Raw genomic sequence first — 69,725 nt, 5'->3', positions numbered from 1 at the left:
GTGAGTTTCCTGGAAAACATGACTCAGCAAAAAAGAGGAGCCGACGGAGACGGAGGAGGGAGAATGCGCTCCGGCAGGTGGGTGGTGACTCGGGTGTAACGTTAAAACTTAACTTTTAATAATTTAAATTTAAAAAGTCCAAGTAGGGTTTGTGACTTTAATTAAATAAAGCTAGTTAAAAGGTTGAAGTCGGCGAGCGTTCCGACAAAGCGGGTACCCCTGACGTTTCGCGCCTGTCTGGCGCTTCTTCAGAGGGGTATGGAGGGAGGAAGCAGGCTACGGTGTGAGAGGGTGGCTTATATAAGGAGAATACTCTCTCCGTCTAATCAGCCACCCTCTCACTGCCGGTTGGCCCACAGCTGCGGGGCCGCCCAGGTGGAGTTTGGGCCTATGGGAGAGGGAAGTGTGGGGAGGGCAAAAAAGGCTATAGGTGAAAAGAAAAGGGGGAGGAGTCAAGGTGGGGGTACAGTATGTGGATTGGAGGAGCGACACAGGTTAAAGGTGAACTTTGTATGTGAGTGATCCTGAATGGTGCCCCCAGAGGAACATACAGGTTTGTGTTAGACTGTTCCCCCCAGTGAGCTATGCAATTGCATTTGAATATGATCAATAAGGGTTATTATAAGGAGGAGAGCGGAGGGAAGGACTACTTCCCGAGCTGCACCTGTGGAGGAAAATAATAAAATAAAAATAAATAAAGAAATTAGAACTCCTTGTTTAGGGTTAGGATATATATGACTGTATAGGGATGAAGGAATTAATATTCAGGGGTCCAAATGGTTAGGGTTAGGATAAGCCAAGGTAGGGGTTATAATCCTAATAACTGAAATAGGTTAAGATAATTAAGCTGATAGTGAAGAAGGTACTGATTGACTTTGGGAAAGTGTATCTAAGCAGAAGGTCATGGAATGATGGTCAGGTGGAGTTGGGATGGACAAAAGAAAATGAGATAATAAAACACTAAGGGAAAAAGAAAACATGATGATGGAAATAGATAGGTAATCTTCAAATTAAATAATAAGAGATATGATTATATCTAATATGTGTACTAAATGATACAATAAGAAAAAAAGAAAATAACCAAAGTAGGTGTAAACAGAGCAGACGGAGAAGCACGAGAGACCACACACCCCCGGCTCTGGCAAGGTTAGGTTCGGAGTGAGTGAAGTTTGAAGCCCAGATGGGGCTCTGGTGCACTGGCCTGGGGGCGTGCGGTCCGTCGTGCTGACCCCGCCTCCCTGGAAATGAAATACAACTTATGTAGAACCAAAATTAAACAAATGACACTCATTGTGTTATGGAGGTATAACGGAATGAATAAAAACAACAGAAGAGAACAATAACCAAAATATAAATGGTGTTCATACTGTGTTTTAAAGCCAACACAGGTGCAGCTCAGGAGGAATGCATAAAATATGGCAATGAGTCTCAATTCATGATTAGTGACAGTTAAATGATAGAGACAGCCAAAAAAATTGCATTTTAAAAGGAAACCAGACTAGAAAATCATAAAACACAGACAGACTTAAAGCAGAAACAATAAACTTGTATTGAGGTTTGATAAAGTTTTAATTAAATATGATGTTCCATAATATGTTCTTTATTTTCAGGTCTGGTGTGCTGATCCGGAGGTTTGTAGAATACAAGACGAGTTCCCTCCGCTCTCCTCCTATCTTAGGGATTCAAGTGAGGTAAGTTGTTGTTATTTTGAATTTTGTTGGTGGAATTGTGGTTAATTATTGTGGTAGTAGTATACCATCGAATTCGGCCTTCCCAGTGTTGTTAGAAATGTGTAAGGTTTTTACTTAGTGTTATGGTTTATGGTGCCGAGGGAAGTATGTGTCGATGTATATTTAACCTTAATAAAGTGTGTGTATAATGTGTTGTGAATTAACTTTGTTTTTATTATGTGTGTGCTCCTATACCGATAGTGATATGTCTGTTATGGGTGCATTTGGGAAGGCCGAGTGAGCTTTTTTGACCATGAATCTGAGTTGCAGAATTTTCTCAGATTTCCCGGAACTGATGGGGGGAGGTGCCCGTCAAGCTGCTGGCCCGGGTGCCAACCCCGCAGCTTGTTGCTGTCAGGGGGACGGTGGCAGACCGGGTCAGAGGCTGCAGCGGGGCCCGCGCCCCTAACGGGAGGATCGCCCGGCTCGGCGCGCGCTCCCGATCGCTGTATAAGAGACTGTGAGGGGAGATCAGAGTTAGAATGTGGGTCTGTCATGTTGACTTTGTGACCTTGTTTTCTCATCATTTTAATCCCCTGGTTTTTCACAGACTCTCTAGCTATGTATGGAGCCGCCACCGAGCCAGCGAGAGCGCCCTCCCGGTTCTGATGGACCGGGGGCGCGGGCACCAAGATGTTATATTGGCCATCCGCCTCCACCTCCGAGCCCAGGTCTGCCACAGAGCAGGTGGAAATTTCACTGCTGCTGCGGGGCTGGAGGTCCTGTTTTGGTTTATTGTTATTTTGAGGAAATGTGATGTTATCCCCAGGCCAGCAGCCATCTATGGGAGCAGTCAGCGTCCTCTGGGGGCAGCGCCTGTGGGGAGAGGTGGGGAATGAGGAGCTCCCCGTGGCCAGAGTTGTATGTGCAGACTGTAAAGGAAAACGGTTAGGTGGGGATGAAGAGGGGTTAGACTCAGGTGAATGATGGGAGGTGGAAAAACCCTCATCTGAGTTGGAAAAAAGGAGAGGAGAAGGAGGGGGGGGGCAGGAAGCGGAGGCTGCAGGAAAAAGCAGGTTGTAAGTTTCGGGGATTGTGTAATCTTGTAATCTGTCCCCATAGCGTCTTTTGGCCCAATTAGTGGCTGCTGTGAACGCTAGCTTATTTCCTGGAGTGCTGGTGAGGTGTGTTATGATGTTTGTGTAGTGTTTTAATAAAATTTCCATATTGTTTTTCATCCAGATGTCTGTGTTTTCCTCTATCATTTGTGATGTTTCTAGTGTGGGTGAAGATGGTTTAATGAATGCAGCTGTTTTGTCTGTTATGTGCATCATGCCCCATGGAAATTCACCCGCTGAATGTGCCTGTTCTATGTTGTCCTTGTGATGTACAGCCTGAATGAGCTTGAAGTGATGTTTTGCAAGTGATCTGGTGACGGTGTCTAATGCTTGTCTGGGTGGCCTGTGTGTGTTGTTGTTTGTACCGTGTGAGTTTCTGGGTCCGCTACCTGCCCCGTGTTGTGCAGCTGTGGGTCTGTCTGCTCCCCCCGACCACGCCCGTGTCGGGGCCCACCGACCCTCACCAAGTTAACACCCGAGTGTGTGGCACCCACCTGTATTGATCCTGCTCCGTGTTGCGGCTGCGGTCTCCGTTGCTCCTCGTGGCGATCAGCGTGTGTGAGTTTCCTGGAAAACATGACTCAGCAAAAAAAGAGGAGCCGACGGAGACGGAGGAGGGAGAATGCGCTCCGGCAGGTGGGTGGTGGCTCGGGTGTAACGTTAAAACTTAACTTTTAATAATTTAAATTTAAAAAGTCCAAGTAGGGTTGGTGAATTTAATTAAATAAAGCTAGTTAAAAGGTTGAAGTCGGCGAGCGATCCGACAGAGCGGGTACCCCTGACGTTTCGCGCCTGTCTGGCGCTTCTTCAGAGGGGTATGGAGGGAGGAAGCAGACTACGGTGTGAGAGGGTGGCTTATATAAGGAGAATACTCTCTCCGTCTAATCAGCCACCCTCTCACTGCCGGTTGGCCCACAGCTGCGGGGCCGCCCAGGTGGAGTTTGGGCCTATGGGAGAGGGAAGTTTGGGGAGGGCAAAAAAAGGCTATAGGTGGAAAGAAAAGGGGGAGGAGTCAAGATGGGGGTACAGTATGTGGATTGGAGGAGCGACACAGGTTAAAGGTGAACTTTGTATGTGAGTGATCCTGAATGGTGCCCCCAGAGGAACATACAGGTTTGTGTTAGACTGTTCCCCCCAGTGAGCTATGCAATTGCATTTGAATATGATCAATAAGGGTTATTATAAGGAGGAGAGCGGAGGGAAGGACTACTTCCCGAGCTGCACCTGTGGAGGAAAATAATAAAATAAAAATAAATAAAGAAATTAGAACTCCTTGTTTAGGGTTAGGATATATGTGACTATATAGTGATGAAGGAATTATTATTCCAGGGTTCAGATGGTTAGGGTTAGGATAAGCCAAGGTAGGGGTTATAATCCTAATAACTGAAATAGGTTAAGATAATTAAACTGATAGTGAAGAAGGTACTGATTGACTTTGGGAAAGTGTATCTAAGCAGAAGGTCATGGAATGATGGTCAGGTGGAGTTGGGATGGACAAATGAAATTGAGATAATAAAATACTAAGGGAGAAAGAAATCATGATGATGGAAATAGAGGATAGATAATCTTAAAATTAAATAATAAGAGATATGATTATATCTAATATGTGTAAATAAATGATACAATAAAAAGAAAATAACCAAACTAGGTGTAAACAGAGCAGACGGAGAAGCAAGAGAGACCACACACCCCCGGCTCTGGCAAGGTTAGGTTCGGAGTGGGTGAAGTTTGAAGCCCAGATTGGGCTCTGGTGCACTGGCCTGGGGGCGTGCGGTCCGTCGTACTGACCCCGCCTCCCTGGAAATGAAATACAACTTGTGTAGAAACAAAATTAAGCAAATGACACTACTTGTGTTGTGGAGGTAAAAGCGGAATGAATAAAACAACAGAAAAGAACAATAACCAAAAGTATAAATTGGTGTTCAGCCTGTGTTCTAAAGCCAACACAGGTGCAGCTCAGGAGGAATGCATAAAATATGGCAATGAGTCTCAATTCATGGTTAGTGACAGTTAAATAATAGAGACAGCCAAAAAATTGCATTTTAAAAGGAAACCAGACTAGAAAATCATAAAACACAGACAGACTTAAAGCAGAAACAATAAACTTGTATTGAGGTTTGATAAAGTTTTAATTAAATATGATGTTCCATAATATGTTCTTTATTTTCAGGTCTGGTGTGCTGATCCGGAGGTTTGTAGAATACAAGACGAGTTCCCTCCGCTCTCCTCCTATCTTAGGGATTCAAGTGAGGTAAGTTGTTGTTATTTTGAATTTTGTTGGTGGAATTGTGGTTAATTATTGTGGTAGTAGTATACCATCGAATTCGGCCTTCCCAGTGTTGTTAGAAATGTGTAAGGTTTTTACTTAGTGTTATGGTTTATGGTGCCGAGGGAAGTATGTGTCGATGTATATTTAACCTTAATAAAGTGTGTGTATAATGTGTTGTGAATTAACTTTGTTTTTATTATGTGTGTGCTCCTATACCGATAGTGATATGTCTGTTATGGGTGCATTTGGGAAGGCCGAGTGAGCTTTTTTGACCATGAATCTGAGTTGCAGAATTTTCTCAGATTTCCCGGAACTGATGGGGGGAGGTGCCCGTCAAGCTGCTGGCCCGGGTGCCAAACCCGCAGCTTGTTGCTGTCAGGGGGGACGGTGGCAGACCGGGTCAGAGGCTGCAGCGGGGCCCGCGCCCCTAACGGGAGGATCGCCCGGCTCGGCGCGCGCTCCCGATCGCTGTATAAGAGACTGTGAGGGGAAATCAGAGTTAGAATGTGGGTCTGTCATGTTGACTTTGTGACCTTGTTTTCTCATCATTTTAATCCCCTGGTTTTTCACAGACTCTCTAGCTATGTATGGAGCCGCCACCGAGCCAGCGAGAGCGCCCTCCCGGTTCTGATGGACCGGGGGCGCGGGCACCAAGATGTTATAATGGCCATCCGCCTCCACCTCCGAGCCCAGGTCTGCCACAGAGCAGGTGGAAATTACGCTGCTGCTGCGGGGCTGGAGGTCCTGTTTAGGTTTATTGTTATTTTGAGGAAATGTGATGTTATCCCCAGGCCAGCAGCCATCTATGGGAGCAGTCAGCGTCCTCTGGGGGCAGCGCCTGTGGGGAGAGGTGGGGAATGAGGAGCTCCCCGTGGCCAGAGTTGTGTGTGCAGACTGTAAAGGAAAACGGTTAGGTGGGGATGAAGAGGGGTTAGACTCAGGTGAGTGATGGGAGGTGGAAAAACCCTCATCTGAGTTGGAAAAAAGGAGAGGAGAAGGAGGGGGGGGGCAGGAAGCGGAGGCTGAAGGAAAAAGCAGGTTGTAAGTTTCGGGGATTGTGTAATCTTGTAATCTGTCCCCATAGCGTCTTTTGGCCCAATTAGTGGCTGCTGTGAACGCTAGCTTATTTCCTGGAGTGCTGGTGAGGTGTGTTATGATGTTTGCGTAGTGTTTTAATAAAATTTCCATATTGTTTTTCATCCAGATGTCTGTGTTGTCTTCTATCATTTTTGAGGTTTCTAGTGTGGGTGAAGATGGTTTAATGAATGCAGCTGTTTTGTCTGTTATGTGCATCATGCCCCATGGAAATTCACCCGCTGAATGTGCCTGTTCTATATTGTCCTTGTGATGTACAGCCTGAATGAGCTTGAAGTGATGTTTTGCAAGTGATCTGGTGACGGTGTCTAATGCTTGTCTGGGTGGCCTGTGTGTGTTGTTGTTTGTACCGTGTGTGTTTCTGGGTCCGCTACCTGCCCCGTGTTGTGCAGCTGTGGGTCTGTCTGCTCCCCCCGACCACGCCCGTGTCGGGGCCCACCGACCCTCACCAAGTTAACACCCGAGTGTGTGGCACCCACCTGTGATGGTCCTGCTCCGTGTTGCGGCTGCGGTCTCCGTTGCTCCTCGTGGCGATCAGCGTGTGTGAGTTTCCTGGAAAACATGACTCAGCAAAAAAGAGGAGCCGACGGAGACGGAGGAGGGAGAGTGCGCTCCGGCAGGTGGGTGGTGGCTCGGGTGTAACGTTAAAACTTAACTTTTAATAATTTAAATTTAAAAAGTCCAAGTAGGGTTGGTGAATTTAATTAAATAAAGCTAGTTAAAAAGTTGAGGTCGGCGAGCGATCCGACAGAGCGGGTACCCCTGACGTTTCGCGCCTGTCTGGCGCTTCTTCAGAGGGGTATAGAGGGAGGAAGCAGACTACGGTGTGAGAGGGTGGCTTATATAAGGAGAATACTCTCTCCGTCTAATCAGCCACCCTCTCACTGCCGGTTGGCCCACAGCTGCGGGGCCGCCCAGGTGGAGTTTGGGCCTATGAGAGAGGGAAGTTGGGGAGGGCAAAAAAAGGCTATAGGTAGAAAGAAAAAGGGGAGGAGTCAAGATGGGGGTACAGTAGTGGATTGGAGGAGCGACACAGGTTAAAGGTGAACTTTGTATGTGAGTGATCCTGAATGGTGCCCCCAGAGGAACATACAGGTTTGTGTTAGACTGTTCCCCCCAGTGAGCTATGCAATTGCATTTGAATATGATCAATAAGGGTTATTATAAGGAGGAGAGCGGAGGGAAGGACTACTTCCCGAGCTGCACCTGTGGAGGAAAATAATAAAATAAAAATAAATAAAGAAATTAGAACTCCTTGTTTAGGGTTAGGATATATATGACTGTATAGGGATGAAGGAATTAATATTCAGGGGTCCAAATGGTTAGGGTTAGGATAAGCCAAGGTAGGGGTTATAATCCTAATAACTGAAATAGGTTAAGATAATTAAGCTGATAGTGAAGAAGGTACTGATTGACTTTGGGAAAGTGTATCTAAGCAGAAGGTCATGGAATGATGGTCAGGTGGAGTTGGGATGGACAAAAGAAAATGAGATAATAAAACACTAAGGGAAAAAGAAAACATGATGATGGAAATAGAGGATAGGTAATCTTCAAATTAAATAATAAGAGATATGATTATATCTAATATGTGTACATAAATGATACAATAAAAAGAAAATAACCAAACTAGGTGTAAACAGAGCAGACGGAGAAGCAAGAGAGACCACACACCCCCGGCTCTGGCAAGGTTAGGTTCGGAGTGAGTGAAGTTTGAAGCCCAGATGGGGCTCTGGTGCACTGGCCTGGGGGCGTGCGGTCCGTCGTGCTGACCCCGCCTCCCTGGAAATGAAATACAACTTATGTAGAACCAAAATTAAACAAATGACACTCATTGTGTTATGGAGGTATAACGGAATGAATAAAAACAACAGAAGAGAACAATAACCAAAATATAAATGGTGTTCATACTGTGTTTTAAAGCCAACACAGGTGCAGCTCAGGAGGAATGCATAAAATATGGCAATGAGTCTCAATTCATGATTAGTGACAGTTAAATGATAGAGACAGCCAAAAAAATTGCATTTTAAAAGGAAACCAGACTAGAAAATCATAAAACACAGACAGACTTAAAGCAGAAACAATAAACTTGTATTGAGGTTTGATAAAGTTTTAATTAAATATGATGTTCCATAATATGTTCTTTATTTTCAGGTCTGGTGTGCTGATCCGGAGGTTTGTAGAATACAAGACGAGTTCCCTCCGCTCTCCTCCTATCTTAGGGATTCAAGTGAGGTAAGTTGTTGTTATTTTGAATTTTGTTGGTGGAATTGTGGTTAATTATTGTGGTAGTAGTATACCATCGAATTCGGCCTTCCCAGTGTTGTTAGAAATGTGTAAGGTTTTTACTTAGTGTTATGGTTTATGGTGCCGAGGGAAGTATGTGTCGATGTATATTTAACCTTAATAAAGTGTGTGTATAATGTGTTGTGAATTAACTTTGTTTTTATTATGTGTGTGCTCCTATACCGATAGTGATATGTCTGTTATGGGTGCATTTGGGAAGGCCGAGTGAGCTTTTTTTGACCATGAATCTGAGTTGCAGAATTTTCTCAGATTTCCCGGAACTGATGGGGGGAGGTGCCCGTCAAGCTGCTGGCCCGGGTGCCAAACCCGCAGCTTGTTGCTGTCAGGGGGGACGGTGGCAGACCGGGTCAGAGGCTGCAGCGGGGCCCGCGCCCCTAACGGGAGGATCGCCCGGCTCGGCGCGCGCTCCCGATCGCTGTATAAGAGACTGTGAGGGGAAATCAGAGTTAGAATGTGGGTCTGTCATGTTGACTTTGTGACCTTGTTTTCTCATCATTTTAATCCCCTGGTTTTTCACAGACTCTCTAGCTATGTATGGAGCCGCCACCGAGCCAGCGAGAGCGCCCTCCCGGTTCTGATGGACCGGGGGCGCGGGCACCAAGATGTTATATTGGCCATCCGCCTCCACCTCCGAGCCCAGGTCTGCCACAGAGCAGGTGGAAATTTCACTGCTGCTGCGGGGCTGGAGGTCCTGTTTTGGTTTATTGTTATTTTGAGGAAATGTGATGTTATCCCCAGGCCAGCAGCCATCTATGGGAGCAGTCAGCGTCCTCTGGGGGCAGCGCCTGTGGGGAGAGGTGGGGAATGAGGAGCTCCCCGTGGCCAGAGTTGTGTGTGCAGACTGTAAAGGAAAACGGTTAGGTGGGGATGAAGAGGGGTTAGACTCAGGTAAATGAAGGGAGGTGGAAAAACCCTCTTCTGAGTTGGAAAAAAGGAGAGGAGAAGGAGGGGGGGGGCAGGAAGCGGAGGCTGCAGGAAAAAGCAGGTTGTAAGTTTCGGGGATTGTGTATTCTTGTAATCTGTCCCCATAGCGTCTTTTGGCCCAATTAGTGGCTGCTGTGAACGCTAGCTTATTTCCTGGAGTGCTGGTGAGGTGTGTTATGATGTTTGAGTAGTGTTTTAATAAAATTTCCATATTGTTTCTCATCCAGATGTCTGTGTTGTCTTCTATCATTTTTGAGGTTTCTAATGTGGGTGAAGATGGTTTAATGAATGCAGCTGTTTTGTCTGTTATGTGCATCATACCCCATGGAAATTCACCCGCTGAATGTGCCTGTTCTATATTGTCCTTGTGATGTACAGCCTGAATGAGCTTGAAGTGATGTTTTGCAAGTGATCTGGTGACGGTGTCTAATGCTTGTCTGGGTGGCCTGTGTGTGTTGTTGTTTGTACCGTGTGAGTTTCTGGGTCCGCTACCTGCCCCGTGTTGTGCAGCTGTGGGTCTGTCTGCTCCCCCCGACCACGCCCGTGTCGGGGCCCACCGACCCTCACCAAGTTAACACCCGAGTGTGTGGCACCCACCTGTGATGGTCCTGCTCCGTGTTGCGGCTGCGGTCTCCGTTGCTCCTCGTGGCGATCAGCGTGTGTGAGTTTCCTGGAAAACATGACTCAGCAAAAAAGAGGAGCCGACGGAGACGGAGGAGGGAGAATGCGCTCCGGCAGGTGGGTGGTGACTCGGGTGTAACGTTAAAACTTAACTTTTAATAATTTAAATTTAAAAAGTCCAAGTAGGGTTTGTGAATTTAATTAAGTAAAGCTAGTTAAAAGGTTGAAGTCGGCGAGCGATCCGACAGAGCGGGTACCCCTGACGTTTCGCGCCGATCTGGCGCTTCTTCAGAGGGGTATAGAGGGAGGAAGCAGGCTACGGTGTGAGAGGGTGGCTTATATAAGGAGAATGCTCTCTCCGTCTAATCAGCCACCCTCTCACTGCCGGTTGGCCCACAGCTGCGGGGCCGCCCAGGTGGAGTTTGGGCCTATGGGAGAGGGAAGTGTGGGGAGGGCAAAAGACTATAGGTGAAAAGAAAAGGGGGAGGAGTCAAGGTGGGGGTACTGTATGAGGATTGGAGGAGCAACACGGGTTAAAGGTGAACTTTGTATGTGAGTGATCCTGAATGGTGCCCCCAGAGGAACATACAGGTTTGTTCTAGACTGTTCCCCCCAGTGAGCTATGCAATTGCATTAGAAATGATCAATAAGGGTTATTATAAGGAGGAGAGCGGAGGGAAGTACGGCCTCCCGAGCTACACCTGTGGAGGAAAATAATATAATAAAAATAAATAAAGTAAAGAAATAAAACTCCTTGTTTTAGGGTTAGGATATATGTGACTAATAGTGATGAAGGAATTATTATTCCAGGGTTCAATATGGTTAGGGTTAGGATAAGCCAAGGTAGGGGTTATAATCCTAATAACTGAAATAGGTTAAAATAAATAATCTGATAGTGAAAATGGTAATGATTGACCTTGGGAAAGTGTATCTAAGCAGAAGGTCATGGAATGATGGTCAGGTGGAGTTGGGATGGACAAAAGAAAATGAGATAATAAAACACTAAGGGAAAAAGAAAACATGATGATGGAAATAGATAGGTAATCTTCAAATTAAATAATAAGAGATATGATTATATCTAATATGTGTAAATAAATGATACAATAAAAAGAAAATAACCAAACTAGGTGTAAACAGAGCAGACGGAGAAGCAAGAGAGACCACACACCCCCGGCTCTGGCAAGGTTAGGTTCGGAGTGGGTGAAGTTTGAAGCCCAGATTGGGCTCTGGTGCACTGGCCTGGGGGCGTGCGGTCCGTCGTGCTGACCCCGCCTCCCTGGAAATGAAATACAACTTGTGTAGAAACAAAATTAAGCAAATGACACTACTTGTGTTGTGGAGGTAAAAGCGGAATGAATAAAACAACAGAAAAGAACAATAACCAAAAGTATAAATTGGTGTTCAGCCTGTGTTCTAAAGCCAACACAGGTGCAGCTCAGGAGGAATGCATAAAATATGGCAATGAGTCTCAATTCATGGTTAGTGACAGTTAAATAATAGAGACAGCCAAAAAATTGCATTTTAAAAGGAAACCAGACTAGAAAATCATAAAACACAGACAGACTTAAAGCAGAAACAATAAACTTGTATTGAGGTTTGATAAAGTTTTAATTAAATATGATGTTCCATAATATGTTCTTTATTTTCAGGTCTGGTGTGCTGATCCGGAGGTTTGTAGAATACAAGACGAGTTCCCTCCGCTCTCCTCCTATCTTAGGGATTCAAGTGAGGTAAGTTGTTGTTATTTTGAATTTTGTTGGTGGAATTGTGGTTAATTATTGTGGTAGTAGTATACCATCGAATTCGGCCTTCCCAGTGTTGTTAGAAAATGTGTAAGGTTTTTACTTAGTGTTATGGTTTATGGTGCCGAGGTAAGTATGTGTCGATGTATATTTAACCTTAATAAAGTGTGTGTATAATGTGTTGTGAATTAACTTTGTTTTTATTATGTGTGTGCTCCTGTACCGATAGTGATATGTCTGTTATGGGTGCATTTGGGAAGGCCGAGTGAGCTTTTTTGACCATGAATCTGAGTTGCAGAATTTTCTCAGATTTCCCGGAACTGATGGGGGGAGGTGCCCGTCAAGCTGCTGGCCCGGGTGCCAACCCCGCAGCTTGTTGCTGTCAGGGGGACGGTGGCAGACCGGGTCAGAGGCTGCAGCGGGGCCCGCGCCCCTAACGGGAGGATCGCCCGGCTCGGCGCGCGCTCCCGATCGCTGTATAAGAGACTGTGAGGGGAGATCAGAGTTAGAATGTGGGTCTGTCATGTTGACTTTGTGACCTTGTTTTCTCATCATTTTAATCCCCTGGTTTTTCACAGACTCTCTAGCTATGTATGGAGCCGCCACCGAGCCAGCGAGAGCGCCCTCCCGGTTCTGATGGACCGGGGGCGCGGGCACCAAGATGTTATATTGGCCATCCGCCTCCACCTCCGAGCCCAGGTCTGCCACAGAGCAGGTGGAAATTTCACTGCTGCTGCGGGGCTGGAGGTCCTGTTTTGGTTTATTGTTATTTTGAGGAAATGTGATGTTATCCCCAGGCCAGCAGCCATCTATGGGAGCAGTCAGCGTCCTCTGGGGGCAGCGCCTGTGGGGAGAGGTGGGGAATGAGGAGCTCCCCGTGGCCAGAGTTGTGTGTGCAGACTGTAAAGGAAAACGGTTAGGTGGGGATGAAGAGGGGTTAGACTCAGGTAAATGAAGGGAGGTGGAAAAACCCTCATCTGAGTTGGAAAAAAGGAGAGGAGAAGGAGGGGGGGGGCAGGAAGCGGAGGCTGAAGGAAAAAGCAGGTTGTAAGTTTCGGGGATTGTGTAATCTTGTAATCTGTCCCCATAGCGTCTTTTGGCCCAATTAGTGGCTGCTGTGAACGCTAGCTTATTTCCTGGAGTGCTGGTGAGGTGTGTTATGATGTTTGAGTAGTGTTTTAATAAAATTTCCATATTGTTTCTCATCCAGATGTCTGTGTTGTCTTCTATCATTTTTGAGGTTTCTAATGTGGGTGAAGATGGTTTAATGAATGCAGCTGTTTTGTCTGTTATGTGCATCATGCCCCATGGAAATTCACCCGCTGAATGTGCCTGTTCTATGTTGTCCTTGTGATGTACAGCCTGAATGAGCTTGAAGTGTTGTTTTGCAATTGATCTGGTGACGGTGTCTAATGCTTGTCTGGGTGGCCTGTGTGTGTTGTTGTTTGTACCGTGTGAGTTTCTGGGTCCGCTACCTGCCCCGTGCTGTGCAGCTGTGGGTCTGTCTGCTCCCCCCCGACCACGCCCGTGTCGGGGCCCACCGACCCTCACCAAGTTAAAACCCGAGTGTGTGGCACCCACCTGTGATGGTCCTGCTCCGTGTTGCGGCTGCGGTCTCCGTTGCTCCTCGTGGCGATCAGCGTGTGTGAGTTTCCTGGAAAACATGACTCAGCAAAAAAGAGGAGCCGACGGAGACGGAGGAGGGAGAGTGCGCTCCGGCAGGTGGGTGGTGGCTCGGGTGTAACGTTAAAACTTAACTTTTAATAATTTAAATTTAAAAAGTCCAAATAGGGTTGGTGAATTTAATTAAATAAAGCTAGTTAAAAGGTTGAGGTCGGCGAGCGATCCGACAGAGCGGGTACCCCTGACGTTTCGCGCCTGTCTGGCGCTTCTTCAGAGGGGTATGGAGGGAGGAAGCAGACTACGGTGTGAGAGGGTGGCTTATATAAGGAGAATACTCTCTCCGTCTAATCAGCCACCCTCTCACTGCCGGTTGGCCCACAGCTGCGGGGCCGCCCAGGTGGAGTTTGGGCCTATGGGAGAGGGAAGTTTGGGGAGGGCAAAAAAAGGCTATAGGTGGAAAGAAAAGGGGGAGGAGTCAAGATGGGGGTACAGTATGTGGATTGGAGGAGCGACACAGGTTAAAGGTGAACTTTGTATGTGAGTGATCCTGAATGGTGCCCCCAGAGGAACATACAGGTTTGTGTTAGACTGTTCCCCCCAGTGAGCTATGCAATTGCATTTGAATATGATCAATAAGGGTTATTATAAGGAGGAGAGCGGAGGGAAGGACTACTTCCCGAGCTGCACCTGTGGAGGAAAATAATAAAATAAAAATAAATAAAGAAATTAGAACTCCTTGTTTAGGGTTAGGATATATATGACTGTATAGGGATGAAGGAATTAATATTCAGGGGTCCAAATGGTTAGGGTTAGGATAAGCCAAGGTAGGGGTTATAATCCTAATAACTGAAATAGGTTAAGATAATTAAGCTGATAGTGAAGAAGGTACTGATTGACTTTGGGAAAGTGTATCTAAGCAGAAGGTCATGGAATGATGGTCAGGTGGAGTTGGGATGGACAAAAGAAAATGAGATAATAAAACACTAAGGGAAAAAGAAAACATGATGATGGAAATAGATAGGTAATCTTCAAATTAAATAATAAGAGATATGATTATATCTAATATGTGTACATAAATGATACAATAAAAAGAAAATAACCAAACTAGGTGTAAACAGAGCAGACGGAGAAGCACGAGAGACCACACACCCCCGGCTCTGGCAAGGTTAGGTTCGGAGTGAGTGAAGTTTGAAGCCCAGATGGGGCTCTGGTGCACTGGCCTGGGGGCGTGCGGTCCGTCGTGCTGACCCCGCCTCCCTGGAAATGAAATACAACTTATGTAGAACCAAAATTAAACAAATGACACTCATTGTGTTATGGAGGTATAACGGAATGAATAAAAACAACAGAAGAGAACAATAACCAAAATATAAATGGTGTTCATACTGTGTTTTAAAGCCAACACAGGTGCAGCTCAGGAGGAATGCATAAAATATGGCAATGAGTCTCAATTCATGATTAGTGACAGTTAAATGATAGAGACAGCCAAAAAAATTGCATTTTAAAAGGAAACCAGACTAGAAAATCATAAAACACAGACAGACTTAAAGCAGAAACAATAAACTTGTATTGAGGTTTGATAAAGTTTTAATTAAATATGATGTTCCATAATATGTTCTTTATTTTCAGGTCTGGTGTGCTGATCCGGAGGTTTGTAGAATACAAGACGAGTTCCCTCCGCTCTCCTCCTATCTTAGGGATTCAAGTGAGGTAAGTTGTTGTTATTTTGAATTTTGTTGGTGGGATTGTGGTTAATTATTGTGGTAGTAGTATACCATCGAATTCGGCCTTCCCAGTGTTGTTAGAAAATGTGTAAGGTTTTTACTTAGTGTTATGGTTTATGGTGCCGAGGTAAGTATGTGTCGATGTATATTTAACCTTAATAAAGTGTGTGTATAATGTGTTGTGAATTAACTTTGTTTTTATTATGTGTGTGCTCCTATACCGATAGTGATATGTCTGTTATGGGTGCATTTGGGAAGGCCGAGTGAGCTTTTTTTGACCATGAATCTGAGTTGCAGAATTTTCTCAGATTTCCCGGAACTGATGGGGGGAGGTGCCCGTCAAGCTGCTGGCCCGGGTGCCAGCCCCGCAGCTTGTTGCTGTCAGGGGGACGGTGGCAGACCGGGTCAGAGGCTGCAGCGGGGCCCGCGCCCCTAACGGGAGGATCGCCCGGCTCGGCGCGCGCTCCCGATCGCTGTATAAGAGACTGTGAGGGGAAATCAGAGTTAGAATGTGGGTCTGTCATGTTGACTTTGTGACCTTGTTTTCTCATCATTTTAATTCCCTGGTTTTTCACAGACTCTCTAGCTATGTATGGAGCCGCCACCGAGCCAGCAAGAGCGCCCTCCCGGTTCTGATGGACCGGGGGCGCGGGCACCAAGATGTTATATTGGCCATCCGCCTCCACCTCCGAGCCCAGGTCTGCCACAGAGCAGGTGGAAATTTCACTGCTGCTGCGGGGCTGGAGGTCCTGTTTTGGTTTATTGTTATTTTGAGGAAATGTGATGTTAACCCCAGGCCAGCAGCCATCTATGGGAGCAGTCAGCGTCCTCTGGGGGCAGCGCCTGTGGGGAGAGGTGGGGAATGAGGAGCTCCCCGTGGCCAGAGTTGTGTGTGCAGACTGTAAAGGAAAACGGTTAGGTGGGGATGAAGAGGGGTTAGACTCAGGTAAATGAAGGTAGGTGGAAAAACCCTCTTCTGAGTTGGGGGAAAGGAGAGGAGAAGGAGAAGGAGGGGGGGGGCAGGAAGCGGAGGCTGAAGGAAAAAGCAGGTTGTAAGTTTCGGGGATTGTGTAATCTTGTAATCTGTCCCCATAGCGTCTTTTGGCCCAATTAGTGGCTGCTGTGAACGCTAGCTTATTTCCTGGAGTGCTGGTGAGGTGTGTTATGATGTTTGAGTAGTGTTTTAATAAAATTTCCATATTGTTTCTCATCCAGATGTCTGTGTTGTCTTCTATCATTTTTGAGGTTTCTAATGTGGGTGAAGATGGTTTAATGAATGCAGCTGTTTTGTCTGTTATGTGCATCATACCCCATGGAAATTCACCCGCTGAATGTGCCTGTTCTATGTTGTCCTTGTGATGTACAGCCTGAATGAGCTTGAAGTGTTGTTTTGCAAGTGATCTGGTGACGGTGTCTAATGCTTGTCTGGGTGGCCTGTGTGTGTTGTTGTTTGTACCGTGTGTGTTTCTGGGTCCGCTACCTGCCCCGTGTTGTGCAGCTGTGGGTCTGTCTGCTCCCCCCGACCACGCCCATGTCGGGGCCCGCCGACCCTCACCAAGTTGACACCCGAGTGTGTGGCACCCACCTGTGTTGGTCCTGCTCCGTGTTGCGGCTGCGGTCTCCGTTGCTCCTCGTGGCGATCAGCGTGTGTGAGTTTCCTGGAAAACATGACTCAGCAAAAAAGAGGAGCCGACGGAGACGGAGGAGGGAGAGTGCGCTCCGGCAGGTGGGTGGTGGCTCGGGTGTAACGTTAAAACTTAACTTTTAATAATTTAAATTTAAAAAGTCCAAATAGGGTTGGTGAATTTAATTAAATAAAGCTAGTTAAAAGGTTGAGGTCGGCGAGCGATCCGACAGAGCGGGTACCCCTGACGTTTCGCGCCTGTCTGGCGCTTCTTCAGAGGGGTATGGAGGGAGGAAGCAGGCTACGGTGTGAGAGGGTGGCTTATATAAGGAGAATACTCTCTCCGTCTAATCAGCCACCCTCTCACTGCCGGTTGGCCCACAGCTGCGGGGCCGCCCAGGTGGAGTTTGGGCCTATGGGAGAGGGAAGTGTGGGGAAGGCAAAAAAAGGCTATAGGTGGAAAGAAAAGGGGGAGGAGTCAAGATGGGGGTACAGTATGTGGATTGGAGGAGCGACACAGGTTAAAGGTGAACTTTGTATGTGAGTGATCCTGAATGGTGCCCCCAGAGGAACATACAGGTTTGTGTTAGACTGTTCCCCCCAGTGAGCTATGCAATTGCATTTGAATATGATCAATAAGGGTTATTATAAGGAGGAGAGCGGAGGGAAGGACTACTTCCCGAGCTGCACCTGTGGAGGAAAATAATATAATAAAAATAAATAAAGAAATAAGAGCTCCTTGTTTAGGGTTAGGATATATGTGACTTAATAGGGATGAAGGAATTAATATTCAGGGGTCCAGAATGGTTAGGGTTAGGATAAGCCAAGGTAGGGGTTATAATCCTAATAACTGGAATAGGTGAAGATGATTAAGCTGTTAGTGGAGATGGTGCTGATTGACTTTGGAAAAGTGTATCTATGCAGAAGGTCATGGAATGATGGTCAGGTGGAGTTGAGATGGACAAATGAAAATAAGATAATAAAATACTAAGGGAAAAAGAAATCTGATAATGGAAATAGAGGATAAATAATCTTCAAATTAAATAATAAGAGATATGATTATATCTAATATGTGTAAATAATAGAAAAAGAAATAACCAAACTAGGTGTAAACAGAGCAGACGGAGAAGCAAGAGAGACCACACACCCCCGGCTCTGGCAAGGTTAGGTTCGGAGTGGGTGAAGTTTGAAGCCCAGATAGGGCTCTGGTGCACTGGCCTGGGGGCGTGCGGTCCGTCGTACTGACCCCGCCTCCCTGGAAATGAAATACAACTTGTGTAGAAACAAAATTAAGCAAATGACACTACTTGTGTTGTGGAGGTAAAAGCGGAATGAATAAAACAACAGAAAAGAACAATAACCAAAAGTATAAATTGGTGTTCAGCCTGTGTTCTAAAGCCAACACAGGTGCAGCTCAGGAGGAATGCATAAAATATGGCAATGAGTCTCAATTCATGGTTAGTGACAGTTAAATAATAGAGACAGCCAAAAAAATTGCATTTTAAAAGGAAACCAGACTAGAAAATCATAAAACACAGACAGACTTAAAGCAGAAACAATAAACTTGTATTGAGGTTTGATAAAGTTTTAATTAAATATGATGTTCCATAATATGTTCTTTATTTTCAGGTCTGGTGTGCTGATCCGGAGGTTTGTAGAATACAAGACGAGTTCCCTCCGCTCTCCTCCTATCTTAGGGATTCAAGTGAGGTAAGTTGTTGTTATTTTGAATTTTGTTGGTGGAATTGTGGTTAATTATTGTGGTAGTAGTATACCATCGAATTCGGCCTTCCCAGTGTTGTTAGAAATGTGTAAGGTTTTTACTTAGTGTTATGGTTTATGGTGCCGAGGGAAGTATGTGTCGATGTATATTTAACCTTAATAAAGTGTGTGTATAATGTGTTGTGAATTAACTTTATGTTTTTATTATGTGTGTGCTCCTATACCGATAGTGATATGTCTGTTATGGGTGCATTTGGGAAGGCCGAGTGAGCTTTTTTTGACCATGAATCTGAGTTGCAGAATTTTCTCAGATTTCCCGGAACTGATGGGGGGAGGTGCCCGTCAAGCTGCTGGCCCGGGTGCCAACCCCGCAGCTTGTTGCTGTCAGGGGGACGGTGGCAGACCGGGTCAGAGGCTGCAGCGGGGCCCGCGCCCCTAACGGGAGGATCGCCCGGCTCGGCGCGCGCTCCCGATCGCTGTATAAGAGACTGTGAGGGGAGATCAGAGTTAGAATGTGGGTCTGTCATGTTGACTTTGTGACCTTGTTTTCTCATCATTTTAATCCCCTGGTTTTTCACAGACTCTCTAGCTATGTATGGAGCCGCCACCGAGCCAGCGAGAGCGCCCTCCCGGTTCTGATGGACCGGGGGCGCGGGCACCAAGATGTTATATTGGCCATCCGCCTCCACCTCCGAGCCCAGGTCTGCCACAGAGCAGGTGGAAATTTCACTGCTGCTGCGGGGCTGGAGGTCCTGTTTTGGTTTATTGTTATTTTGAGGAAATGTGATGTTATCCCCAGGCCAGCAGCCATCTATGGGAGCAGTCAGCGTCCTCTGGGGGCAGCGCCTGTGGGGAGAGGTGGGGAATGAAGAGCTCCCCGTGGCCAGAGTTGTATGTGCAGACTGTAAAGGAAAACGGTTAGGTGGGGATGAAGAGGGGTTAGACTCAGGTAAATGAAGGTAGGTGGAAAAACCCTCATCTGAGTTGGAAAAAAGGAGAGGAGAAGGAGAAGAAGGGGGGGGCAGGAAGCGGAGGCTGCAGGAAAAAGCAGGTTGTAAGTTTCGGGGATTGTGTATTCTTGTAGTTTGTCCCCATAGCGTCTTTTTGCCCAATTAGTGGCTGCTGTGAACGCTAGCTTATTTCCTGGAGTGCTGGTGAGGTGTGTTATGATGTTTGTGTAGTGTTTTAATAAAATTTCCATATTGTTTTTCATCCAAATGTCTGTGTTTTCCTCTATCATTTTTGATGTTTCTAGTGTGGGTGAAGATGGTTTAATGAATGCAGCTGTTTTGTCTGTTATGTGCATCATGCCCCATGGAAATTCACCCGCTGAATGTGCCTGTTCTATGTTGTCCTTGTGATGTACAGCCTGAATGAGCTTGAAGTGTTGTTTTGCAATTGATCTGGTGACGGTGTCTAATGCTTGTCTGGGTGGCCTGTATGTGTTGTTGTTTGTACCGTGTGTGTTTCTGGGTCCGCTACCTGCCCCGTGTTGTGCAGCTGTGGGTCTGTCTGCTCCCCCCGACCACGCCCGTGTCGGGGCCCACCGACCCTCACCAAGTTAACACCCGAGTGTGTGGCACCCACCTGTATTGATCCTGCTCCGTGTTGCGGCTGCGGTCTCCGTTGCTCCTCGTGGCGATCAGCGTGTGTGAGTTTCCTGGAAAACATGACTCAGCAAAAAAAGAGGAGCCGACGGAGACGGAGGAGGGAGAATGCGCTCCGGCAGGTGGGTGGTGGCTCGGGTGTAACGTTAAAACTTAACTTTTAATAATTTAAATTTAAAAAGTCCAAATAGGGTTGGTGAATTTAATTAAATAAAGCTAGTTAAAAGGTTGAGGTCGGCGAGCGATCCGACAGAGCGGGTACCCCTGACGTTTCGCGCCTGTCTGGCGCTTCTTCAGAGGGGTATGGAGGGAGGAAGCAGGCTACGGTGTGAGAGGGTGGCTTATATAAGGAGAATACTCTCTCCGTCTAATCAGCCACCCTCTCACTGCCGGTTGGCCCACAGCTGCGGGGCCGCCCAGGTGGAGTTTGGGCCTATGGGAGAGGGAAGTTTGGGGAAGGCAAAAAAAGGCTATAGGTGGAAAGAAAAGGGGGAGGAGTCAAGATGGGGGTACAGTATGTGGATTGGAGGAGCGACACAGGTTAAAGGTGAACTTTGTATGTGAGTGATCCTGAATGGTGCCCCCAGAGGAACATACAGGTTTGTGCTAGACTGTTCCCCCCAGTGAGCTATGCAATTGCATTTGAATATGATCAATAAGGGTTGTTATAAGGAGGAGAGCGGAGGGAAGGACTACTTCCCGAGCTGCACCTGTGGAGGAAATTAATATAATAAAAATAAATAAAGTAAAGAAATAAAGCTCCTGGTTTAGGGTTAGGATATATGTGACTTAATAGGGATGAAAGAATTAATGTTCAGGGGTCCAGAATGGTTAGGGTTAGGATAAGCCAAGGTAGGGGTTATAATCCTAATAACTGGAATAGGTGAAATGATTAGTAGTCATCCTGTTAGTGGAGATGGTGCTGATTGACTTTGGAAAAGTGTATCTATGCAGAAGGTCATGGAATGATGGTCAGGTGGAGTTGAGATGGACAAATGAAAATAAGATAATAAAATACTAAGGGAAAAAGAAATCTGATAATGGAAATAGAGGATAAATAATCTTCAAATTAAATAATAAGAGATATGATTATATCTAATATGTGTAAATAAGGATATAATAGAAAAAGAAATAACCAAACTAGGTGTAAACAGAGCAGACGGAGAAGCAAGAGAGACCACACACCCCCGGCTCTGGCAAGGTTAGGTTCGGAGTGGGTGAAGTTTGAAGCCCAGATAGGGCTCTGGTGCACTGGCCTGGGGGCGTGCGGTCCGTCATACTGACCCCGCCTCCCTGGAAATGAAATACAACTTGTGTAGAAACAAAATTAAACAAATGACACTCATTGTGTTATGGAGGTATAACGGAATGAATAAAATAACAGAAGAGAACAACAACCAAAATTATAAGTTGGTGTTCATCCTGTGCTATAAAGCCAACACAGGTGCAGCTCAGGAGGAATGCATAGGATATGGCGATAAGTCTCAAAACATGGTAAGTGACGGTTAAGAGATAGAGACAGCCAAAGAATTGTATTTTAAAGGAAACCAGACTTGGAAAATCATACAACACAAATAGACTTAAAACAGAAACAATAAACTTGTATTGAGGTTTGATAAAGTTTTAATTAAATATGATGTTCCATAATATGTTCTTTATTTTCAGGTCTGGTGTGCTGGTCCGGGGGCTTGTAGAATACAAGACGGGTTCCCTCCGCTCTCCTCCTATCTTAAGGGTTCAGGTGAGGTAGGTTGTTGTTGTTTTGAATTTAGTTGGTGGGATTGTGGTTAATTATGGTGGTAGTAATATTCCATCGAATTCAGCCTTCCCAGTGTTGTTAGAAATGTGTAGGGTTTTTACTTAATGTTATGATTTATGATGTCGAGGTAGGTATGTGTCGATGTATATTTAACCTTAATAAATTGTGTGTATAATGTGTTGTGAATTAACTTTGTTTTTATTATGTGTGTGCTCCTATACCGATAGTGATATGTCTGTTATGGGTGCATTTGGGAAGGCCGAGTGAGCTTTTTTGACCATGAATCTGAGTTGCAGAATTTTCTCAGATTTCCCGGAACTGATGGGGGGAGGTGCCCGTCAAGCTGCTGGCCCGGGTGCCAGCCCCGCAGCTTGTTGCTGTCAGGGGGACGGTGGCAGACCGGGTCAGAGGCTGCAGCGGGGCCCGCGCCCCTAACGGGAGGATCGCCCGGCTCGGCGCGCGCTCCCGATCGCTGTATAAGAGACTGTGAGGGGAAATCAGAGTTAGAATGTGGGTCTGTCATGTTGACTTTGTGACCTTGTTTTCTCATCATTTTAATCCCCTGGTTTTTCACAGACTCTCTAGCTATGTATGGAGCCGCCACCGAGCCAGCGAGAGCGCCCTCCCGGTTCTGATGGACCGGGGGCGCGGGCACCAAGATGTTATATTGGCCATCCGCCTCCACCTCCGAGCCCAGGTCTGCCACAGAGCAGGTGGAAATTACGCTGCTGCTGCGGGGCTGGAGGTCCTGTTTTGGTTTATTGTTATTTTGAGGAAATGTGATGTTATCCCCAGGCCAGCAGCCATCTGCGGGAGCAGTCAGCGTCCTCTGGGGGCAGCGCCTGTGGGGAGAGGTGGGGAATGAGGAGCTCCCCGTGGCCAGAGTTGTGTGTGTAGACTGTAAAGAAAAACGGTTAGGTGGGGATGAAGAGGGGTTAGACTCAGGTGAGTGATGGGAGGTGGAAAAACCCTCATCTGAGTTGGAAAAAAGGAGAGGAGAAGGAGAAGAAGGGGGGGGGCAGGAAGCGGAGGCTGTAGGAAAAAGCAAGTTGTGAGTTTCGGGGATTGTGTATTCTTGTAATTTATCCCCATAGCGTCTTTTTGCCCAATTAGTGGCTGCTGTGAACGCTAGCTTATTTCCTGGAGTGCTGGTGAGGTGTGTTATGATGTTTGTGTAGTGTTTTAATAAAATTTCCATATTGTTTCTCATCCAGATGTCTGTGTTGTCTTCTATCATTTTTGAGGTTTCTAATGTGGGTGAAGATGGTTTAATGAATGCAGCTGTTTTGTCTGTTATGTGCATCATACCCCATGGAAATTCACCCGCTGAATGTGCCTGTTCTATATTGTCCTTGTGATGTACAGCCTGAATGAGCTTGAAGTGATGTTTTGCAAGTGATCTGGTGACGGTGTCTAATGCTTGTCTGGGTGGCCTGTGTGTGTTGTTGTTTGTACCGTGTGAGTTTCTGGGTCCGCTACCTGCCCCGTGTTGTGCAGCTGTGGGTCTGTCTGCTCCCCCCCGACCACGCCCGTGTCGGGGCCCACCGACCCTCACCAAGTTAACACCCGAGTGTGTGGCACCCACCTGTGATGGTCCTGCTCCGTGTTGCGGCTGCGGTCTCCGTTGCTCCTCGTGGCGATCAGCGTGTGTGAGTTTCCTGGAAAACATGACTCAGCAAAAAAGAGGAGCCGACGGAGACGGAGGAGGGAGAGTACGCTCCGGCAGGTGGGTGGTGGCTCGGGTGTAACGTTAAAACTTAACTTTTAATAATTTAAATTTAAAAAGTCCAAATAGGGTTGGTGAATTTAATTAAATAAAGCTAGTTAAAAGGTTGAGGTCGGCGAGCGATCCGACAGAGCGGGTACCCCTGACGTTTCGCGCCTGTCTGGCGCTTCTTCAGAGGGGTATGGAGGGAGGAAGCAGACTACGGTGTGAGAGGGTGGCTTATATAAGGAGAATACTCTCTCCGTCTAATCAGCCACCCTCTCACTGCCGGTTGGCCCACAGCTGCGGGGCCGCCCAGGTGGAGTTTGGGCCTATGGGAGAGGGAAGTTTGGGGAGGGCAAAAAAAGGCTATAGGTGGAAAGAAAAGGGGGAGGAGTCAAGATGGGGGTACAGTATGTGGATTGGAGGAGCGACACAGGTTAAAGGTGAACTTTGTATGTGAGTGATCCTGAATGGTGCCCCCAGAGGAACATACAGGTTTGTGTTAGACTGTTCCCCCCAGTGAGCTATGCAATTGCATTTGAATATGATCAATAAGGGTTATTATAAGGAGGAGAGCGGAGGGAAGGACTACTTCCCGAGCTGCACCTGTGGAGGAAAATAATAAAATAAAAATAAATAAAGAAATTAGAACTCCTTGTTTAGGGTTAGGATATATATGACTGTATAGGGATGAAGGAATTAATATTCAGGGGTCCAAATGGTTAGGGTTAGGATAAGCCAAGGTAGGGGTTATAATCCTAATAACTGAAATAGGTTAAGATAATTAAGCTGATAGTGAAGAAGGTACTGATTGACTTTGGGAAAGTGTATCTAAGCAGAAGGTCATGGAATGATGGTCAGGTGGAGTTGGGATGGACAAAAGAAAATGAGATAATAAAACACTAAGGGAAAAAGAAAACATGATGATGGAAATAGATAGGTAATCTTCAAATTAAATAATAAGAGATATGATTATATCTAATATGTGTACTAAATGATACAATAAGAAAAAAAGAAAATAACCAAAGTAGGTGTAAACAGAGCAGACGGAGAAGCACGAGAGACCACACACCCCCGGCTCTGGCAAGGTTAGGTTCGGAGTGAGTGAAGTTTGAAGCCCAGATGGGGCTCTGGTGCACTGGCCTGGGGGCGTGCGGTCCGTCGTGCTGACCCCGCCTCCCTGGAAATGAAATACAACTTATGTAGAACCAAAATTAAACAAATGACACTCATTGTGTTATGGAGGTATAACGGAATGAATAAAAACAACAGAAGAGAACAATAACCAAAATATAAATGGTGTTCATACTGTGTTTTAAAGCCAACACAGGTGCAGCTCAGGAGGAATGCATAAAATATGGCAATGAGTCTCAATTCATGGTTAGTGACAGTTAAATGATAGAGACAGCCAAAAAAATTGCATTTTAAAAGGAAACCAGACTAGAAAATCATAAAACACAGACAGACTTAAAGCAGAAACAATAAACTTGTATTGAGGTTTGATAAAGTTTTAATTAAATATGATGTTCCATAATATGTTCTTTATTTTCAGGTCTGGTGTGCTGATCCGGAGGTTTGTAGAATACAAGACGAGTTCCCTCCGCTCTCCTCCTATCTTAGGGATTCAAGTGAGGTAAGTTGTTGTTATTTTGAATTTTGTTGGTGGAATTGTGGTTAATTATTGTGGTAGTAGTATACCATCGAATTCGGCCTTCCCAGTGTTGTTAGAAATGTGTAAGGTTTTTACTTAGTGTTATGGTTTATGGTGCCGAGGGAAGTATGTGTCGATGTATATTTAACCTTAATAAAGTGTGTGTATAATGTGTTGTGAATTAACTTTGTTTTTATTATGTGTGTGCTCCTATACCGATAGTGATATGTCTGTTATGGGTGCATTTGGGAAGGCCGAGTGAGCTTTTTTGACCATGAATCTGAGTTGCAGAATTTTCTCAGATTTCCCGGAACTGATGGGGGGAGGTGCCCGTCAAGCTGCTGGCCCGGGTGCCAACCCCGCAGCTTGTTGCTGTCAGGGGGACGGTGGCAGACCGGGTCAGAGGCTGCAGCGGGGCCCGCGCCCCTAACGGGAGGATCGCCCGGCTCGGCGCGCGCTCCCGATCGCTGTATAAGAGACTGTGAGGGGAAATCAGAGTTAGAATGTGGGTCTGTCATGTTGACTTTGTGACCTTGTTTTCTCATCATTTTAATCCCCTGGTTTTTCACAGACTCTCTAGCTATGTATGGAGCCGCCACCGAGCCAGCGAGAGCGCCCTCCCGGTTCTGATGGACCGGGGGCGCGGGCACCAAGATGTTATATTGGCCATCCGCCTCCACCTCCGAGCCCAGGTCTGCCACAGAGCAGGTGGAAATTTCACTGCTGCTGCGGGGCTGGAGGTCCTGTTTTGGTTTATTGTTATTTTGAGGAAATGTGATGTTATCCCCAGGCCAGCAGCCATCTATGGGAGCAGTCAGCGTCCTCTGGGGGCAGCGCCTGTGGGGAGAGGTGGGGAATGAGGAGCTCCCCGTGGCCAGAGTTGTGTGTGCAGACTGTAAAGGAAAACGGTTAGGTGGGGATGAAGAGGGGTTAGACTCAGGTGAATGATGGGAGGTGGAAAAACCCTCATCTGAGTTGGAAAAAAGGAGAGGAGAAGGAGGGGGGGGGCAGGAAGCGGAGGCTGCAGGAAAAAGCAGGTTGTAAGTTTCGGGGATTGTGTATTCTTGTAATCTGTCCCCATAGCGTCTTTTGGCCCAATTAGTGGCTGCTGTGAACGCTAGCTTATTTCCTGGAGTGCTGGTGAGGTGTGTTATGATGTTTGAGTAGTGTTTTAATAAAATTTCCATATTGTTTCTCATCCAGATGTCTGTGTTGTCTTCTATCATTTTTGAGGTTTCTAATGTGGGTGAAGATGGTTTAATGAATGCAGCTGTTTTGTCTGTTATGTGCATCATACCCCATGGAAATTCACCCGCTGAATGTGCCTGTTCTATATTGTCCTTGTGATGTACAGCCTGAATGAGCTTGAAGTGATGTTTTGCAAGTGATCTGGTGACGGTGTCTAATGCTTGTCTGGGTGGCCTGTGTGTGTTGTTGTTTGTACCGTGTGGGTTTCTGGGTCCGCTACCTGCCCCGTGCTGTGCAGCTGTGGGTCTGTCTGCTCCCCCCGACCACGCCCGTGTCGGGGCCCACCGACCCTCACCAAGTTAACACCCGAGTGTGTGGCACCCACCTGTGATGGTCCTGCTCCGTGTTGCGGCTGCGGTCTCCGTTGCTCCTCGTGGCGATCAGCGTGTGTGAGTTTCCTGGAAAACATGACTCAGCAAAAAAGAGGAGCCGACGGAGACGGAGGAGGGAGAGTACGCTCCGGCAGGTGGGTGGTGGCTCGGGTGTAACGTTAAAACTTAACTTTTAATAATTTAAATTTAAAAAGTCCAAATAGGGTTGGTGAATTTAATTAAATAAAGCTAGTTAAAAGGTTGAAGTCGGCGAGCGATCCGACAGAGCGGGTACCCCTGACGTTTCGCGCCTGTCTGGCGCTTCTTCAGAGGGGTATGGAGGGAGGAAGCAGACTACGGTGTGAGAGGGTGGCTTATATAAGGAGAATACTCTCTCCGTCTAATCAGCCACCCTCTCACTGCCGGTTGGCCCACAGCTGCGGGGCCGCCCAGGTGGAGTTTGGGCCTATGGGAGAGGGAAGTTTGGGGAGGGCAAAAAAAGGCTATAGGTGGAAAGAAAAGGGGGGAGGAGTCAAGATGGGGGTACAGTATGTGGATTGGAGGAGCGACACAGGTTAAAGGTGAACTTTGTATGTGAGTGATCCTGAATGGTGCCCCCAGAGGAACATACAGGTTTGTGTTAGACTGTTCCCCCCAGTGAGCTATGCAATTGCATTTGAATATGATCAATAAGGGTTATTATAAGGAGGAGAGCGGAGGGAAGGACTACTTCCCGAGCTGCACCTGTGGAGGAAAATAATAAAATAAAAATAAATAAAGAAATTAGAACTCCTTGTTTAGGGTTAGGATATATATGACTGTATAGGGATGAAGGAATTAATATTCAGGGGTCCAAATGGTTAGGGTTAGGATAAGCCAAGGTAGGGGTTATAATCCTAATAACTGAAATAGGTTAAGATAATTAAGCTGATAGTGAAGAAGGTACTGATTGACTTTGGGAAAGTGTATCTAAGCAGAAGGTCATGGAATGATGGTCAGGTGGAGTTGGGATGGACAAAAGAAAATGAGATAATAAAACACTAAGGGAAAAAGGAAAACATGATGATGGAAATAGAGGATAGATAATCTTCAAATTAAATAATAAGAGATATGATTATATCTAATATGTGTACATAAATGATACAATAAAAAGAAAATAACCAAAGTAGGTGTAAACAGAGCAGACGGAGAAGCACGAGAGACCACACACCCCCGGCTCTGGCAAGGTTAGGTTCGGAGTGAGTGAAGTTTGAAGCCCAGATGGGGCTCTGGTGCACTGGCCTGGGGGCGTGCGGTCCGTCGTGCTGACCCCGCCTCCCTGGAAATGAAATACAACTTGTGTAGAACCAAAATTAAACAAATGACACTCATTGTGTTATGGAGGTATAACGGAATGAATAAAAACAACAGAAGAGAACAATAACCAAAATATAAATGGTGTTCATACTGTGTTTTAAAGCCAACACAGGTGCAGCTCAGGAGGAATGCATAAAATATGGCAATGAGTCTCAATTCATGATTAGTGACAGTTAAATGATAGAGACAGCCAAATAATTGCATTTTAAAGGAATCCAGACTAGAAAATCATAAAACACAGACAGACATAAAGCAGAAACAATAAACTTGTATTGAAGGTTTATTAAAATTTTAATTAAATATGATGTTCCGTAATATGTTCTTTATTTTCAGGTCTGGTGTGCTGGTCCGGAGTCTTGTGGAATACAAGAAGGGTTTCCTCCGCTCTCCTCCTATCTTAGGGATTCAAGTGAGGTAAGTTGTTGTTATTTTGAATTTTGTTGGTGGAATTGTGGTTAATTATTGTGGTAGTAGTATACCATCGAATTCGGCCTTCCCAGTGTTGTTAGAAATGTGTAAGGTTTTTACTTAGTGTTATGGTTTATGGTGCCGAGGGAAGTATGTGTCGATGTATATTTAACCTTAATAAAGTGTGTGTATAATGTGTTGTGAATTAACTTTGTTTTTATTATGTGTGTGCTCCTATACCGATAGTGATATGTCTGTTATGGGTGCATTTGGGAAGGCCGAGTGAGCTTTTTTGACCATGAATCTGAGTTGCAGAATTTTCTCAGATTTCCCGGAACTGATGGGGGGAGGTGCCCGTCAAGCTGCTGGCCCGGGTGCCAACCCCGCAGCTTGTTGCTGTCAGGGGGACGGTGGCAGACCGGGTCAGAGGCTGCAGCGGGGCCCGCGCCCCTAACGGGAGGATCGCCCGGCTCGGCGCGCGCTCCCGATCGCTGTATAAGAGACTGTGAGGGGAAATCAGAGTTAGAATGTGGGTCTGTCATGTTGACTTTGTGACCTTGTTTTCTCATCATTTTAATCCCCTGGTTTTTCACAGACTCTCTAGCTATGTATGGAGCCGCCACCGAGCCAGCGAGAGCGCCCTCCCGGTTCTGATGGACCGGGGGCGCGGGCACCAAGATGTTATATTGGCCATCCGCCTCCACCTCCGAGCCCAGGTCTGCCACAGAGCAGGTGGAAATTTCACTGCTGCTGCGGGGCTGGAGGTCCTGTTTTGGTTTATTGTTATTTTGAGGAAATGTGATGTTATCCCCAGGCCAGCAGCCATCTATGGGAGCAGTCAGCGTCCTCTGGGGGCAGCGCCTGTGGGGAGAGGTGGGGAATGAGGAGCTCCCCGTGGCCAGAGTTGTGTGTGCAGACTGTAAAGGAAAACGGTTAGGTGGGGATGAAGAGGGGTTAGACTCAGGTAAATGAAGGGAGGTGGAAAAACCCTCATCTGAGTTGGAAAAAAGGAGAGGAGAAGGAGGGGGGGGGCAGGAAGCGGAGGCTGCAGGAAAAAGCAGGTTGTAAGTTTCGGGGATTGTGTAATCTTGTAATCTGTCCCCATAGCGTCTTTTGGCCCAATTAGTGGCTGCTGTGAACGCTAGCTTATTTCCTGGAGTGCTGGTGAGGTGTGTTATGATGTTTGTGTAGTGTTTTAATAAAATTTCCATATTGTTTCTCATCCAATTGTGTGTGTTTTCCTCTATCATTTTTGATGTTTCTAGTGTGGGTGAAGATGGTTTGATGAATGCAGCTGTTTTGTCTGTTATGTGCATCATGCCCCATGGAAATTCACCCGCTGAATGTGCCTGTTCTATGTTGTCCTTGTGATGTACAGCCTGAATAAGCTTGAAGTGTTGTTTTGCAATTAATCTGGTGACAGTATCTAATGCTTGTCTGGGTGGCCTGTGTGTGTTGTTGTTTGTACCGTGTGTGTTTCTGGGTCCGCTCCCTGCCCCGTGCTGTGCAGCTGTGGGTCTGTCTGCTCCCCCCCGACCACGCTCGTGTCGGGGCCCGCCGACCCTCACCAAGTTGACACCCGAGTGTGTGGCACCCACCTGTATTGGTCCTGCTCCGTGTTGCGGCTGCGGTCTCCGTTGCTCCTCGTGGCGATCAGCGTGTGTGAGTTTCCTGGAAAACATGACTCAGCAAAAAAGAGGAGCCGACGGAGACGGAGGAGGGAGAATGCGCTCCGGCAGGTGGGTGGTGACTCGGGTGTAACGTTAAAACTTAACTTTTAATAATTTAAATTTAAAAAGTCCAAGTAGGGTTTGTGACTTTAATTAAATAAAGCTAGTTAAAAGGTTGAAGTCGGCGAGCGTTCCGACAAAGCGGGTACCCCTGACGTTTCGCGCCTGTCTGGCGCTTCTTCAGAGGGGTATGGAGGGAGGAAGCAGGCTACGGTGTGAGAGGGTGGCTTATATAAGGAGAATGCTCTCTCCGTCTAATCAGCCACCCTCTCACTGCCGGTTGGCCCACAGCTGCGGGGCCGCCCAGGTGGAGTTTGGGCCTATGGGAGAGGGAAGTGTGGGGAGGGCAAAAGAGGCTATAGGTGAAAAGAAAAGGGGGAGGAGTCAAGGTGGGGGTACAGTATGTGGATTGGAGGAGCAACACAGGTTAAAGGTGAACTTTGTATGTGAGTGATCCTGAATGGTGCCCCCAGAGGAACATACAGGTTTGTGTTAGACTGTTCCCCCCAGTGAGCTATGCAATTGCATTTGAATATGATCAATAAGGGTTATTATAAGGAGGAGAGCGGAGGGAAGGACTACTTCCCGAGCTGCACCTGTGGAGGAAAATAATAAAATAAAAATAAATAAAGAAATTAGAACTCCTTGTTTAGGGTTAGGATATATATGACTGTATAGGGATGAAGGAATTAATATTCAGGGGTCCAAATGGTTAGGGTTAGGATAAGCCAAGGTAGGGGTTATAATCCTAATAACTGAAATAGGTTAAGATAATTAAGCTGATAGTGAAGAAGGTACTGATTGACTTTGGGAAAGTGTATCTAAGCAGAAGGTCATGGAATGATGGTCAGGTGGAGTTGGGATGGACAAAAGAAAATGAGATAATAAAACACTAAGGGAAAAAGAAAACATGATGATGGAAATAGAGGATAGGTAATCTTCAAATTAAATAATAAGAGATATGATTATATCTAATATGTGTACTAAATGATACAATAAGAAAAAAGAAAATAACCAAAGTAGGTGTAAACAGAGCAGACGGAGAAGCACGAGAGACCACACACCCCCGGCTCTGGCAAGGTTAGGTTCGGAGTGAGTGAAGTTTGAAGCCCAGATGGGGCTCTGGTGCACTGGCCTGGGGGCGTGCGGTCCGTCGTGCTGACCCCGCCTCCCTGGAAATGAAATACAACTTATGTAGAACCAAAATTAAACAAATGACACTCATTGTGTTATGGAGGTATAACGGAATGAATAAAAACAACAGAAGAGAACAATAACCAAAATATAAATGGTGTTCATACTGTGTTCTAAAGCCAACACAGGTGCAGCTCAGGAGGAATGCATAAAATATGGCAATGAGTCTCAATTCATGATTAGTGACAGTTAAATGATAGAGACAGCCAAAAAAATTGCATTTTAAAAGGAAACCAGACTAGAAAATCATACAACACAAATAGACTTAAAACAGAAACAATAAACTTGTATTGAGGTTTGATAAAGTTTTAATTAAATATGATGTTCCATAATATGTTCTTTATTTTCAGGTCTGGTGTGCTGATCCGGAGGTTTGTAGAATACAAGACGAGTTCCCTCCGCTCTCCTCCTATCTTAGGGATTCAAGTGAGGTAAGTTGTTGTTATTTTGAATTTTGTTGGTGGAATTGTGGTTAATTATTGTGGTAGTAGTATACCATCGAATTCGGCCTTCCCAGTGTTGTTAGAAATGTGTAAGGTTTTTACTTAGTGTTATGGTTTATGGTGCCGAGGGAAGTATGTGTCGATGTATATTTAACCTTAATAAAGTGTGTGTATAATGTGTTGTGAATTAACTTTGTTTTTATTATGTGTGTGCTCCTATACCGATAGTGATATGTCTGTTATGGGTGCATTTGGGAAGGCCGAGTGAGCTTTTTTGACCATGAATCTGAGTTGCAGAATTTTCTCAGATTTCCCGGAACTGATGGGGGGGAGGTGCCCGTCAAGCTGCTGGCCCGGGTGCCAGCCCCGCAGCTTGTTGCTGTCAGGGGGACGGTGGCAGACCGGGTCAGAGGCTGCAGCGGGGCCCGCGCCCCTAACGGGAGGATCGCCCGGCTCGGCGCGCGCTCCCGATCGCTGTATAAGAGACTGTGAGGGGAAATCAGAGTTAGAATGTGGGTCTGTCATGTTGACTTTGTGACCTTGTTTTCTCATCATTTTAATCCCCTGGTTTTTCACAGACTCTCTAGCTATGTATGGAGCCGCCACCGAGCCAGCGAGAGCGCCCTCCCGGTTCTGATGGACCGGGGGCGCGGGCACCAAGATGTTATATTGGCCATCCGCCTCCACCTCCGAGCCCAGGTCTGCCACAGAGCAGGTGGAAATTTCACTGCTGCTGCGGGGCTGGAGGTCCTGTTTTGGTTTATTGTTATTTTGAGGAAATGTGATGTTATCCCCAGGCCAGCAGCCATCTATGGGAGCAGTCAGCGTCCTCTGGGGGCAGCGCCTGTGGGGAGAGGTGGGGAATGAGGAGCTCCCCGTGGCCAGAGTTGTGTGTGCAGACTGTAAAGGAAAACGGTTAGGTGGGGATGAAGAGGGGTTAGACTCAGGTGAGTGATGGGAGGTGGAAAAACCCTCTTCTGAGTTGGGGGAAAGGAGAGGAGAAGGAGAAGGAGGGGGGGGGGGGGAAGCGGAGGCTGAAGGAAAAAGCAGGTTGTAAGTTTCGGGGATTGTGTAATCTTGTAATCTGTCCCCATAGCGTCTTTTGGCCCAATTAGTGGCTGCTGTGAACGCTAGCTTATTTCCTGGAGTGCTGGTGAGGTGTGTTATGATGTTTGCGTAGTGTTTTAATAAAATTTCCATATTGTTTCTCATCCAGATGTCTGTGTTGTCTTCTATCATTTTTGAGGTTTCTAATGTGGGTGAAGATGGTTTAATGAATGCAGCTGTTTTGTCTGTTATGTGCATCATACCCCATGGAAATTCACCCGCTGAATGTGCCTGTTCTATATTGTCCTTGTGATGTACAGCCTGAATGAGCTTGAAGTGATGTTTTGCAAGTGATCTGGTGACGGTGTCTAATGCTTGTCTGGGTGGCCTGTGTGTGTTGTTGTTTGTACCGTGTGTGTTTCTGGGTCCGCTACCTGCCCCGTGTTGTGCAGCTGTGGGTCTGTCTGCTCCCCCCGACCACGCCCGTGTCGGGGCCCACCGACCCTCACCAAGTTAACACCCGAGTGTGTGGCACCCACCTGTGATGGTCCTGCTCCGTGTTGCGGCTGCGGTCTCCGTTGCTCCTCGTGGCGATCAGCGTGTGTGAGTTTCCTGGAAAACATGACTCAGCAAAAAAGAGGAGCCGACGGAGACGGAGGAGGGAGAGTGCGCTCCGGCAGGTGGGTGGTGGCTCGGGTGTAACGTTAAAACTTAACTTTTAATAATTTAAATTTAAAAAGTCCAAATAGGGTTGGTGAATTTAATTAAATAAAGCTAGTTAAAAGGTTGAGGTCGGCGAGCGATCCGACAGAGCGGGTACCCCTGACGTTTCGCGCCTGTCTGGCGCTTCTTCAGAGGGGTATGGAGGGAGGAAGCAGACTACGGTGTGAGAGGGTGGCTTATATAAGGAGAATACTCTCTCCGTCTAATCAGCCACCCTCTCACTGCCGGTTGGCCCACAGCTGCGGGGCCGCCCAGGTGGAGTTTGGGCCTATGGGAGAGGGAAGTTTGGGGAAGGCAAAAAAAGGCTATAGGTGGAAAGAAAAGGGGGAGGAGTCAAGATGGGGGTACAGTATGTGGATTGGAGGAGCGACACAGGTTAAAGGTGAACTTTGTATGTGAGTGATCCTGAATGGTGCCCCCAGAGGAACATACAGGTTTGTGTTAGACTGTTCCCCCCAGTGAGCTATGCAATTGCATTTGAATATGATCAATAAGGGTTATTATAAGGAGGAGAGCGGAGGGAAGGACTACTTCCCGAGCTGCACCTGTGGAGGAAAATAATAAAATAAAAATAAATAAAGAAATTAGAACTCCTTGTTTAGGGTTAGGATATATATGACTGTATAGGGATGAAGGAATTAATATTCAGGGGTCCAAATGGTTAGGGTTAGGATAAGCCAAGGTAGGGGTTATAATCCTAATAACTGAAATAGGTTAAGATAATTAAGCTGATAGTGAAGAAGGTACTGATTGACTTTGGGAAAGTGTATCTAAGCAGAAGGTCATGGAATGATGGTCAGGTGGAGTTGGGATGGACAAAAGAAAATGAGATAATAAAACACTAAGGGAAAAAGAAAACATGATGATGGAAATAGATAGGTAATCTTCAAATTAAATAATAAGAGATATGATTATATCTAATATGTGTACTAAATGATACAATAAGAAAAAAGAAAATAACCAAACTAGGTGTAAACAGAGCAGACGGAGAAGCAAGAGAGACCACACACCCCCGGCTCTGGCAAGGTTAGGTTCGGAGTGAGTGAAGTTTGAAGCCCAGATGGGGCTCTGGTGCACTGGCCTGGGGGCGTGCGGTCCGTCGTACTGACCCCGCCTCCCTGGAAATGAAATACAACTTGTGTAGAACCAAAATTAAACAAATGACACTCATTGTGTTATGGAGGTATAACGGAATGAATAAAAACAACAGAAAAGAACAATAACCAAAATATAAATGGTGTTCATACTGTGTTTTAAAGCCAACACAGGTGCAGCTCAGGAGGAATGCATAAAATATGGCAATGAGTCTCAATTCATGGTTAGTGACAGTTAAATAATAGAGACAGCCAAAAAATTGCATTTTAAAAGGAAACCAGACTAGAAAATCATAAAACACAGACAGACTTAAAGCAGAAACAATAAACTTGTATTGAGGTTTGATAAAGTTTTAATTAAATATGATGTTCCATAATATGTTCTTTATTTTCAGGTCTGGTGTGCTGATCCGGAGGTTTGTAGAATACAAGACGAGTTCCCTCCGCTCTCCTCCTATCTTAGGGATTCAAGTGAGGTAAGTTGTTGTTATTTTGAATTTTGTTGGTGGGATTGTGGTTAATTATTGTGGTAGTAGTATACCATCGAATTCGGCCTTCCCAGTGTTGTTAGAAAATGTGTAAGGTTTTTACTTAGTGTTATGGTTTATGGTGCCGAGGTAAGTATGTGTCGATGTATATTTAACCTTAATAAAGTGTGTGTATTATGTGTTGTGAATTAACTTTATGTTTTTATTATGTGTGTGCTCCTGTACCGATAGTGATATGTCTGTTATGGGTGCATTTGGGAAGGCCGAGTGAGCTTTTTTGGCCATGAATCTGAGTTGCAGAATTTTCTCAGATTTCCCGGAACTGATGGGGGGAGGTGCCCGTCAAGCTGCTGGCCCGGGTGCCAGCCCCGCAGCTTGTTGCTGTCAGGGGGACGGTGGCAGACCGGGTCAGAGGCTGCAGCGGGGCCCGCGCCCCTAACGGGAGGATCGCCCGGCTCGGCGCGCGCTCCCGATCGCTGTATAAGAGACTGTGAGGGGAAATCAGAGTTAGAATGTGGGTCTGTCATGTTGACTTTGTGACCTTGTTTTCTCATCATTTTAATTCCCTGGTTTTTCACAGACTCTCTAGCTATGTATGGAGCCGCCACCGAGCCAGCGAGAGCGCCCTCCCGGTTCTGATGGACCGGGGGCGCGGGCACCAAGATGTTATATTGGCCATCCGCCTCCACCTCCGAGCCCAGGTCTGCCACAGAGCAGGTGGAAATTTCACTGCTGCTGCGGGGCTGGAGGTCCTGTTTTGGTTTATTGTTATTTTGAGGAAATGTGATGTTATCCCCAGGCCAGCAGCCATCTGCGGGAGCAGTCAGCGTCCTCTGGGGGCAGCGCCTGTGGGGAGAGGTGGGGAATGAGGAGCTCCCCGTGGCCAGAGTTGTGTGTGCAGACTGTAAAGGAAAACGGTTAGGTGGGGATGAAGAGGGGTTAGACTCAGGTAAATGAAGGTAGGTGGAAAAACCCTCTTCTGAGTTGGGGGAAAGGAGAGGAGAAGGAGAAGGAGGGGGGGCAGGAAGCGGAGGCTGAAGGAAAAAGCAAGTTGTGAGTTTCGGGGATTGTGTATTCTTGTAATTTATCCCCATAGCGTCTTTTTGCCCAATTAGTGGCTGCTGTGAACGCTAGCTTATTTCCTGGAGTGCTGGTGAGGTGTGTTATGATGTTTGCGTAGTGTTTTAATAAAATTTCCATATTGTTTTTCATCCAAATGTGTGTGTTTTCCTCTATCATTTTTGATGTTTCTAGTGTGGGTGAAGATGGTTTGATGAATGCAGCTGTTTTGTCTGTTATGTGCATCATGCCCCATGGAAATTCACCCGCTGAATGTGCCTGTTCTATGTTGTCCTTGTGATGTACAGCCTGAATGAGCTTGAAGTGTTGTTTTGCAAGTGATCTGGTGACGGTGTCTAATGCTTGTCTGGGTGGCCTGTGTGTGTTGTTGTTTGTACCGTGTGAGTTTCTGGGTCCGCTACCTGCCCCGTGTTGTGCAGCTGTGGGTCTGTCTGCTCCCCCCGACCACGCCCGTGTCGGGGCCCACCGACCCTCACCAAGTTAACACCCGAGTGTGTGGCACCCACCTGTGATGGTCCTGCTCCGTGTTGCGGCTGCGGTCTCCGTTGCTCCTCGTGGCGATCAGCGTGTGTGAGTTTCCTGGAAAACATGACTCAGCAAAAAAGAGGAGCCGACGGAGACGGAGGAGGGAGAGTGCGCTCCGGCAGGTGGGTGGTGGCTCGGGTGTAACGTTAAAACTTAACTTTTAATAATTTAAATTTAAAAAGTCCAAATAGGGTTGGTGAATTTAATTAAATAAAGCTAGTTAAAAGGTTGAGGTCGGCGAGCGATCCGACAGAGCGGGTACCCCTGACGTTTCGCGCCTGTCTGGCGCTTCTTCAGAGGGGTATGGAGGGAGGAAGCAGGCTACGGTGTGAGAGGGTGGCTTATATAAGGAGAATACTCTCTCCGTCTAATCAGCCACCCTCTCACTGCCGGTTGGCCCACAGCTGCGGGGCCGCCCAGGTGGAGTTTGGGCCTATGGGAGAGGGAAGTGTGGGGAGGGCAAAAAAGGCTATAGGTGAAAAGAAAAGGGGGAGGAGTCAAGGTGGGGGTACAGTATGTGGATTGGAGGAGCGACACAGGTTAAAGGTGAACTTTGTATGTGAGTGATCCTGAATGGTGCCCCCAGAGGAACATACAGGTTTGTGTTAGACTGTTCCCCCCAGTGAGCTATGCAATTGCATTAGAAATGATCAATAAGGGTTATTATAAGGAGGAGAGCGGAGGGAAGTACGGCCTCCCGAGCTACACCTGTGGAGGAAAATAATATAATAAAAATAAATAAAGAAATAAAACTCCTTGTTTAGGGTTAGGATATATGTGACTAATAGTGATGAAGGAATTATTATTCCAGGGTTCAATATGGTTAGGGTTAGGATAAGCCAAGGTAGGGGTTATAATCCTAATAACTGAGAAGGGTTAAAATAAATAATCTGATAGTGAAAATGGTAATGATTGACCTTGGGAGAGTGTATCTAAGCAGAAGGTCATAGAGTGATGGTCAGGTGGAGTTGGGATGAACAAATGAAATTGAGATAATAAAATACTAAGGGAGAAAGAAATCATGATGATGGAAATAGAGGATAGATAATCTTAAAATTAAATAATAAGAGATATGATTATATCTAATATGTGTAAATAAATGATACAATAAAAAGAAAATAACCAAACTAGGTGTAAACAGAGCAGACGGAGAAGCATGAGAGACCACACACCCCCGGCTCTGGCAAGGTTAGGTTCGGAGTGGGTGAAGTTTGAAGCCCAGATTGGGCTCTGGTGCACTGGCCTGGGGGCGTGCGGTCCGTCGTACTGACCCCGCCTCCCTGGAAATGAAATACAACTTGTGTAGAAACAAAATTAAGCAAATGACACTACTTGTGTTGTGGAGGTAAAAGCGGAATGAATAAAACAACAGAAAAGAACAATAACCAAAATATAAATGGTGTTCATACTGTGTTTTAAAGCCAACACAGGTGCAGCTCAGGAGGAATGCATAAAATATGGCAATGAGTCTCAATTCATGATTAGTGACAGTTAAATGATAGAGACAGCCAAAAAAATTGCATTTTAAAAGGAAACCAGACTAGAAAATCATAAAACACAGACAGACTTAAAGCAGAAACAATAAACTTGTATTGAGGTTTGATAAAGTTTTAATTAAATATGATGTTCCATAATATGTTCTTTATTTTCAGGTCTGGTGTGCTGATCCGGAGGTTTGTAGAATACAAGACGAGTTCCCTCCGCTCTCCTCCTATCTTAGGGATTCAAGTGAGGTAAGTTGTTGTTATTTTGAATTTTGTTGGTGGGATTGTGGTTAATTATTGTGGTAGTAGTATACCATCGAATTCGGCCTTCCCAGTGTTGTTAGAAAATGTGTAAGGTTTTTACTTAGTGTTATGGTTTATGGTGCCGAGGGAAGTATGTGTCGATGTATATTTAACCTTAATAAAGTGTGTGTATAATGTGTTGTGAATTAACTTTGTTTTTATTATGTGTGTGCTCCTATACCGATAGTGATATGTCTGTTATGGGTGCATTTGGGAAGGCCGAGTGAGCTTTTTTGACCATGAATCTGAGTTGCAGAATTTTCTCAGATTTCCCAGAACTGATGGGGGGAGGTGCCCGTCAAGCTGCTGGCCCGGGTGCCAGCCCCGCAGCTTGTTGCTGTCAGGGGGACGGTGGCAGACCGGGTCAGAGGCTGCAGCGGGGCCCGCGCCCCTAACGGGAGGATCGCCCGGCTCGGCGCGCGCTCCCGATCGCTGTATAAGAGACTGTGAGGGGAAATCAGAGTTAGAATGTGGGTCTGTCATGTTGACTTTGTGACCTTGTTTTCTCATCATTTTAATTCCCTGGTTTTTCACAGACTCTCTAGCTATGTATGGAGCCGCCACCGAGCCAGCGAGAGCGCCCTCCCGGTTCTGATGGACCGGGGGCGCGGGCACCAAGATGTTATAATGGCCATCCGCCTCCACCTCCGAGCCCAGGTCTGCCACAGAGCAGGTGGAAATTACGCTGCTGCTGCGGGGCTGGAGGTCCTGTTTAGGTTTATTGTTATTTTGAGGAAATGTGATGTTATCCCCAGGCCAGCAGCCATCTGCGGGAGCAGTCAGCGTCCTCTGGGGGCAGCGCCTGTGGGGAGAGGTGGGGAATGAGGAGCTCCCCGTGGCCAGAGTTGTGTGTGCAGACTGTAAAGGAAAACGGTTAGGTGGGGATGAAGAGGGGTTAGACTCAGGTGAATGAAGGTAGGTGGAAAAACCCTCTTCTGAGTTGGGGGAAAGGAGAGGAGAAGGAGAAGAAGGGGGGGGCAGGAAGCGGAGGCTGTAGGAAAAAGCAAGTTGTGAGTTTCGGGGATTGTGTATTCTTGTAATTTATCCCCATAGCGTCTTTTTGCCCAGTTAGTGGCTGCTGTAAACGCTAGCTTATTTCCTGGAGTGCTGGTGAGGTGTGTTATGGTGTTTGTGTAGTGTTTTAATAAAATTTCCATATTGTTTCTCATCCAGATGTCTGTGTTGTCTTCTATCATTTTTGAGGTTTCTAATGTGGGTGAAGATGGTTTAATGAATGCAGCTGTTTTGTCTGTTATGTGCATCATACCCCATGGAAATTCACCCGCTGAATGTGCCTGTTCTATATTGTCCTTGTGATGTACAGCCTGAATGAGCTTGAAGTGATGTTTTGCAAGTGATCTGGTGACGGTGTCTAATGCTTGTCTGGGTGGCCTGTGTGTGTTGTTGTTTGTACCGTGTGTGTTTCTGGGTCCGCTACCTGCCCCGTGCTGTGCAGCTGTGGGTCTGTCTGCTCCCCCCCGACCACGCCCGTGTCGGGGCCCACCGACCCTCACCAAGTTAAAACCCGAGTGTGTGGCACCCACCTGTGATGGTCCTGCTCCGTGTTGCGGCTGCGGTCTCCGTTGCTCCTCGTGGCGATCAGCGTGTGTGAGTTTCCTGGAAAACATGACTCAGCAAAAAAAGAGGAGCCGACGGAGACGGAGGAGGGAGAATGCGCTCCGGCAGGTGGGTGGTGGCTCGGGTGTAACGTTAAAACTTAACTTTTAATAATTTAAATTTAAAAAGTCCAAGTAGGGTTGGTGAATTTAATTAAATAAAGCTAGTTAAAAGGTTGAAGTCGGCGAGCGATCCGACAGAGCGGGTACCCCTGACGTTTCGCGCCGATCTGGCGCTTCTTCAGAGGGGTATAGAGGGAGGAAGCAGGCTACGGTGTGAGAGGGTGGCTTATATAAGGAGAATGCTCTCTCCGTCTAATCAGCCACCCTCTCACTGCCGGTTGGCCCACAGCTGCGGGGCCGCCCAGGTGGAGTTTGGGCCTATGGGAGAGGGAAGTTTGGGGAGGGCAAAAAAAGGCTATAGGTGGAAAGAAAAGGGGGAGGAGTCAAGATGGGGGTACAGTATGTGGATTGGAGGAGCGACACAGGTTAAAGGTGAACTTTGTATGTGAGTGATCCTGAATGGTGCCCCCAGAGGAACATACAGGTTTGTGTTAGACTGTTCCCCCCAGTGAGCTATGCAATTGCATTTGAATATGATCAATAAGGGTTATTATAAGGAGGAGAGCGGAGGGAAGGACTACTTCCCGAGCTGCACCTGTGGAGGAAAATAATATAATAAAAATAAATAAAGTAAAGAAATAAAGCTCCTGGTTTAGGGTTAGGATATATGTGACTTAATAGGGATGAAAGAATTAATGTTCAGGGGTCCAGAATGGTTAGGGTTAGGATAAGCCAAGGTAGGGGTTATAATCCTAATAACTGGAATAGGTTAAGATAATTAAGCTGATAGTGAAGATGGTACTGATTGACTTTGGGAAAGTGTATCTAAGCAGAAGGTCATGGAATGATGGTCAGGGGGAGTAGGGAAGGACAAAAGAAAATGAGATAATAAAACACTAAGGGAAAAAGGAAAACATGATGATGGAAATAGAGGATAGGTAATCTTCAAATTAAATAATAAGAGATATGATTATATCTAATATGTGTAAATAAATGATACAATAAAAAGAAAATAAACAAATTAGGTATACACAGAGCAGACGGAGAAGCAAGAGAGACCACACACCCCCGGCTCTGGCAAGGTTAGGTTCGGAATGAGTGAAGTTTGAAGCCCAGATAGGGCTCTGGTGCACTGGCCTGGGGGCGTGCGGTCCGTCGTACTGACCCCGCCTCCCTGGAAATGAAATACAACTTATGTAGAACAAAAATTAAGCAAATGACACTACTTGTGTTGTGGAGGTAAAAGCGGAATGAATAAAACAACAGAAAAGAACAATAACCAAAATATAAATGGTGTTCATACTGTGTTTTAAAGCCAACACAGGTGCAGCTCAGGAGGAATGCATAAAATATGGCAATGAGTCTCAATTCATGATTAGTGACAGTTAAATGATAGAGACAGCCAAAAAAATTGCATTTTAAAAGGAAACCAGACTAGAAAATCATAAAACACAGACAGACTTAAAGCAGAAACAATAAACTTGTATTGAAGGTTTATTAAAATTTTAATTAGATATGATGTTCCGTAATATGTTCTTTATTTTCAGGTCTGGTGTGCTGGTCCGGAGTCTTGTGGAATACAAGAAGGGTTTCCTCCGCTCTCCTCCTATCTTAGGGATTCAAGTGAGGTAAGTTGTTGTTATTTTGAATTTTGTTGGTGGAATTGTGGTTAATTATTGTGGTAGTAGTATACCATCGAATTCGGCCTTCCCAGTGTTGTTAGAAATGTGTAAGGTTTTTACTTAGTGTTATGGTTTATGGTGCCGAGGGAAGTATGTGTCGATGTATATTTAACCTTAATAAAGTGTGTGTATAATGTGTTGTGAATTAACTTTGTTTTTATTATGTGTGTGCTCCTATACCGATAGTGATATGTCTGTTATGGGTGCATTTGGGAAGGCCGAGTGAGCTTTTTTGACCATGAATCTGAGTTGCAGAATTTTCTCAGATTTCCCGGAACTGATGGGGGGAGGTGCCCGTCAAGCTGCTGGCCCGGGTGCCAACCCCGCAGCTTGTTGCTGTCAGGGGGACGGTGGCAGACCGGGTCAGAGGCTGCAGCGGGGCCCGCGCCCCTAACGGGAGGATCGCCCGGCTCGGCGCGCGCTCCCGATCGCTGTATAAGAGACTGTGAGGGGAGATCAGAGTTAGAATGTGGGTCTGTCATGTTGACTTTGTGACCTTGTTTTCTCATCATTTTAATCCCCTGGTTTTTCACAGACTCTCTAGCTATGTATGGAGCCGCCACCGAGCCAGCGAGAGCGCCCTCCCGGTTCTGATGGACCGGGGGCGCGGGCACCAAGATGTTATATTGGCCATCCGCCTCCACCTCCGAGCCCAGGTCTGCCACAGAGCAGGTGGAAATTTCACTGCTGCTGCGGGGCTGGAGGTCCTGTTTTGGTTTATTGTTATTTTGAGGAAATGTGATGTTATCCCCAGGCCAGCAGCCATCTATGGGAGCAGTCAGCGTCCTCTGGGGGCAGCGCCTGTGGGGAGAGGTGGGGAATGAGGAGCTCCCCGTGGCCAGAGTTGTGTGTGTAGACTGTAAAGAAAAACGGTTAGGTGGGGATGAAGAGGGGTTAGACTCAGGTGAGTGATGGGAGGTGGAAAAACCCTCTTCTGAGTTGGGGGAAAGGAGAGGAGAAGGAGAAGGAGGGGGGGCAGGAAGCGGAGGCTGAAGGAAAAAGCAGGTTGTAAGTTTCGGGGATTGTGTATTCTTGTAATCTGTCCCCATAGCGTCTTTTTGCCCAATTAGTGGCTGCTGTGAACGCTAGCTTATTTCCTGGAGTGCTGGTGAGGTGTGTTATGATGTTTGAGTAGTGTTTTAATAAAATTTCCATATTGTTTCTCATCCAGATGTCTGTGTTGTCTTCTATCATTTTTGAGGTTTCTAATGTGGGTGAAGATGGTTTGATGAATGCAGCTGTTTTGTCTGTTATGTGCATCATGCCCCATGGAAATTCACCCGCTGAATGTGCCTGTTCTATGTTGTCCTTGTGATGTACAGCCTGAATGAGCTTGAAGTGTTGTTTTGCAATTGATCTGGTGACGGTGTCTAATGCTTGTCTGGGTGGCCTGTATGTGTTGTTGTTTGTACCGTGTGTGTTTCTGGGTCCGCTTCCTGCCCCGTGCTGTGCAGCTGTGGGTCTGTCTGCTCCCCCCCGACCACGCTCGTGTCGGGGCCCACCGAACCTCACCAAGTTAACACCCGAGTGTGTGGCACCCACCTGTATTGATCCTGCTCCGTGTTGCGGCTGCGGTCTCCGTTGCTCCTCGTGGCGATCAGCGTGTGTGAGTTTCCTGGAAAACATGACTCAGCAAAAAAAGAGGAGCCGACGGAGACGGAGGAGGGAGAATGCGCTCCGGCAGGTGGGTGGTGGCTCGGGTGTAACGTTAAAACTTAACTTTTAATAATTTAAATTTAAAAAGTCCAAGTAGGGTTGGTGAATTTAATTAAATAAAGCTAGTTAAAAGGTTGAAGTCGGCGAGCGATCCGACAGAGCGGGTACCCCTGACGTTTCGCGCCTGTCTGGCGCTTCTTCAGAGGGGTATGGAGGGAGGAAGCAGACTACGGTGTGAGAGGGTGGCTTATATAAGGAGAATACTCTCTCCGTCTAATCAGCCACCCTCTCACTGCCGGTTGGCCCACAGCTGCGGGGCCGCCCAGGTGGAGTTTGGGCCTATGGGAGAGGGAAGTTTGGGGAAGGCAAAAAAAGGCTATAGGTGGAAAGAAAAGGGGGAGGAGTCAAGATGGGGGTACAGTATGTGGATTGGAGGAGCGACACAGGTTAAAGGTGAACTTTGTATGTGAGTGATCCTGAATGGTGCCCCCAGAGGAACGTCCAGGTTTGTGTTAGACTGTTCCCCCCAGTGAGCTATGCAATTGCATTTGAATATGATCAATAAGGGTTATTATAAGGAGGAGAGCGGAGGGAAGGACTACTTCCCGAGCTGCACCTGTGGAGGAAAATAATAAAATAAAAATAAATAAAGAAATTAGAACTCCTTGTTTAGGGTTAGGATATATATGACTGTATAGGGATGAAGGAATTAATATTCAGGGGTCCAAATGGTTAGGGTTAGGATAAGCCAAGGTAGGGGTTATAATCCTAATAACTGAAATAGGTTAAGATAATTAAGCTGATAGTGAAGAAGGTACTGATTGACTTTGGGAAAGTGTATCTAAGCAGAAGGTCATGGAATGATGGTCAGGTGGAGTTGGGATGGACAAAAGAAAATGAGATAATAAAACACTAAGGGAAAAAGAAAACATGATGATGGAAATAGATAGGTAATCTTCAAATTAAATAATAAGAGATATGATTATATCTAATATGTGTACTAAATGATACAATAAGAAAAAAGAAAATAACCAAAGTAGGTGTAAACAGAGCAGACGGAGAAGCACGAGAGACCACACACCCCCGGCTCTGGCAAGGTTAGGTTCGGAGTGAGTGAAGTTTGAAGCCCAGATGGGGCTCTGGTGCACTGGCCTGGGGGCGTGCGGTCCGTCGTGCTGACCCCGCCTCCCTGGAAATGAAATACAACTTATGTAGAACCAAAATTAAACAAATGACACTCATTGTGTTATGGAGGTATAACGGAATGAATAAAAACAACAGAAGAGAACAATAACCAAAATATAAATGGTGTTCATCCTGTGTTTTAAAGCCAACACAGGTGCAGCTCAGGAGGAATGCATAAAATATGGCAATGAGTCTCAATTCATGATTAGTGACAGTTAAATGATAGAGACAGCCAAAAAAATTGCATTTTAAAAGGAAACCAGACTAGAAAATCATAAAACACAGACAGACTTAAAGCAGAAACAATAAACTTGTATTGAGGTTTGATAAAGTTTTAATTAAATATGATGTTCCATAATATGTTCTTTATTTTCAGGTCTGGTGTGCTGATCCGGAGGTTTGTAGAATACAAGACGAGTTCCCTCCGCTCTCCTCCTATCTTAGGGATTCAAGTGAGGTAAGTTGTTGTTATTTTGAATTTTGTTGGTGGAATTGTGGTTAATTATTGTGGTAGTAGTATACCATCGAATTCGGCCTTCCCAGTGTTGTTAGAAATGTGTAAGGTTTTTACTTAGTGTTATGGTTTATGGTGCCGAGGTAAGTATGTGTCGATGTATATTTAACCTTAATAAAGTGTGTGTATAATGTGTTGTGAATTAACTTTGTTTTTATTATGTGTGTGCTCCTATACCGATAGTGATATGTCTGTTATGGGTGCATTTGGGAAGGCCGAGTGAGCTTTTTTGACCATGAATCTGAGTTGCAGAATTTTCTCAGATTTCCCGGAACTGATGGGGGGAGGTGCCCGTCAAGCTGCTGGCCCGGGTGCCAACCCCGCAGCTTGTTGCTGTCAGGGGGACGGTGGCAGACCGGGTCAGAGGCTGCAGCGGGGCCCGCGCCCCTAACGGGAGGATCGCCCGGCTCGGCGCGCGCTCCCGATCGCTGTATAAGAGACTGTGAGGGGAAATCAGAGTTAGAATGTGGGTCTGTCATGTTGACTTTGTGACCTTGTTTTCTCATCATTTTAATCCCCTGGTTTTTCACAGACTCTCTAGCTATGTATGGAGCCGCCACCGAGCCAGCGAGAGCGCCCTCCCGGTTCTGATGGACCGGGGGCGCGGGCACCAAGATGTTATATTGGCCATCCGCCTCCACCTCCGAGCCCAGGTCTGCCACAGAGCAGGTGGAAATTTCACTGCTGCTGCGGGGCTGGAGGTCCTGTTTTGGTTTATTGTTATTTTGAGGAAATGTGATGTTATCCCCAGGCCAGCAGCCATCTATGGGAGCAGTCAGCGTCCTCTGGGGGCAGCGCCTGTGGGGAGAGGTGGGGAATGAGGAGCTCCCCGTGGCCAGAGTTGTGTGTGCAGACTGTAAAGGAAAACGGTTAGGTGGGGATGAAGAGGGGTTAGACTCAGGTAAATGAAGGTAGGTGGAAAAACCCTCTTCTGAGTTGGGGGAAAGGAGAGGAGAAGGAGAAGGAGGGGGGGCAGGAAGCGGAGGCTGAAGGAAAAAGCAGGTTGTAAGTTTCGGGGATTGTGTAATCTTGTAATCTGTCCCCATAGCGTCTTTTGGCCCAATTAGTGGCTGCTGTGAACGCTATCTTATTTCCTGGAGTGCTGGTGAGGTGTGTTATAATGTTTGAGTAGTGTTTTAATAAAATTTCCATATTGTTTCTCATCCAGATGTCTGTGTTGTCTTCTATCATTTTTGAGGTTTCTAGTGTGGGTGAAGATGGTTTAATGAATGCAGCTGTTTTGTCTGTTATGTGCATCATGCCCCATGGAAATTCACCCGCTGAATGTGCCTGTTCTATATTGTCCTTGTGATGTACAGCCTGAATGAGCTTGAAGTGATGTTTTGCAAGTGATCTGGTGACGGTGTCTAATGCTTGTCTGGGTGGCCTGTGTGTGTTGTTGTTTGTACCGTGTGTGTTTCTGGGTCCGCTTCCTGCCCCGTGCTGTGCAGCTGTGGGTCTGTCTGCTCCCCCCGACCACGCCCGTGTCGGGGCCCACCGACCCTCACCAAGTTAACACCCGAGTGTGTGGCACCCACCTGTGATGGTCCTGCTCCGTGTTGCGGCTGCGGTCTCCGTTGCTCCTCGTGGCGATCAGCGTGTGTGAGTTTCCTGGAAAACATGACTCAGCAAAAAAAGAGGAGCCGACGGAGACGGAGGAGGGAGAATGCGCTCCGGCAGGTGGGTGGTGGCTCGGGTGTAACGTTAAAACTTAACTTTTAATAATTTAAATTTAAAAAGTCCAAGTAGGGTTGGTGAATTTAATTAAATAAAGCTAGTTAAAAGGTTGAAGTCGGCGAGCGATCCGACAGAGCGGGTACCCCTGACGTTTCGCGCCTGTCTGGCGCTTCTTCAGAGGGGTATGGAGGGAGGAAGCAGGCTACGGTGTGAGAGGGTGGCTTATATAAGGAGAATACTCTCTCCGTCTAATCAGCCACCCTCTCACTGCCGGTTGGCCCACAGCTGCGGGGCCGCCCAGGTGGAGTTTGGGCCTATGGGAGAGGGAAGTGTGGGGAGGGCAAAAAAGGCTATAGGTGAAAAGAAAAGGGGGAGGAGTCAAGGTGGGGGTACAGTATGTGGATTGGAGGAGCGACACAGGTTAAAGGTGAACTTTGTATGTAAGTGATCCTGAATAGTGCCCCCAGAGGAACGTCCAGGTTTGTGCTAGACTGTTCCCCCCAGTGAGCTATGCAATTGCATTTGAATATGATCAATAAGGGTTATTATAAGGAGGAGAGCGGAGGGAAGGACTACTTCCCGAGCTGCACCTGTGGAGGAAAATAATATAATAAAAATAAATAAAGAAAAGAAATAAAGCTCCTTGTTTAGGGTTAGGATATATGTGACTTAATAGGGATGAAAGAATTAATATTCAGGGGTCCAAATGGTTAGGGTTAGGATAAGCCAAGGTAGGGGTTATAATCCTAATAACTGAAATAGGTTAAAATAATTAAGTCATCCTGATAGTGAAGATGGTACTGATTGACTTTGGGAAAGTGTATCTAAGCAGAAGGTCATGGAATGATGGTCAGGTGGAGTTGGGATGGACAAAAGAAAATGAGATAATAAAACACTAAGGGAAAAAGGAAAACATGATGATGGAAATAGATAGGTAATCTTCAAATTAAATAATAAGAGATATGATTATATCTAATATGTGTACTAAATGATACAATAAGAAAAAAGAAATAAACAAATTAGGTATACACAGAGCAGACGGAGAAGCAAGAGAGACCACACACCCCCGGCTCTGGCAAGGTTAGGTTCGGAATGAGTGAAGTTTGAAGCCCAGATAGGGCTCTGGTGCACTGGCCTGGGGGCGTGCGGTCCGTCGTGCTGACCCCGCCTCCCTGGAAATGAAATACAACTTATGTAGAAAACAAAAATTTAACAAATGATCTTCAAAGTGTTAAGGAAGATATAACGAAATGAATAAAACAGAAAAGAACAATAACCATAATAATAAGTTGGTGTTCATTCTGTGCTCTAAAGCCAACACAGGTGCAGCTCAGGAGAAATGCATAGGGTGTGGCAATAGGTCTCGGTACATGGTGGGTGACGGTTAAATGATAGAGACAGCCAAATAATTGCATTTTAAAGGAATCCAGACTAGAAAATCATAAAACACAGACAGACATAAAGCAGAAACAATAAACTTGTATTGAAGGTTTATTAAAATTTTAATTAAATATGATGTTCCGTAATATGTTCTTTATTTTCAGGTCTGGTGTGCTGGTCCGGAGTCTTGTGGAATACAAGAAGGGTTTCCTCCGCTCTCCTCCTATCTTAGGGATTCAAGTGAGGTAAGTTGTTGTTATTTTGAGTTTTGTTGGTGGGATTGTGGTTAATTATTGTGGTAGTAGTATACCATCGAATTCGGCCTTCCCAGTGTTGTCAGAAATGTGTAAAGTTTTTACTTAATGTTATGGTTTATGATGCCGAGGTGAGTATGTGTCGATGTATATTTAACCTTAATAAAGTGTGTGTATAATGTGTTGTGAATTAACTTTGTTTTTATTATGTGTGTGCTCCTATACCGATAGTGATATGTCTGTTATGGGTGCATTTGGGAAGGCCGAGTGAGCTTTTTTGACCATGAATCTGAGTTGCAGAATTTTCTCAGATTTCCCGGAACTGATGGGGGGAGGTGCCCGTCAAGCTGCTGGCCCGGGTGCCAACCCCGCAGCTTGTTGCTGTCAGGGGGACGGTGGCAGACCGGGTCAGAGGCTGCAGCGGGGCCCGCGCCCCTAACGGGAGGATCGCCCGGCTCGGCGCGCGCTCCCGATCGCTGTATAAGAGACTGTGAGGGGAAATCAGAGTTAGAATGTGGGTCTGTCATGTTGACTTTGTGACCTTGTTTTCTCATCATTTTAATCCCCTGGTTTTTCACAGACTCTCTAGCTATGTATGGAGCCGCCCCGAGCCAGCGAGAGCGCCCTCCCGGTTCTGATGGACCGGGGGCGCGGGCACCAAGATGTTATATTGGCCATCCGCCTCCACCTCCGAGCCCAGGTCTGCCACAGAGCAGGTGGAAATTTCACTGCTGCTGCGGGGCTGGAGGTCCTGTTTTGGTTTATTGTTATTTTGAGGAAATGTGATGTTATCCCCAGGCCAGCAGCCATCTATGGGAGCAGTCAGCGTCCTCTGGGGGCAGCGCCTGTGGGGAGAGGTGGGGAATGAGGAGCTCCCCGTGGCCAGAGTTGTGTGTGCAGACTGTAAAGGAAAACGGTTAGGTGGGGATGAAGAGGGGTTAGACTCAGGTGAATGATGGGAGGTGGAAAAACCCTCATCTGAGTTGGGGGAAAGGAGAGGAGAAGGAGAAGGAGGGGGGGCAGGAAGCGGAGGCTGCAGGAAAAAGCAGGTTGTAAGTTTCGGGGATTGTGTATTCTTGTAGTTTGTCCCCATAGCGTCTTTTTGCCCAATTAGTGGCTGCTGTGAACGCTAGCTTATTCCCTGGAGTGCTGGTGAGGTGTGTTATGATGTTTGCGTAGTGTTTTAATAAAATTTCCATATTGTTTCTCATCCAGATGTCTGTGTTGTCTTCTATCATTTTTGAGGTTTCTAATGTGGGTGAAGATGGTTTAATGAATGCAGCTGTTTTGTCTGTTATGTGCATCATGCCCCATGGAAATTCACCCGCTGAATGTGCCTGTTCTATATTGTCCTTGTGATGTACAGCCTGAATGAGCTTGAAGTGATGTTTTGCAAGTGATCTGGTGACGGTGTCTAATGCTTGTCTGGGTGGCCTGTGTGTGTTGTTGTTTGTACCGTGTGAGTTTCTGGGTCCGCTACCTGCCCCGTGTTGTGCAGCTGTGGGTCTGTCTGCTCCCCCCGACCACGCCCGTGTCGGGGCCCGCCGACCCTCACCAAGTTGACACCCGAGTGTGTGGCACCCACCTGTATTGGTCCTGCTCCGTGTTGCGGCTGCGGTCTCCGTTGCTCCTCGTGGCGATCAGCGTGTGTGAGTTTCCTGGAAAACATGACTCAGCAAAAAAGAGGAGCCGACGGAGACGGAGGAGGGAGAGTGCGCTCCGGCAGGTGGGTGGTGGCTCGGGTGTAACGTTAAAACTTAACTTTTAATAATTTAAATTTAAAAAGTCCAAATAGGGTTGGTGAATTTAATTAAATAAAGCTAGTTAAAAGGTTGAGGTCGGCGAGCGATCCGACAGAGCGGGTACCCCTGACGTTTCGCGCCTGTCTGGCGCTTCTTCAGAGGGGTATGGAGGGAGGAAGCAGACTACGGTGTGAGAGGGTGGCTTATATAAGGAGAATACTCTCTCCGTCTAATCAGCCACCCTCTCACTGCCGGTTGGCCCACAGCTGCGGGGCCGCCCAGGTGGAGTTTGGGCCTATGGGAGAGGGAAGTTTGGGGAGGGCAAAAAAAGGCTATAGGTGGAAAGAAAAGGGGGAGGAGTCAAGATGGGGGTACAGTATGTGGATTGGAGGAGCGACACAGGTTAAAGGTGAACTTTGTATGTGAGTGATCCTGAATGGTGCCCCCAGAGGAACATACAGGTTTGTGTTAGACTGTTCCCCCCAGTGAGCTATGCAATTGCATTTGAATATGATCAATAAGGGTTATTATAAGGAGGAGAGCGGAGGGAAGGACTACTTCCCGAGCTGCACCTGTGGAGGAAAATAATAAAATAAAAATAAATAAAGTAAAGAAATAAAGCTCCTGGTTTAGGGTTAGGATATATGTGACTTAATAGGGATGAAGGAATTAATATTCAGGGGTCCAAATGGTTAGGGTTAGGATAAGCCAAGGTAGGGGGTTATAATCCTAATAACTGAAATAGGTTAAGATAATTAAGCTGATAGTGAAGAAGGTACTGATTGACTTTGGAAAAGTGTATCTATGCAGAAGGTCATGGAATGATGGTCAGGTGGAGTTGAGATGGACAAATGAAAATAAGATAATAAAATACTAAGGGAAAAAGAAATCTGATAATGGAAATAGAGGATAAATAATCTTCAAATTAAATAATAAGAGATATGATTATATCTAATATGTGTACATAAATGATACAATAAAAAGAAAATAACCAAACTAGGTGTAAACAGAGCAGACGGAGAAGCAAGAGAGACCGCACACCCCGGCTCTGGCAAGGTTAGGTTCGGAGTGAGTGAAGTTTGAAGCCCAGATGGGGCTCTGGTGCACTGGCCTGGGGGCGTGCGGTCCGTCGTGCTGACCCCGCCTCCCTGGAAATGAAATACAACTTATGTAGAACCAAAATTAAACAAATGACACTCATTGTGTTATGGAGGTATAACGGAATGAATAAAAACAACAGAAGAGAACAATAACCAAAATATAAATTGGTGTTCATCCTGTGTTTTAAAGCCAACACAGGTGCAGCTCAGGAGGAATGCATAAAATATGGCAATGAGTCTCAATTCATGATTAGTGACAGTTAAATGATAGAGACAGCCAAATAATTGCATTTTAAAGGAATCCAGACTAGAAAATCATAAAACACAGACAGACATAAAGCAGAAACAATAAACTTGTATTGAAGGTTTATTAAAATTTTAATTAAATATGATGTTCCGTAATATGTTCTTTATTTTCAGGTCTGGTGTGCTGATCCGGAGTCTTGTGGAATACAAGAAGGGTTTCCTCCGCTCTCCTCCTATCTTAGGGATTCAAGTGAGGTAAGTTGTTGTTATTTTGAATTTTGTTGGTGGGATTGTGGTTAATTATTGTGGTAGTAGTATACCATCGAATTCGGCCTTCCCAGTGTTGTTAGAAATGTGTAAGGTTTTTACTTAATGTTATGGTTTATGATGCCGAGGTAAGTATGTGTCGATGTATATTTTAACCTTAATAAATTGTGTGTATTATGTGTTGTAAATTAACTTTATATTTTAATTATGTGTGTGCTCCTATACTGATAGTGATATGTATGTTATGGGTGCATTTGGGAAGGCCGAGTGAGCTTTTTTGACCATGAATCTGAGTTGCAGAATTTTCTCAGATTTCCCAGAACTGTTGGGGGGAAGTGCCCGTCAAGCTGCTGGCCCGGGTGCCAGCCCCGCAGCTTGTTGCTGTCAGGGGGACGGTGGCAGACCGGGTCAGAGGCTGCAGCGGGGCCCGCGCCCCTAACGGGAGGATCGCCCGGCTCGGCGCGCGCTCCCGATCGCTGTATGAGAGACTGTGAGGGGAAATCAGAGTTAGAATGTGGGTCTGTCATGTTGACTTTGTGACCTTGTTTTCTCATCATTTTAATCCCCTGGTTTTTCACAGACTCTCTAGCTATGTATGGAGCCGCCACCGAGCCAGCGAGAGCGCCCTCCCGGTTCTGATGGACCGGGGGCGCGGGCACCAAGATGTTATATTGGCCATCCGCCTCCACCTCCGAGCCCAGGTCTGCCACAGAGCAGGTGGAAATTTCACTGCTGCTGCGGGGCTGGAGGTCCTGTTTTGGTTTATTGTTATTTTGAGGAAATGTGATGTTATCCCCAGGCCAGCAGCCATCTATGGGAGCAGTCAGCGTCCTCTGGGGGCAGCGCCTGTGGGGAGAGGTGGGGAATGAGGAGCTCCCCCGTGGCCAGAGTTGTGTGTGCAGACTGTAAAGGAAAACGGTTAGGTGGGGATGAAGAGGGGGTTAGACTCAGGTAAATGAAGGTAGGTGGAAAAACCCTCTTCTGAGTTGGGGGAAAGGAGAGGAGAAGGAGAAGGAGGGGGGCAGGAAGCGGAGGCTGAAGGAAAAAGCAGGTTGTAAGTTTTCGGGGATTGTGTAATCTTGTAATCTGTCCCCATAGCGTCTTTTTGCCCAATTAGTGGCTGCTGTGAACGCTAGCTTATTCCCTGGAGTGCTGGTGAGGTGTGTTATGATGTTTGCGTAGTGTTTTAATAAAATTTCCATATTGTTTTTCATCCAAATGTGTGTGTTTTCCTCTATCATTTGTGATGTTTCTAGTGTGGGTGAAGATGGTTTGATGAATGCAGCTGTTTTGTCTGTTATGTGCATCATGCCCCATGGAAATTCACCCGCTGAATGTGCCTGTTCTATGTTGTCCTTGTGATGTACAGCCTGAATGAGCTTGAAGTGTTGTTTTGCAATTAATCTGGTGACAGTGTCTAATGCTTGTCTGGGTGGCCTGTGTGTGTTGTTGTTTGTACCGTGTGAGTTTCTGGGTCCGCTACCTGCCCCGTGTTGTGCAGCTGTGGGTCTGTCTGCTCCCCGACCACGCCCGTGTCGGGGCCCACCGACCCTCACCAAGTTAACACCCGAGTGTGTGGCACCCACCTGTGATGGTCCTGCTCCGTGTTGCGGCTGCGGTCTCCGTTGCTCCTCGTGGCGATCAGCGTGTGTGAGTTTCCTGGAAAACATGACTCAGCAAAAAAGAGGAGCCGACGGAGACGGAGGAGGGAGAGTGCGCTCCGGCAGGTGGGTGGTGGCTCGGGTGTAACGTTAAAACTTAACTTTTAATAATTTAAATTTAAAAAGTCCAAGTAGGGTTTGTGACTTTAATTAAATAAAGCTAGTTAAAAGGTTGAAGTCGGCGAGCGTTCCGACAAAGCGGGTACCCCTGACGTTTCGCGCCTGTCTGGCGCTTCTTCAGAGGGGTATGGAGGGAGGAAGCAGACTACGGTGTGAGAGGGTGGCTTATATAAGGAGAATACTCTCTCCGTCTAATCAGCCACCCTCTCACTGCCGGCTGGCCCACAGCTGCGGGGCCGCCCAGGTGGAGTTTGGGCCTATGGGAGAGGGAAGTTTGGGGAGGGGCAAAAAAGGCTATAGGTGAAAAGAAAAGGGGGAGGAGTCAAAGTGGGGGTCCAGTATGTGGATTGGAGGAGCAACACAGGTTAAAGGTGAACTTTGTAGGTAAGTGATCCTGAATAGTGCCCCCAGAGGAACGTCCAGGTTTGTGCTAGACTGTTCCCCCCAGTGAGCTATGCAATTGCATTTGAGTTGATCAATAAGGATTATTATAAGGAGGAGAGCGGAGGGAAGGACGGCTTCCCGAGCTGCACCTGTGGAGGAAAATAATAAAATAAAAATAAATAAAGAAATTAGAACTCCTTGTTTAGGGTTAGGATATATATGACTGTATAGGGATGAAGGAATTAATAATTCAGGGGTCCAGAGTGGTTAGGGTTAGGATAAGCCAAGGTAGGGGTTATAATCCTAATAACTGAAATAGGTTAAGATAATTAAGCTGATAGTGAAGAAGGTACTGATTGACTTTGGGAAAGTGTATCTAAGCAGAAGGTCATGGAATGATGGTCAGGTGGAGTTGGGATGTGAAAGAAAAAAGAAAATGAGATAATAAAACACTAAGGGAAAAAGGAAAACATTGATGATGGAAATAGATAGTCTTCAAATTAAAATAAATAAGAGATATGATTATATCTAATATGTGTACTAAATGGATAATAATAAAAAAAAAAAATAACCAAAGTAGGTGTAAACAGAGCAGACGGAGAAGCACGAGAGACCGCACATCCCCGGCTCTGGCAAGGTTAGGTTCGAAGTGAGTGAAGTTTGAAGCCCAGATGGGGCTCTGGTGCACTGGCCTGGGGGCGTGCGGTCCGTCGTGCTGACCCCGCTTCCCTGGAAATGAAATACAACTTATGTAGAACCAAAATTAAACAAATGACACTCATTGTGTTTGGAGGGAGGAAGGACTGAATAAAAAAAACAACAGAAGAGAACAATAACCAAAATATAAATGGTGTTCATACTGTGTTTTAAAGCCAACACAGGTGCAGCTCAGGAGGAATGCATAAAATATGGCAATGAGTCTCAATTCATGATTAGTGACAGTTAAATGATAGAGACAGCCAGCCAAAAATTGCATTTTAAAAGAACCAGACTAGAAAATCATAAAACACAGACAGACTTAAAGCAGAAACAATTGAATATTGAGGTTATGATAAAGTTTTAATTAAATATGATGTTCCATAATATGTTCTTTATTTTCAGGTCTGGTGTGCTGGTCCGGAGGTTTGTAGAATACAAGACAAGTCCCTCCGCTCTCCTCCTATCTTAGGGATCCAAAGGTAAGTTGATTTGTTTTTATTATTAATTTTGTTGGTGGAATTGTGGTTAATTATTGTGGTAGTATTCCCTCTTTTTTTAAAAATATTTTTTATTGTGTTTGTTTGGGCGGAGGTATTTTTGGTTTATTTTTAACCTAATATAATTGTGTGTGTTTATTTTGTTTTGAATTTTTTTTTTTTTTTTTTTGTGTGTGTTCCCCTATAGTTATAGTTATGTTTTTGTTGGGGGTGGTTGGGGGGAGAGCGAGCTTTTTTGACCATGAATCTGAGCCTATGAATTTTCTGAGGATTTCCCGGAACTGATGGGGGAGGTGCCCCGTCAAGCTGCTGGCCCGGGTGCCAAACCCGCAGCTTGTTGCTGTCAAGGGGACGGTGGCAGACCGGGTCAGAGGCTGCAGCGGGGCCCGCGCCCCTAACGGGAGGATCGCCCGGCTCGGCGCGCGCTCCCGATCGCTGTATAAGAGACTGTGAGGGGAAATCAGAGTTAGAATGTGGGTCTGTCATGTTGACTTTGTGACCTTGTTTTCTCATCATTTTAATCCCCTGGTTTTTCACAGACTCTCTAGCTATGTATGGAGCCGCCCCCGAGCCAGCGAGAGCGCCCCCCGGTTCTGATGGACCGGGGGCGCGGGCACCAAGATGTTATATTGGCCATCCGCCCTCCACCCCGAGCCCAGGTCTGCCACAGAGCAGGTGGAAATTTCACTGCTGCTGCGGGGCTGGAGGTCCTGTTTTGGTTTATTGTTATTTTGAGGAAATGTGATGTTATCCCCAGGCCAGCAGCCATCTATGGGAGCAGTCAGCGTCCTCTGGGGGCAGCGCCTGTGGGGAGAGGGGTGGGGAATGAGGAGCTCCCCGTGGCCAAAGATTGTGTGTGCAGACTGTAAAGGAAAACGGTTAGGTGGGGATGAAGAGGGGTTAGACTCAGGTGAATGATGGGAGGTGGAAAAACCCTCATCTGAGTTGGAAAAAAGGAGAGGAGAAGGAGGGGGGGGGCAGGAAGCGGAGGCTGCAGGAAAAAGCAGGTTGTAAGTTTCGGGGATTGTGTATTCTTGTAGTTTGTCCCCATAGCGTCTTTTTGCCCAATTAGTGGCTGCTGTGAACGCTAGCTTATTTCCTGGAGTGCTGGTGAGGTGTGTTATGATGTTTGTGTAGTGTTTTAATAAAATTTCCATATTGTTTCTCATCCAGATGTCTGTGTTGTCTTCTATCATTTTTTGAGGTTTCTAATGTGGGTGAAGATGGTTTAATGAATGCAGCTGTTTTGTCTGTTATGTGCATCATACCCCATGGAAATTCACCCGCTGAATGTGCCTGTTCTATATTGTCCTTGTGATGTACAGCCTGAATGAGCTTGAAGTGATGTTTTGCAAGTGATCTGGTGACGGTGTCTAATGCTTGTCTGGGTGGCGCCTGTGTGTTGTTGTTTGTACCGTGTGAGTTTCTGGGTCCGCTACCTGCCCCGTGTTGTGCAGCTGTGGGTCTGTCTGCTCCCCCGACCACGCCCGTGTCGGGGCCCACCGACCCTCACCCAGTTAACACCCGAGTGTGTGGCACCCACCTGTGATGGTCCTGCTCCGTGTTGCGGCTGCGGTCTCCGTTGCTCCTCGTGGCGATCAGCGTGTGTGAGTTTCCTGGAAAAACATGACTCAGCAAAAAAGAGAGCCGACGGAGACGGAGGGAGGGAGAGTGCGCTCCGGCAGGTGGGTGGTGGCTCGGGTGTAACGTTAAAACTTAACTTTTAATAATTTAAATTTAAAAAGTCCAAATAGGGTTGGTGAATTTAATTAAATAAAGCTAGTTAAAAGGTTGAGGTCGGCGAGCGATCCGACAGAGCGGGTACCCCTGACGTTTCGCGCCTGTCTGGCGCTTCTTCAGAGGGGGTATGGAGGGAGGAAGCAGACTACGGTGTGAGAGGGTGGCTTATATAAGGAGAATACTCTCTCCGTCTAATCAGCCACCCTCTCACTGCCGGCTGGCCCACAGCTGCGGGGCCGCCCAGGTGGAGTTTGGGCCTATGGGAGAGGGGAGTTTGGGGGAGGGGAAAAAAAAGGCTATAGGTGGAAAGGAAAAAGGGGGAGGAGTCAAGATGGGGGTACAGTATGTGGATTGGAGGAGCGACACAGGTTAAAGGTGAACTTGGTATGTGAGTGATCCTGAATGGGTGCCCCCAGAGGAACATACAGGTTTTTGTGTTGACTGTTCCTCCCAGTGAGCTATGCAATTGCATTTGAATATGATCAATAAGGGGTTATTATAAGGAGGAGAGCGGAGGGAAGGACTACTTCCCGAGCTGCACCTGTGGGAACAAAAAAATAAAGATATAAAATAGATAACAAAAGCTCCTTGTTTAGGGTTAGGATATGAATATGGACTGTATAGGGGATGAAGGAATTAATAAATTCAGGGGTCCAAAGTGGTTAGGGTTAGGGTTAGGGTTAGGGTTAGGTTAGGTTAGGGTTAGGTAGGGTTAGGGTTAGGGTTAGGTTTGTGTTGTTAGGCTAGGTTAGGCTTGGGGTTGGGTGGTCCCACCCCAAGTGGAGGCCCCCGCACCCTCCACCTGTGGATGGCCAGCTCTCCGTCCCCCATCTTCTCTAAAGAGGTTTTATATACTCGTTCTATGAGTTATATTAGACTGGTTTCGCTTTGTTATATGAAGTATAAATATTCTGTTTGTGGTTTTCAGTTTGACAGTTTTTGTTAAGTTTTTGTTTTTTATTGTATGGTTCCTTTAATTTTCCTCCATGTGATTTTTGGTTAACCTGTTGTGTTCTTCTTATGTATGTCAGGTGCATGCTGTCAGCGACGTTTCTCGTCCGCTTCTGGGACTTCTTCAGGCGGTCATGACATACAGGTATTCTAAATTTCTTTTTTTCCAGGTTAGGGTTAGGTAGGTTAGGGTTAGGGGTTAGGGTTAGGGTTAGGGGTTAGGGGGTTAGGGGTTAGGGTTAGGGTTAGGGTTAGGGTGAATTTAAATTAACTCAATGGACTCCCCCCTGTGCCTCTAACGAGAACACAGTTTGGAATAGAGAGCCATCGGAAAGCACGGGCCGGCGCATGTCACTCAGAGTTCTCTCAACTGTGCCCCCCCACCCGACTGGCCCCTGCCGCCCTCTGAGTGAGACCACTCAGGAAACCAACAGCATTGCCACTCTCAAAATCCAACCAAACCTCGACGTGAGTGAGAACCAATAGTCCTATCGCAAATATCTACACCCATTCGGGTTATCAGACCAAACGAACCATCGTCCTGTTTTTGGAACACATCGTCAGTAGTGGACCTTGGGATCCTCGGGTGTTTCGGCCATTATCACTAGACACCCTCACCCAAGGGAGGCCCCGCCGGGGTTGATCAATCCCCAGGGTGTGTCCTGATAAGTATTAGATATATCGTAAGTAAAACTTCAATAAGCCTGGATATACATATTCGATACACGCAAGTCCAACCTCAAGAAGCCTGGATACACATGTTAGATACGCGCAAGTCCAACCACAATAAGCCTGGATATACATGTAAGATACGCGTAAGTCCACCTTCAAGGAGCCTAGATATATAAATTAGATACGTGCAAGTCCAACCACAATAAACCTGGATATACATGTAAGATAGGCGTAAGTCCAACTTCAAGGAGCCTAGATATATAAATTAGATACGTGCAAGTCCAACCACAATAAGCCTGGCTATACATATGAGATACGCGCAAGTCCAACTTCAAGAGGTCTCGATATACGTATTAAATACCCGCGAGTACGAGCTCAATAAGTCTGGATATGCATTAACCATATCGTCAGTACCACCAAATAAGACCCGATAGTTTCCAACAAGCTACAAACCAATGCTAGGCATATCGTGAGTGCAACATACGATAAGTACGGATACACTCTAATTAACTTACAAATGAGTATTAGGTACATCGCAGAAACTGAGATAAGTCCGGATCTGCTCTAAAGTAATTGGCAAGGAAATCTTCAGTATCTCGCAAGCCTCGAAAAACTAAATCCCAACCTTTTACCCACCCCCAAAAAAACTACCCCCTCGTACTAGATGCTAAGCGCCCACTGGAAAAAGAGGACATAACAAGTTCTAAGAAAATACTGCCAAGGACTGTATAGGTACTGCCAGTGGGATACGCATACTTACCCCCCTGCGCACCACAGACCAGTTGTTAACACCGCAAGGTAGCTCTGGTCCGGGCATTCAGGGTTGAGAACTAGGTCTCCCATAACTATTCCTGAAAGACAACCCCCCCTCTCCTCCTGTGCCACCATACACCGCACGACCCCAGGAATCACTACCCACCCCGCCACCCGGGTACTCACCAATAATTGTTTCCAACCTGCAAGATCCTACCCCTACCCCACTCTCAATACCTAAACCCAGAACCCAGCCTCCCCTACCGTGGTGATCTCTTTTCTTCCACTCTGCCCCACCCCCTAACCCCGCCCCTTGCACCTCCTTCTGTACCACGACCCCAGTACCTGTGCTGACCATCCATCCCCCTTTTTTTGCAAAAAGCCTCCTTCTTCCTGTAAAAAGTCAATGTCTTATCCCAAAACAAGGGTTCCTGGGATTTCCCACTCACCCTACCCCCATAGCCCCCCAGAATTATGATTAGGGCAAAACAGGGATGAATAGCGGTTTGGAATAACTTTTTAGATTCGAATCAAACCAACATAAATGAACCTCTTCATCCCAGATTCCAGCGCTAAGTCACATTACATAGAATAGTAACAATTGTGACCCCGTAGGACTATTATTCATGTTAGAATGGAGGCGTTTATAGTGAAAGGCGTTTATGCCGGGCTTATAAACAAACCCTTCCATGGCCGTTTATCCAATTAGGACTATGGCCGTAGTAAGGAAATATATACTGTCACTATTTCCTGGTCTCCCCTGAGTGAGATTCGAACCCTAGGCTTCCGCATTCCGGTGCCCCCTCTCTACCCCTTGCGCCATCAGTCAGCTAAAAAACTATCAACCCCGACCCCCTATATCTAGCAGCCTGAAAAAAAGGGGGGAGGAAAAAAGGGGGGAGAAGAGATGAAAAGAAAAGAAAAGAAAAGAAAAGACAAGAAAAGAAAAGAAAAGGGGAAGGGGGAAGGAGAAGACGGAAGAGAAGGAAGGGTGGGAAAAAGGAGAAGAGGAAAGGAAAGGAAAGAGGAGGAAAGAGGGGAGAAAGGAAGAAGAGGGAGGGGAGGGGGAAAAAAGGGGGAAAAAGGAAAAAAAGGGGAAAAAAAGAGAGAGGGAAAAAGGGGGAAAAAAGAAAAAGGGAAAAAAAGGGGGGGAAAAAAGGGGAGGGGGGAAGGGGGAAAAAAAGGGGGAAGAAAAAAAGGAAGGAGAAAAAAAGAAAAAAAGAAAAAAGGAAAGAAGAACAAAAGAGAGAAAAAAAGAGAGAAAAAAGAGAAAAAAAGGGGAGAAAAAAGGGGGAAAAAAGGGGGAAAAAAAGGGGGAAAAAAGGGGGGAAAAAGAGAGAGAAAAAAAGAGAGAGAAAAAAAGAGAAAAAAAGAGAGAAAAAAAGAGAGAAAAAAAGAGAGAAAAAAAGGGGAAAGAAAAAGAGAAAAAAAACAGAGAAGAAAAGAAAGAAGAAAAAAAAGAAGAAAAAAAAGGAAGAAAAAAAGAAAAGAGAAAAAAAAGGAAAAGAGAAAACAGAAAAAGAAGAGAAAAAACCTAAATATGTGTACCCAACCCTCAGCCCCAACCGGACTCGAACCATGGACCTGTGTACCAAAGTCCTACACTCTCCCCACTATGCTACCCGAAACCCAACATACCCCGATCCGGTCAGAAAACTGTAGAGAGTCCGAAAAAAGAAAAAAAGAAAAAAAAAAAAAAAAGAAAAAGAGAAAAAAGAACTGGGAGGTATCCCATTAGGGCTGCTTCTATAATAAGGTAGAGTTAGGGTAAGGGTCAGGGCCCAGGCACTGAAAAATAAGGCTAATGTCCACACACCCCCACACCACTATCCCACTACGGCTAATGCTACCACGATACATAAGGGAGACTAATGGAAAAGGGGAACTAAAGGAGTCAGAAAGGGGTCAATAACCAGAGAAGTGAAGCCCCCATCCTGGTAAAGGTTAGGCTTAGAACCCCTCAGGCCACCTGCCTACACACTCCCTGACACGGTTAGGGTTAGGGTTAGGGTCAGGGCCAGGTTAAAAGAGGTGATCCCCTCTAACCCCACCACTATCTCCCGAGGACTAATGTGACCACGCGACAAAAAGGGGGGTTAAAAGGGTCAGAAAAGGGGCAATAACCCAAAACTTCAAGCCCCCATTCTGATTAGGGTTGGACTTAGAGCCCCTCCGGCCATCTACCCAATTATGTGTACCCAACCCTCAGCCCCAACCGGACTCGAACCCTGGACCTGTGTACCAAAGTCCTACACTCTCCCCACTATACTACCTGAAACCCAACATACCCCAATCCGGTCAGAAAACCGTTAAGGGTCCGAAGAAAAGAAAAAAGAAAAAAGAAAAAAGAAATCCCCTCTAACCCCACCACTATCTCCCGAGGACTAATGTGACCACGCGACAAAACCAGGGGGGGTTTTAAGGGGTCAGAAAAGGGGCAATAACCCAAAACTTCAAGCCCCCATTCTGATTAGGGTTGGACTTAGATCCCCTCCGGCCATCTACCCAAATATGTGTACCCAACCCTCAGCCCCAACCGGACTCGAACCCTGGACCTGTGTACCAAAGTCCTACACTCTCCCCACTATACTACCTGAAACCCAACATACCCCAATCCGGTCAGAAAACCGTTAAGGGTCCGAAGAAAAGAAAAAAGAAAAAAGAAAAAAGAAAAAAGAAAAAGAAAAAAGAAAAAAGAAATCCCCTCTAACCCCACCACTATCTCCCGAGGACTAATGTGACCACGCGACAAAACCAGGGGGGGTTAAAAGGGTCAGAAAAGGGGCAATAACCCAAAACTTCAAGCCCCCATTCTGATTAGGGTTAGACTTAGAGCCCCTCCGGCCATCTACCCAAATATGTGTACCCAACCCTCAGCCCCAACCGGACTCGAACCCTGGACCTGTGTACCAAAGTCCTACACTCTCCCCACTATACTACCTGAAACCCAACATACCCCAATCCGGTCAGAAAACCATTAAGGGTCCGAAGAAAAGAAAAAAGAAAAAAGAAAAAAGAAGGAAGAAGAAAGAAGAAAGAAAAGGGGGAAAAAAAGAGAGAGAGAGAGAGAGAGAGAGAGAGAGAGAAAAAAAAAAAAAAAGGAAGAAAAAAAAGAGAAAAAAAGAGAAAAAAAAGAGAGAAAAAAAACTGGGAGGTATCCCATTAAGGCTGCCTCTATAAAAAAGTGGAGTAGGGTAAGGGTCAGGGCCCAGGCACCGGAAAATAAAGACTAATGTCCACACACCCCCACACCACTATCCCACTACGGCTAATGCTACCACGATACATAAGGGAGGCTAATGGAAAAGGGGAACTAAAGGAGTCAGAAAGGGGTCAATAACCAGAGAAGTGAAGCCCCCATCCTGGTAAAGGTTAGGCTTAGAACCCCTCAGGCCACCTGCCTACACACTCCCTGACACGGTTAGGGTTAGGGTTAGGGTCAGGGCCAGGTTAAAAGAGGTGATCCCCACTAACCCCACCCCCATCTCCCGAGGACTAATGTGACCACGCGTCAAAAAAAGGGGGGTTAAAAGGGTCAGAAAAGGGGCAATAACCCCAAAAATTCAAGCCCCCATTCTGATTAGGGTTGGACTAAGAGCCCCTCAGGCCATCTACCTAAATATGTGTACCCAACCCTCAGCCCCAACCGGACTCGAACCCTGGACCTGTGTACCAAAGTCCTACACTCTCCCCACTATACTACCTGAAACCCAACATACCCCAATCCGGTCAGAAAACCGTTAAGGGTCCGAAGAAAAGAAAAAAAGAAAAAAAAAGAAAAAGAAAAAAGAAAAAAAAAAAAAAAAAAAAAAAAAAAAAAAAAAAAAAAAAAAGAAAAAAAGAGAGAGAGAGAGAGAGAGAGAGAAAGAAAAAAGAGAGAAAAAAAAGAGAGAAAAAAAGAGAAAAAAAAGAGAAAAAAAGAGAAAAAAAAAGGAAAAGAGAAAACAGAAAAAGAAGAGAAAAAACCTAAATATGTGTACCCAACCCCCAGCCCCAACCGGACTCGAACCCTGGACCTGTGTACCAAAGTCCTACACTCTCCCCACTATGCTACCCGAAACCCAACATACCCCGCTCCGGTCAGAAAACTGTAGAGGGTCCGAAAAAAGAAAAAAAAAAAAAAAAAAAAAAAAAAAAAAAAAAAAAAAGAGAAAAAAAAAAAAAAGAAAAAAAGGAGAAAAGAGAAAAAAGAAAACTGGGAGGTATCCCATTAGGGCTGCTTCTATAAAAAGGTGGAGTAGGGTAAGGGTCAGGGCCCAGGCACCGGAAAATAAAGACTAATGTCCACACACCCCCACACCACTATCCCACTACGGCTAATGCTACCACGATACATAAGGGAGACTAATGGAAAAGGGGAACTAAAGGAGTCAGAAAGGGGTCAATAACCAGAGACTGTTTAGTGAAGCCCCCATCCTGGTAAAGGTTAGGCTTAGAACCCCTCAGGCCACCTGCCTACACACTCCCTGACACGGTTAGGGTTAGGGTTAGGGTCAGGGCCAGGTTAAAAGAGGTGATCCCCACTAACCCCACCCCCCATCTCCCGAGGACTAATGTGACCACGCGTCAAAAAACAGGGGGTAAAAAGGGTCAGAAAAGGGGCAATAACCCAAAAATTCAAGCCCCCATTCTGATTAGGGTTGGACTTAGAGCCCCTCAGGCCATCTACCTAAATATGTGTACCCAACCCTCAGCCCCAACCGGACTCGAACCCTGGACCTGTGTACCAAAGTCCTACACTCTCCCCACTATACTACCTGACACCCAACATACCGCTATCCGGTCAGAAAACTGTTAAGGGTCCGAAAAAAAAGAAAAAAGAAAAAAAGAAAAAAAGAGAGAGAGAGAGAGAGAGAGAGAGAGAGAGAGAGAGAAAAAAAGAAAAAAAGAGAGAAAAAAAACTGGGAGGTATCCCACTAAGGCTGCTTCTATAAAAAGGTGGAGTTAGGGTAAGGGTCAGGGCCCAGGCACTGGAAAATAAAGACTAATGTCCACACACCCCCACACCACTATCCCACTACGGCTAATGCTATCACACGATAAAAGAGTTTATACTACACCCATCCAATTGTTTTGTAATAACCTCCCCTCCTTATTGTATTTTCAAGCAAAAGAATTAAGCCTTGAATCAACGGGCCAATTTGGAGAAGTCAGACTCGGACTCTTATCCGGCAAACGTCGGTCGAGTACCCTTTCATCCTCCTAGCTCCTGCCCATAATCCAACCGATAATCCACTTTATTAACCATAACCAGTAGTGGGTTTTTACAACTAAAATGTTCTAGTGAGTCAACCAAATCACCAGCAAAAACCTCGTAAATCCCCCATCTCAAATGTAACTCAAATCTATAAACCAAATTGTCCTACCGGGTCCAAATGGACCCATAGCCATCCATTATATTTAACATATTTTCCTATTTACTGATGGGCAACTTGCTCCCCTGGGCGAATGGTTAACCTTTGCATCTTCTGAATAACTGATTTTTTCTGCGCCCCCGTCTCCGTCTGGTCATTCTCTCCCCCAGGTCCTTGTTCCTCTGCCTCCATCCCCACTGGTGGAGCAACTACTCCTCCCTGCCCCCCTCCTCCTCCCCCCTACCTCCCCCACCCCCTAACCCCACCAACCGCCGAGCTGCCCTCCCGTGCCCCACCCTGAGCCACTTCCCCCCTTGGTATTGCTCTATTCCCAACCTCTACTCTAGACCGGCTCCGTGATCGTCTGGGGGAACCCTGCCGGCCCCTCCGCCGTGAGCTATTCCTCCCTCTAAATGGAGCCGAGGGTACCGGCATCAGATCCGTAAAACCTATGCCCTGGAGAATTTCCACAGTTTTATTTAGAGCTTCCTCCCCGAGGTTCCGAATAATACGTTCCGCCCATCTTCTCGCCACCACCCAAGCTGTCTGGCCTTGTTCCTTCGGGAGCTCTGCCAAAATTCTGCTTAATCTCTGTGTCTCTTCTATATAGTGTTCCTCTAAGATCTGGAGGCTTGTGTGTGCCCAGTTTCTGTTATTGCCCTGCAGCCACATTCCCGTATCCGCCGTTGGTTGGGCTGGTTGGATGGCCATTCCCATCCAGGTCACCATCCTATCAAAGAATCTGGGAGCCTGCCGATCTCCCCCCGATCTCCGCACCAACGCCAAGTGATGCTGAACCCTCAGCAGTTTGTTCATGGCCCGTACCAAATTCTGAAAGTCCGTCCTTGGTGGACCCACCCCAACTGGTCCCCTACGATCACCCCTCCCCACCCACTCCCCTCCTCTTCCATCTCCTCTTCTCCCCTCCTCCCACCCCCTCCCCTCTTCTTCCCCCTCTCTCTCTCCCCCATCCTCTTCCCCCTCTCCATCTCTCCATCGTCCCAGCGTGAATATTCTCACAAACTACGAATGAAGAACCAGAAAAGAAAGAGCGTGTGTAAAAATAGGAACAATCATGGGAGACAGAAATGTGCCTCAGCCCCAACCCTGTAAAATATGCATCCCTACACACTCCACCCCCCAACCTGAAAAAAGGAGGGAACCAAAAGGGGGAGAGAGAGCGAGAGAGAGAGAGAGAGAGAGAGAGAGAGCGCAAGACGCACGTGCGCAAAAGACCCCAAGCCTTGGAAAAAAAGGGGGGAAAAAGGGGGGAAAAAAAAGGGGGGGAAAAAATAGGAACAGTAGTAGGAGACAGGTATGTGCCTCAACCACCACCTTTGCAAAACTATGCAGTCCTACGCCCCCCGCCCCCTCTTATCCCAATGGGACAGAGGGAGAGGGGAGTTGAAAAAGGAAACCCAGACCAAAAAAAGGAAATCCAGGCAAAAAAGAGAGACAACAAAAGGAGAAAAAAAAGAAAGGGGGGGAAGAAGAGAGGGAGAGAACGGGAGAGAGAGAGGGAGGGAGGGAGGGAGGGAGGGAGGGAGAGAGAGAGAGAGAGAGAGAGAGAGACAGAAAAGGGGGGAGAAAGAGAGAGAGAGAGAGAGAGAGAGAGAGAGAGAGAGAGAGAAAGAAAGAGAGAAAAAGAAAGAGAGAGAGAGAGAGAGAGAGAAAAAAAGAGAAAAAAAAAAGAGAGAGAAAAAAAGGGGAGAGAGAGAGAGAGAGAGAGAGAGAGAGAGAGAGAGAGAGAGTGTTTTCTTCTCTCAAAAAGTAGGAACAGTAGTAGGAGACAGGCATGTGCCTCAACCACCACCTTTGCAAAACTATGCAGTCCTACGCCCCCCGCCCCCTCTTATCCCAATGGGACAGAGGGAGAGGGGAGTTGTAAAGGGAAACCCCGACCAAAAAAAGGGGGGGCCCAGACAAAGCAAGGGGGAGAGAGAGAGAGGGAGAGGGAGGGAGAGGGAGGGAGAGGGAGACGGACAAAAAAAGGGGGGAGAGAGAGAGAGAGAGAGAGAGAGAGAGAGAGAGAGAGAGAGAGAGAGAGCGGACAAAAAAAAGGGGGGGACCAAGAAGGGAAAAAAGAAAAAAAGGAAAAAAAAAGGGGGAAAAAAAAGAAGAAAAAAAAAAGAAGAAGAAAAAAAGAAGAAAAAAAAAGAAGAAAAAAAAAGAAGAAAAAAAGGAGGAAAAAAAGAAGAAAAACAATCCCTGAGGCAGCAAATACCATCCAAAAACTTTCACTCTTCCTCATTTAATCCCTTAGGGTACACACAATCCAATAGCCGGATCCACCTCCGTTCCGCCCTCATTCGATCAACCCAGGACCATCCAACCCTACTCTCCAAGCCCATAATCCCAAGATTCCGCAATCCATGTTCCTGAAAATGTTGCACCAAATGTGTTTCAGTCTTCCTACCCCGGAGAACATTATGCCGATGCGCATAAAGCCTTATCCTGATGGTGTTCCTCGTCTGCCCCACGTACTGCTTTCCGCATTTCCGACAAACAATAAGGTATACCACATTAGACGAGGACAACGTTATACCCCGTTGCGACAAATAGTGCGTTCGAGTTTGGTGGTTGCGTACTGATCCGTTCCGTCTCCATGTGGTTCCAATTGTCGACGCACGGAAAATCCGAGGTCTGAGGGGTGGGAGTTTTGCCCTTACCAACAAATCCCGTAAATTTGGATTCTTCTTGTATGCCGAAATCACCCTATAGCCCTCTTCCAATCTTGTTCCCGACATTATTTCCTGGAAGTTCCTCTTACAAATCCAATTTGCCCGTAACCCATGAGCGGAGTAGATAGATACAATCGGTATTGGACATTTTCCTGTGCCCTCCCCCCGGCGGTCCAACTGGGCCTTATCGCCCAGCACCTTACTCCTAATTTTCCTTAGGAACGTTCGGGAATAGCCCCTTCTCCGTAAAGCCCCAAAAAGTATTCCTATTGCCCCCTCCAAATCCTCCTTCCTAGTGCATATCCTCTGGAAACGTAAAAGTTGCGAGCGAATAATACCCTGGAACGTATGCCTTGGGTGAAAGCTGTGCTTATGAAGAAGGGCATGGGAATCTGTAGGCTTAAAGTATACCCGGATATCCAATCTGCCCGTTTCGGGGAATTCTACCCCTTTAAATGTTACTGTATCTAAAAAATTCATTTCCTGTCTATGGGCCGATGATTCGAGTTTAATAGAGGGATGGTGATCGTTTAATATGGCCACAAACTGATCAAACTCCTCCCTAGTATCTGACCACACACCCCAAATATCATCCAGGAACCTCAGATATACCTCCGGCTTTTTCTCACATTTGAGAAATGCCGTTTCCTCCCACTCTGCCATATAAATATTAGCATATGCTGGCGAAAACCGTTTTCCCATCGCTGTACCCTTAATCTGAAGGAAACTCTGTCCATTAAATTCAAAATCATTACGCGTGAGATTAATATATAAGAGTTCCAAAATGTACTCATCTGGCCTCAACGGATCAGGGAATTTGCCAAAAATATTCCGTATAGCTGTCATCCCCATCTCCGTGTCGATATTGGTATATAGGCTAACTACATCCATGGAGAAGAAAAAGCTTCTCTGAGGAAGCGTCAATTGTTTGACCTTGAAAACAAAATCATTTGTATCTTTAATGTAGCTAGCATGTGTGTTCGCGAGCGGAGTCAAATAATAATTAATTAATTCTGCCGTTCCATAAGATTCACTACCACAGTCTGATACTATAGGGCGTCCCGGAGGAATCTTGTGCGGCACTGTCCACGTTCCCCGGGGCTTGTGGATTTTAGGCAGCAGGTAGAAATACCTCGGTCGAGGGGGTGAAACCTCCCCCCTGATATATAAGGCCTGAGATTTCGATAAAAATTTATCACCCACTAACTGATCTAAAATCTCCCCCACCTGTACCGCTGTTTCCAGGTACATCGGCTGCTTCAAGGGTTGATAATACGAGGTGTCATTAAGCTGCCTCATAGCCTCTTGAACATAATCCTCTCTATCCATAATCACCACCGCTGCCCCTTTATCTGCCGGTTTAATAACAATTGTCTTTAAGGTCCTCAATTCCTCCAGGGCTTCTACCTCCCCCTTGCTCAAATTGATTTCATTCTGAACCCTAGTCAGTATCCCTAAGTCCCCTTTATCCTTGGCAATCAATGTTATGAGTTCCCTAGGTAACAGCTCCTCCTGCGGTTCCCATTCAGTTTTAAGATAGAAAGGTCTACCCTCCTTCGGTTTTGCATACCCACAGTAAGCAGCCCATTTTAGTCTCCTATGATATTGCTGCACATGGCCTGCCAATGATTGACGAACATCCTTAAATGCCGTGGACGTAGGTATGAATGAAAGTCCCCTCCTTAATAATTGAAAGTGAGTAGGTGAAAAAATAAAAGATGACGATAAATTAATAATCGATCTATCCATATCAGAGATCAACGGGCAGTCAAAAGGGTTAGTTCCCAGTAAATGTTTTCCCTGGATCTTACCCCAAAGCCTGTCTCCAGTGTTCCCACATCACCCCTCCAGTCTCCGGGGTCCAATGGATCCCATCCCTTTCGGTGTGGAACAATCCCTCCGGTAGACATGGGATGGATTGTTCCGTCTCCCTGATCACCTTGTTCAGTATTTTCAGATTTTCCTTAATAAAGGGCCTCAGGCCACCCGAGTAATCCACCAATGGAATAAGGATTTTGGCAATAGGAAACGTAACCTGGGCTGCCCCCAGGAGTCGAGTCACCCTCCCTCTCAATAGGGTGGGATTCCCCATCACTCTGTCATTTAACCCAAAACCCAGAATCACGGCCTCGACATCCGTACCTTTGCCCGTTTTGTTTTGCAGGAGAAACGTTGCATTGACCAAATTTGCTCCTGGAAAACAATCCACCTGAACCTTATTATCTTTAATCAGAGG

The 69,725-nt window shown here is 46.4% G+C and overlaps 3 protein-coding genes and 1 long non-coding RNA gene across 4 annotated transcripts; all 4 read right to left on the bottom strand.

The window, feature by feature from the left end:
- Nucleotides 1–14,930: 14,930 nt before the first annotated feature.
- Nucleotides 14,931–26,818, bottom strand: LOC127360061 (uncharacterized). The gene is made up of 7 exons (XM_051394315.1): nucleotides 26,606–26,818; nucleotides 25,761–26,054; nucleotides 25,476–25,640; nucleotides 23,794–23,876; nucleotides 23,388–23,558; nucleotides 22,548–22,644; nucleotides 14,931–15,836 (listed from the first exon to the last, which is right to left on the bottom strand). The coding sequence occupies exons 1-7, from the start codon at nucleotides 26,816–26,818 to the stop codon at nucleotides 15,306–15,308; spliced, it is 1,554 nt and encodes a 517-aa protein (XP_051250275.1). The 3' UTR covers nucleotides 14,931–15,305.
- On the bottom strand, nucleotides 19,223–21,320 carry LOC127360058 (uncharacterized). Its single transcript, XR_007883153.1, has 2 exons — nucleotides 20,024–21,320; nucleotides 19,223–19,282 (listed from the first exon to the last, which is right to left on the bottom strand). It is a non-coding gene; the product is annotated as an uncharacterized LOC127360058 (long non-coding RNA).
- An 8,227-nt stretch (nucleotides 26,819–35,045) lies between the features above and the next one.
- On the bottom strand, nucleotides 35,046–37,756 carry LOC127360060 (uncharacterized). Its single transcript, XM_051394314.1, has 4 exons — nucleotides 37,726–37,756; nucleotides 37,196–37,277; nucleotides 36,790–36,960; nucleotides 35,046–36,049 (listed from the first exon to the last, which is right to left on the bottom strand). Exons 1-4 carry the CDS (start codon nucleotides 37,754–37,756, stop codon nucleotides 35,446–35,448), a joined length of 888 nt encoding a protein of 295 aa, XP_051250274.1. The 3' UTR covers nucleotides 35,046–35,445.
- A 639-nt stretch (nucleotides 37,757–38,395) lies between these two features.
- On the bottom strand, nucleotides 38,396–44,854 carry LOC127360059 (uncharacterized). The gene is made up of 3 exons (XM_051394312.1): nucleotides 44,851–44,854; nucleotides 43,499–43,670; nucleotides 38,396–39,397 (listed from the first exon to the last, which is right to left on the bottom strand). Exons 1-3 carry the CDS (start codon nucleotides 44,852–44,854, stop codon nucleotides 38,794–38,796), a joined length of 780 nt encoding a protein of 259 aa, XP_051250272.1. The 3' UTR covers nucleotides 38,396–38,793.
- Nucleotides 44,855–69,725: the final 24,871 nt, after the last annotated feature.

The sequence above is a fragment of the Dicentrarchus labrax genome, unplaced genomic scaffold (genome assembly GCF_905237075.1).
Source record: "Dicentrarchus labrax unplaced genomic scaffold, dlabrax2021, whole genome shotgun sequence".
In the NCBI taxonomy this organism is placed as follows: Eukaryota; Metazoa; Chordata; class Actinopteri; family Moronidae; genus Dicentrarchus; species Dicentrarchus labrax.
Note: the sequence above shows the minus strand (reverse complement) of the source record. Positions and strands in the feature narration are given on the sequence as shown.

Bases quoted from the DNA above. Each gene is read 5' to 3' on its own strand.
- LOC127360060 (XM_051394314.1), bottom strand. From the start codon at position 37,756: ATGACCTTCTGCTTAGATACACTCTCCCAAG. The intron at 37,278-37,725 runs GTCAATCATTAC...TTTCACCTATAG, and splicing joins CTTAGATACACTCTCCCAAG to CCTTTTTTGCCCTCCCCACA. The intron at 36,961-37,195 runs GTGAGAGGGTGG...TTAAAAGTTAAG, and splicing joins CAGCTGTGGGCCAACCGGCA to TTTTAACGTTACACCCGAGC.
- LOC127360059 (XM_051394312.1), bottom strand. The intron at 39,398-43,498 runs GTGGGTGCCACA...CTCTCCCCACAG, and splicing joins ACGGAGCAGGATCAATACAG to GCGCTGCCCCCAGAGGACGC.
- LOC127360061 (XM_051394315.1), bottom strand. From the start codon at position 26,818: ATGTTTTCCAGGAAACTCACACACGCTGATCGCCACGAGGAGCAACGG. The intron at 26,055-26,605 runs GTACAAACAACA...TTTCCTTTACAG, and splicing joins CGGACCCAGAAACCCACACG to TCTGCACACACAACTCTGGC. The intron at 23,877-25,475 runs GTTCCGGGAAAT...TTCCACCTATAG, and splicing joins ACGGGCACCTCCCCCCATCA to CCTTTTTTTGCCCTCCCCAA.